The sequence below is a fragment of the Astatotilapia calliptera genome, chromosome 1, assembly GCF_964374335.1.
Source record: "Astatotilapia calliptera chromosome 1, fAstCal68.1, whole genome shotgun sequence".
NCBI classification, from domain to species: Eukaryota; Metazoa; Chordata; class Actinopteri; order Cichliformes; family Cichlidae; genus Astatotilapia; species Astatotilapia calliptera.
Window position 1 is genome coordinate 33,821,952 of NC_137422.1, and position 61,723 is coordinate 33,883,674.

The following is a 61,723-nucleotide window of genomic DNA, read 5'->3' on the forward strand; positions in this document are numbered from 1 at the left end:
TCACAACAAGTAGTCAGTAGTTGTTTCTGTAGCATTCTCGAGACAGTAGAGAATGAAAACGTTTCTGTTCCTGGAATATTGATGCGACATCAATAATAAAGAGCCCAATGGTGCAGAAGTGAGAGGGGAACAAAAAGAGGCCAAGCTGCAAGGAACAAGTTCAGGATGAGGGCAGGAGCGAGGGGAAGATGAAATGTTGTCTGAGCTATGAATCCAAAAGATTTCATGCTGTGTTGGAGGATTTGTACACAACACCTCCCATTTGACAAGTAAAGATAGAAAAACAGCTACTCCAGTGGAGCTGCATCAATGTTCACCAACATTTTATGAAAATTGTGAAACTAATAATATTATTTCACCTATTTTTAGGGGCATCAAGCATATTGAACTGGCACTGTTTTGATGGGCCACCTGGTGCAGGATCAGAGGGTTATCAGCATAGCAGAGCCTGGCATATACTTCAGACATCAACTACCTGCTGGATTAGGCCCCGCTAACCCTTCCCTGAACTGCTTCATCAGCAACCAAGTGCTGGCTCACTTCTGCAGCTTTGTAGGGGTTTGTGTACAGTTGTTCCTAAAACCCTTTATGAGCTATTCATACTTGTGTAATTCTCTGTCTGGCATGTTATCAAAGTGAAGGAGAGAAAAACACTTCAGACATTTCAGTCTGGGGGTCTGTCATTTTTCAATTAAATAAATTATCAAAACCCACAACCTGCATTTTCTTGTAAAGTATCCCTAAAGCAGCTTCCAAGCCGTTTTGCTGATGGCTAAACCGAAATGTCAGATATACAGAACTGTGTATAATTGAATCCATCACAGAAAGCACTGATCAATATCCTCTTTGTCATTCTGAAACTGAAATTAAATTTATTTGACAAAATGTCAGACACCATGCTAAGTAGGACACATCTGACATTAAATTGCAAGCTTGATTATTGAATTTCCAGGATGTCAGAGTCCAAGACAAGTTGATAGTTCAGAATTAATTTGCAACCATTACAACTGTAACTCAACCACTTCAAAGTTAAGTCAATATTAGCTTGGAAACAGTGAGTTCAAGTATTTTCTGTTGTTTAACAGCTTATATGACCTTCATTTTATATTTCTTTCATTTTAGAACAATCACACCAACAGTTGTTACCTTCTCGCCAGGTTCTTGCCCATTCCAGCTTTGTGCAGATCTGCAATGCCCTTTGACAGCTTTTTGGTGTTGCCCACAATGATGGAGAGGTTAGAATGTTAGAGGTTAGAACTAATTCAACAGAATCAGAAAACTTTATTAATCCTCTAGGAAATTATTGTCTATGTATTTACAGTTGTGTTTTATATACATAACGAGTTGGCAGGTCCACGGGAGCCAGACTTCTGGCTGGGTTGTAGGGCATCCCACAGTTATACATGTTATAATGTTTTGCTGATTTAAAAAACAATATTCTGAAATATCCTGAAATCCAGCTGTGTGTACTGTTTCAACATTGGATGTTTCAGGTTGGTGGAAAACACAAGTATTAATATTAATTAAAATCATCTTTCTTGGGATACAGTTTTTATGATTCAATCAATGGATTCACTTATCTACTCATTCCCTCCCTGTTAGCACAAACACTGCTAAACACTAAGCTATCCCCCCTCAACACATTATTTCCCAGCATCTTTATTTAGGTTTCTGTCTACACAGTGAAGTTAACATAAGATTTAACACAGAAACCCAGACAAGTGGACTAAACCATCTGCTGAGCCATTATAGGAAGAGGAAATAGGTTTCCTTATATTGAGACTGGCATTCTGTTTAGGCCATCTCTTTTATGGTCCACATATTTCTCATTTTCTTTCTCCTATTTTCTTTCTCACACACTTTTTGACAATTATGACTGCTTTACCACTAATCATGTTGGTTGGCCCCATCTAATATTGTAGGATATTTACTTTATACTTTAAAGCCATTTGGGACATTTGGATCTTTTACTTGCCTATTAATATCCTTCAAAATGTGAATCAGCAGTACTGCAGTGACTGAACATGACTGCTAAGGAGCCACTGACGGGGCCTCTTGCAAATCCATCCTTTTGGTTTAAAAAAAACTGCATGAGAGCTGTACAATATGGATGAAAGTAAGTCACACTAATCCCCCAAGAGCTGTGTGCACAGCCAGTAGTCATCATCAGCTAGTCCACAGATGTCAGCTGCGAACTAGCTCAAAGGCAAAGTCTTTATGTTATCACCCAAATAATCTCATGACACGTTTGACTACACATGCTGTAAATTTAGTTCATCTCCTCACACGGATCCTTTATCCCCCCATACTATCACATGACCTCTTTTAAAAACAAGAATATGAAACTAAGCTCTTTCTGTAGTTTATTGCACTTTTATCAGTTGTGTTTGCATCTGTTGACAGGATCGTTCCTGAAGACCACTTCAACATGAAAAAGGCCATTTATGAGGTGGAGCGTGATGTAAGTCTGTGTTGGTTTTGGTCTTTACTGCAGGTCTGATGTGACCTTTTTTTCTGTGCAGTAATTGAACCTTGATGATATGACATGAGCCATGACATTTCTACAAAGGACAACAAGGGTGGCTGTGGCAGGAAGTAGAGGAGGTCATCAACATTTGGACAGGCTTCTCTAGCGCACATATTGATGTACCTTACTTGAATCCTAAATTAACCCCAAACTATGTATAGGTGTGTGAGTATGCATGATATATAGATAGCAGCTACAGGAAAATAGTCACGAAGACTCACAAAATACAATATGAATTTCAACTAAATTCTAGGTGAGTAGCCAGACCTTCCATCCATTTTAATCCATTTACTTCATTTCAATTACAAAAGTGAAATTTAAAAATTTATTGCTTTTAGCCAAATATATTTAGCACAGCATTTCATTTAAATTATACACAAAGCTGCAGCCTTTCAGCACTCAGGTGGCATTGCTGCCTGGAAAAGACCTTAAAACCATTTTGCTCCAATCCCAGTGAAATCTCAGATCACACGCTGCAATTCAGCCCTCATTTTTTCTAGTCGTATAGCCATATCTTTGTGCAATTTTAGCAGAACTGAACTGACAACTTCATAAAATGCCAACTCAAAACACTAAGCTACCAGCGCCTCCAGGACAACTTTTGCCAGAATAACGTACACACTTCTGCAGACAAACTCACAAGTTGAAAATAGTACCAACTATGCTGTCAAAGCTGGCAATAATATATCTTTGTTGAAAATGTTTCATGATTTTTTTTTTAATAAAGCTGTCAGTGTACGCTGAGCATTGCCTCGATTAACTTGTAACTACTTTCTATTCTTGAATTCTGTCATTTTTAACGAGTAAGAATCCAAATATTTGGTTTCCCATCAGAAACCTTCCTAATAGCTACTAAAACACGGAATACCTTAAATGAATCAAGATACTAGGATCCCATAAGGCTGCAAACTGTTTAAGTGGTATTGATTTGAACTTGACACAAGTGCTCAGAGCAGAGCAGTTAACACAATTGCCTTTGACCAATAAGCTGTAACATTAGAGCAATATATTTGCAATACTGTCTCACGAAATTTCAGTTATGACCTCTTCTGGAGCTGTGCAATAATAAACAGTAAATCAGTTAGTGCCTGAGGGCTTACTCATTGACTTTCTCAACTTTTTGAAAACTCTGCTCAGGCTCCTCAGGGTTTGTACTTTTTGAGTTCCTTGAAATGTTTTATGTTTACTCTAAAAAATCTTAACCACACATGAGATAAGGACTTCACTTGGCAGGCCACAGTTCTCCCCGAGCCCCACATTGCATCTGAATGTTAAAGTCTCGTGTGGCAAGGGCTTCACTCCAGGAGCAGGGAATCCACTTTGAGGTAAGGCAAATCAGGCTGACACTGGCGCCATCACATGGTGATGTTAGGAATGACATCGTAAAAAGTCTGTTGAAGCAACATACACTATAGCCTTCATCAACAGGATGAGGATATTATGCTAAATATTTTTTAACAAAGCATTTGAGTCCAGGGCACAGCTTTCTGATAAGACATTTAAGGCCGTTCATACATACTATTAATAAGTAATAAATCATTTCCTAATGTTTTCAGAAGTGTAACTTTATTATCTTTATGAGAGTAAACGAATGGACTGTTTAATCACGTGTGTAATAAGACAAATCCTGAAAAAACAGAGACTAATATCACTTAAAATGGGGCACTTTATGCTCTATAATAGTACAGCTCAAAGACAAAATTATATTCAATGTAAAAAAATTCTTTGCAAACATTTATTGCTTTAGGTTTGGAAGATTTTTATTAATTTTATGTTGAAATTCACTTAATTCAGATGTAGTGTTTTGATAGAAACATGCCTTTTTGATTGTACTGAGTGATGATACTGCTATTAAATCCACTAATGAATGGGGTTGTGCTTCTAAGTTTCTAATAATCCCTTAGCAGTGAGAATTTTGTTGTTGTACTGAACATATTAAAAAGCTCACTACAAAAACAAGGAGGATTTTCCATTGTAATAATGTTGGCATCAATAGGTTACAACTGAACTATAATGTAACAGTAAATTGTTTAACAACTAATAGCAAATACACCACCTTATAAACTCATTATAGACTGTGATTTGTTCAAATCTAGTATTATGATTGCATTTTCCCCCTACAAAAGAAGAAGCATGTGAAGGCTAGACAAACAGAGTATTAAAATTGATAATAAGCGGTGTATTTTACCAATGGAAACTAATGAGAAGACAATAAAACACCACATGTTGCTGTCAAGAGCCATAAAAGTGTTTGATGTGCCTGACCGTGTGATGATAAAAGATTGAGTAGTGAATTAATTTTTAAAAAGAATGGAGGCGGAAGAGGACAGTATAAATCCTTTATAAAAAAAAGAAATGTATTCTCTGATCTCTCCTTTGATAAATTATTATTATTTATTTTTAGCTTTTTTTCTACCTTTCAGCTTGTCAGAAAGCTGGAACACTACTGGAGGGATTTGTCGTAATCAAATATCTGTGGGACATAAGGTTTTTAACTGTCAGCACACAGCATTGTCATGGAAGAAGTGTTTTCAGATGTTGCTTCTAGTCATAGTTTGGTCTTAGAATGAAGGCCACAAGTAATGAATATTTCTTGGAGTGTTTTTCTCGGTCATGGAGAGCTTAAAAAACAGAGGCATAGTTGTTGGATTCTTTTTTCTTTTCTTTTTTTTACTAAAATCTAAGAAAGACTTAATCACTTAAAGGACTGCAATCCATATGATTATGGACTGAAATACTTTATTTAATTGTTTTAATCCCAGAACACATTGTCACTTAGTGATGTGGAAAATTATTCAGATATTTATTCAGATTTCAGACAAATGCTGACTCGACCTCAGTAATGAAATGATCTGGGCAGGGCTACTGTGACCTTGCAGAACACATTTTTACTGGGAACTCAAGTATTAATACGCCAGTTATAGCAAAATTTCACACAGTTTCATGTGCCAGTTAAACTGTTCAAAAGAAAAGTTGTCTTGCATCAACGTGGCATATTTGTGTCCAAACAAACAAAACATCATTTTTTAACTGCTTATTAGCTAAAAATTGATTTGAAAGAGTCCTGCAAATCACATTTTCTTAATAAATGCCACTCTTTTTTAGAGGCATACAATTCTAAAAATGCAATATGCAACTTAATGGAAATCATAACTTTTGTTTAAAAAAATAATTTGGACAATATTTTGATTTACAACAAAACTGTAGTTAAATTAAATAGTTAATTATAACTACTACTGTGCCATTTACAGTTAATATCTGTGTGTATGTGTATTAAATATCTGTAAATTTATATGTTAATGGAGTTATACAACCAAATACATGTAACAAATTGTAAGAAAGGATTTATGATAGGGTGGGGCATGAACAAAAAGAAAAAGTGTGTATTATTTACTGAAGGAGCCGGGATTAAAAGAAAGTATAAATAAAAAATAAGTATTATATTTTCTATATATATTGTTGTATTATTTTAAAATGTTCAAAATAAAGTCATACACTATATTACAGTAATGTACAGTCTGGTAAAATTGTATTACGTATTTGTTTGTCTTATCAAATTTTTATACCTGAGGTCATTATTATCTTGTCAACTGTATTTGTCAGCAGCTCCCCTATGATACTATGCACTGGTTAAGCAAAGATTTAATCCCTGCATCATGGTCTATATATGAAATAATTTAATTTTAGTTTTTTTTTCCAAAGAAGTTAAATGGGTTTCTGCTCTTTATTTAAGAAGTTTGTAGTCTGACCGTACAAGAGTACTTCATGCATACACAGACTGGGTAAAGGTTGCACTTGGTTAAGAATTCACCCGGAAGAGATTGTGGAGACCATTATTCTGTATGGCAGTTTGGAGGATATAATGAAGTTTCACCGTGGGCTCTGTATTCATGCCTCATAGTCTAAGACACCTACTGACCGCCAATGTGCAAGACGTAGGAGGTTACCCTGAGGTTAGAACAGAACACAGTTCTATGGTTGTCTGCATCACAACATGTAGTCAGTAAATATTCCTCTAATAGCCAATGTTTCAAGACAGTAGAGGATGAAAGCACTTTTCTGTTCCTGGAATTTTGATGTGTCATCAATAATAGAGAAAAGATTGGTGCAGAAGTGAGAGGGCAATAAAAAGGGGTCAAGCTGCAGGAAGAAGTTCATGATGAGGGCAGGAGTGAGGGGAAGATTAGATGTTGTTTGAGCTCTGAATACAGATGGTTTCATTCTGTGGTGATTTTTGCACACTTCCACAATTTCGACAGCTAAATACAGAAACGCTGTCGCTCCACTGGAGTTACTGAATGCGTACTAGCAGAAGAAAAATGCTGTGAACCAGGGCTAAGTCAGTGGATATATTAATGGCTCATATTGTGAGCAATAATTTGCTTCACTAATTTTATTTACAGTAATACAATAAATACAGATTAGATGGCAGAGTGAAATGTCATTAGTTTAAACCTGTTAATCTTTTCAATCGACCAGAAACAAAACAAAAACACTTTTGCAAGTTCAATGCTTATGCTTAAGCTCAATGTTTTAAAGTGTTAATATCTTCATAGGAAAGACTATAAGTAATTAGTGCATTGCTCCTTCTCCATCACTCCAGGATCTACCACAATTTCTGTGCTGTGCTGATTATATTTGTTGGGAGTGCTGAGCTCAGGGTCTACATGCCAAACTCTAACTGCTGCAAAAAAAGAATGCACAATGTGATGTGAAACTGATTCACAAGGAAAAGCTGCTGAAAAGTCTACTGCCTATTAGAGAAAATTTCCTCAAGAAAATTAACATCGGAACAGCTGGGATCTAAAATAAAGCAAATACAGATGTTTTATTAGTTGCAGTCATATATTGAATACTTAATTCAGTTGTTTCATGATTGAATTAAGATTTAAAAGAAATCATGCCATCATGTTGACACTTCAAAATAGTTATTTCTCTGATAGAGGAAAATATCTGCAAAATATCTGGATACAGTACTTATGAATCAGAGGTAAGTTAATCTTTCTTGGAGGGAAACAATAATAGCATTTACAACAAGAGCCGAGCATTTCAGAGGTACTGTGTGCACTTTTGTACAAAACTGAAAATGGCTGTTTTATGGTAGAAAAAGATTGGTCACTAATAAGGATTTACTATAAATGCAAACCAGATGTATGTATCACCATATCAAGAACTGTAAAACATTGAAATGATTTCTCTTTAGAGTCAAATGTAAATAATATATTATAGATAATTCAGTATATTTTTTTCATAGGAATTACACAGTGTGGAATGATCATATCCCACTAGAAATAAAGAAATATGTACAGTTAGTTTCAACTCTCCAAAAATGCAAAAGTTTTCTGATTATCTGCTTCTGTCATCCAGCAGGCTGTGAAATGCCTACACCGAGTTCAAAGTTGTGACTAGTTTAAAGGCAACAAAAGTTTTATCACCACAGCTAAAAAGAGGCCACGGGTGGTTCATGTAACAACAGGGAACCACACAAATAAATAAAGAGGGAGATTTTTCTTTCTCTTCAGTTACTGGCAGAGTGTTGGGCTGTCCAAGAAGCCTGAAAACCATTTTTTTTTTTATCATTCACATTGTCATACATACATTTATACATACATATTACATAGGCTGCTTTTGGACCTCGTAGCTGTGTAGGGAGAAAAAGACATGGTTTGCCAGAAAACAGTCAAATATATGCAATTGGCAGCAGGGAAGGTGCACAGTATTTGTTTTTCAGGAAAAGGTGGTGATCTGCTACTGTTGGCAGTTTGGTGAGGTTACATATCTTTGGTCAGCAGTGGATGCGAAATAACTGACAACATGTGCGATTACATTAACTGCCATAAATCTGAGTTCTGCTGTGTAACCATATATGGTCCATGTTACACAGTCAGCTCGTGCTCTCCTCTTCATAAGTAATCCACAAGCGTCATTGTCGGTAAACAGTACCTGCAAACTGTTCCCACTGAAGCAAAGAAGAGGGATTCTTTGAATAAGACACAGATCAAATCCTTTAAGTGTTTTAGATTCTCCACTTTGATACTGATGCCTCTCACCACAGCTGACATCTGCAGTGAGTGGATTCTTGGCACACACCATTTTTCCCTCATAACAGCTGTCTTCAAATAAACCAACAAAAATGTCCCTTCTTCACTTTCCACAGTTGGCAAAAACAACAAGTGCCTATTTTAGGCAAGGTCCAGCCAGTCTATTCTTCCCAGCTGCCACAGGACCAGAGGGCCTCCAGGGGGTACTGACTCTGGACCACCATGGAGCGGAGTGACCCTGGTAGAGAGCGCTAGCTTTGTCGGCGATAGGTCGACTGTTTGTGGGCCACCCGGGAACATGAAGCACAGCATGTTGTCTTGTAGTAATCATACACGCAGAGGCGAGCCTGGACCACCACATTGCAGTTGAAGTATTTGTCTCTGCAGTTCTCATCTGAATACAAAATAAGAGTTGATAATATAATTCAATAAAGATATGGCAGTGGAGCCACAGAGTTTCAGGGAAACTGGGAGGACATTCCCTTTATTATGCTCACAATGTGTTGATGCTAAAAATCATCAATAAATATTCATTCAGGTCAATCGTATAAACCATTGACTGACCTATCAGAGGTATGCAGGGCTCTGGGTTGCAGTCCTCCTTCTCTTCTGGTTTCAACTGCACATCGCAGCCCTCTCTGGACAGCATGTCATCAGACAGACAGCGCACCTCTCTCACACGGAAACCTCCTTCACATGTTTTGGAGCACTTGAAGAGCAAGAGTCAGTGACAGTAATCATTCTCATATGCTTGCCCTAAAGTCAGTGAGGATATCACAGCGAATATTCTAAACATTACGATCAAAATTTGATCAACTATTTCAATTAAATTTCTAATAGGGAAAATGGGATAATCTGGTTTTGAGGTGTCAGATGTAAAAAGGTGATGCTAGGCACCAATCCGAGTTTAGTGGGCTGCTTGGGTACTGTCAGTTAAATCTGACCAGTCAGAATCCTGAAAAGAAAGGTTCAAGGGAAATTGTGCTATTGATGTCCTTTAATTAGTATTAATTAAACTTTACATTTATTTAATGTCAAAAACACCAGGACACATTTTAGAGGGTTTAAATAAAACTGTTACATATTAAACGGTAACAAAAATGGTACATAGCAAATAAAGATTTATAACCTACTTATTTATAAGTATTTATAAGTAGGTTATAAATCTTATTATAAAATAAGATACCTATAAATATAGGTTATAAATCTTATTTATAACCTATATTTATAACCTACTTATTACCTATTAATCAGGAGACTCATCAGCTAGCTTTCACAGATAGTTAGCTCTCGGAATGGGAAAGGGGCTAAAACCTGCAATCTTTTTAATGAACAGCAGGGAGCGACTCCTCTACTTTAAAAAGACAGATAGTATAAAAGCCAAGAAAAAATAATTTATAATATATAATATATATAAACTCAAAATCCTGACGAGTTTGCAATCTCACGGGCAAGTTTCAAGAAATTTTAATAAGGCTTGACATTCATTACTATTTAGAGTAAAATAAATGACATAAATAGGATTGGCTTTAGAGCAGGGCTATGTGTGATTGGCAAGTCGCTGCTATTGGCTATGAAGTCTCCACAGAGACAGATCTACCAGTTGTGATATGCGGTTAAAAAAGTACCTAAGGGTTCAAAACAAAGTGCCCACAAACCAATGAGTGACATCACTGTGCCTACACCACTTTTATGTACAACTCAAACAACCATCTACGATAGATTTAAAGTGATTTCTTATCAGTCGTTTTAAGCACTGTGAGGATTCTAAGCATCTAAACTGTGATAGAGGGTTTTATATCTTACTCACAGCACTCCAGTCAGTGTGGTACCACTTTGCTCCACAGGCCTTGAGGCTACAGCTCTGCTGCCTGAGAGGTTTGTCCAGGGATGAGCACTCATATGGTGGCATGACAGTGAATCCTTCATTTGACTTCATCAAACACACCACTGACCTCTGCTGGGTGCCGGTGCCACACTCTGCAGAGCACTATGTTCAGTTAAACACAAAATCAGGAAAGAAAAACCCATGTGACATATTAATGTAAAGTCCTACATATCTGACAACTTCCCCGTACGTACAATGTAACCTCCAGTTGTGTTCATACCTGGCTCCAGGGTCCTGTGAACCACTCAATTCGATTCTCACACGGACCGTTGTTGCAGACCTGAGAGTCTGCGGGCCGTTCGCTGCCACATCCTTCCAGAGGGAGACTGCTGATTTGGTTGGTCAGGCAGAGAACTCCCCGTGTCCGTACACCCATACCACATTCAGCTGAGCACTGTGGAGCAAAACGTATTAGAGTTTAGGTCAAATTTTTGCACAAAGTAGAAACATAGGGTGAAAAATACATTAAAGAGAACGCACACAAGTCAAATGTGTGCAAAGGTGGTATGAGTTTGTGAGGAGGAAATAGAGAACCTAACTGTGCCCACTTTGAAACTTCATATCTTAGCTGGCTTTGTAGTTCGTATGTTTCAAATCAAGAGGAATCTAGGCAATCCTGCAAAATTAAAGTCATTCACTTTCTTCTTTTAGTCCTATTGTATTGCCGTAAAGTTAAATGGTATCATCACTGTAAAACAAAAAACACGTGCTTCTGTTGGATTCTCATGTCATCCACCGAGGTCTTCCTTTCCCTGCAAGAACTTAATATTTGTTCATGGCTAATCTGTTCTGCTGCTTACAAAAGTCATGCAATGTAACCTGAAAGCAGGAACAGCCTAAAGCACAGCCTATGATCGCGTGGCAACCACTGTCTTTATTAATTTTATTTTCTCATAGTTTTCCTCATAGGCATGAAACTTTCTACCTGACCTTAGTTGTATGTTTCCCTGCCAAAATCATCAAAAGGTATCTATATCAGCTGGCCATCAAGAATAGCTACTTGAGTGATGAAGACAGACCTTCTGTATACAAAGACTAGCTCTGTTATTAGAAATGAATGAAAGTTACTGTGTCTCCTGCTGACACTTACCCTGTTGCCCCACTCAGTGTAGAACCAGCTCTTGGCACAAGCTCCCATATCACAGTTCTCCACATCATTGGGCCGCAGATTCATGTTGCACTCCTCATCAGGAACAAAGTCGCCCACATTGCTGACACAGTGTACCTCTCGTGACCTCTGACCCAGCCCACATGGCACAGAGCACTATGAAGATACATACTACATGGATAGTGTTGTACTATGGAGGTATGTATAGCTAAGGAGACTGTACCATTTTCTTTTCATGAGTGTGCTTATTTGCTCAATTTAGATATAAGATATAAGAGTAGAGAACAGGAGTACAGATTCAAGATAACTTTCATAACTTCAGGGTCAGTTCAGAAAAGTCTTGTAAGTTAAATTAAGTCTGACTGCTGCCACTCACAGAAGTCCACTCTGAGCGAATCTGCCACTCACTGCAGATCTTTAGCTGGCAGGTACTGGCAGTTTCAGGCCGCTCCAGGTGTCGACAGCGGCTCGTGTGGACATTGAGGGTGCGGTTGGCGTAAACCTGGCGACACAAGACCTGCCGATGCTGCATGCCCAGACCGCAGGTTTTGCTGCACTCTGACCATTCTCCAATATCCCAGCTATTAAATAAAATGAAAAGCATTAGTGTCCAAAATGCGACATTCATTTGTTGTATTTTCTGTGATTTGTTCCTTTAGGGACAGAAACTGTACAAAATTAAGAGGATGTAAAAAACTTGGTTCACCTGAAAATCATCAATTTCTATATTTTAAAACAACAGTTTATAAAAAATTGTATGAATATTTCCACATGGATGGTAAAATTTAAAATACATTCTTCCTCGTCATCTCTCAGTGTGATCTGAAATGCCTGGATAGAAAATTTGCTTAAAGGATTGAACCTTGGGGTGATATTTACAGCTTATATTAAGGCTTCATTGCGTACATGCATACTATTAAGTCAACTTGCATGTAGAATAAAAAACACTTTTTAAATTTAGACGTCTGCAATTTGCACTCTAGAAACAGAGGATAAATTTCTCACAATGCTGGGCAGGGCTGCAAGTTGCAGGCCTCTTCCTGTGGACTTGGTCGGCTGCTGCTGTCACACAAAGAGTCCGATACCTGGACCTGAGTCAGCCGGTTGACACAGTGAAAGATGGAATATCTGAAACCTAAAAAGTAGAAATTTAGGCACTAACTCCTGAAACAAATTTTGATTGTTGTATATACCGCATGGGAAAATCTTTTGTGCAATTAAAAGTTCAGTAAAGTCATATTTTACTCAATGTCATAAAGACCAAATGATTAATGTTTTAGCAATGCAACTTTTGAGTTTTGACTTTAGGTATAGTTTAACATGCACATGGAGACACATAATTTTTACATAATTGATAACTGGATGTAACATAATTTTAATGCCATATAAATGCAGACTTGCATCACAAACAGATATATATACACATAAAAAAAAAACAACTGTAAAACCTCAAGCAAACTTTTTTCACCGTTTTGTTATTTTATTACTCTCTCTGTAACTAAAAAGAAAAAAAAAAGCTCAACATAAACTTCTTTAACTGACCTTTACCACAGGAAGCACTGCACTCTGTAGCACCAGTCAGTTTCCAGTTGTATTCTCTCTCACGTCTGGGTGGCTGTACGGAGGGTACCTGGTTTTCAGTGGGAGGAGGCGAATATCTTCCACTGCCAGCTGGATTAAAGTTTTCCTGATGATTCTGCTGGTCGTATCCATCCTGTCCATTCACAGCATTCCCTAAGATGTGAAGTGTCATCAATTTGATATACTCTATGGATAGATATAGCTAGCTATATATAGGCCTGCAACGAACACGCACTTATTAATTTATCTAAAAGTTATTTTCTCCACTGGTTGTTTGCTTGGTCGTTTGTACACAGTAGGAGGGGCCAAAAGTGGGTCTTATTTACCTTCCGGCCTGCGGCTTGGTTGCTGAGGGCTCACGAGCTTCTCAGATGGGAGAATGTACTCATAGTGAACACCAGGATTTGGCTGCTGGAAGATCATCTGAGTGAAAGTAGATGAGACTTAGACAACAATTTCAAAACAGAACTGTAAGCCTTTCAACATTTGCACTTTCAAAATTTTACACCGTTTCTCAGGTCAGCAAAAACAAAACAAACAAACAAAAAAAAAAAAACAAGGAGACCCACCACCGTAACTTTCTTGGGGTTCAAGCTGATTTTTTTACTCACATAAACGTCCAGAATCTCATTTGTGGGGCCTTCAGCGAGAAAGGATTCCCCAGCTGTGCTACTGATTTCATTGGGTCGGCGGTAGGTGAACATGGTCCCTGCACCCTCATACTTTCCTGGCCGGTCAATTGCCCAGTTTCCATTAATGATTGATCGCCCTGATCGGCTTCGCAAAGCTGGTAGACACAGAGAGACTGACAATCAAGACTGACAAACACATGAGAAAAACATGTAACCAAAAAGCTCTTCTATATAATTATTGTTTAATGTAAAACTATTTGGCATAATGGGATCTGTATTCTTTTTAAAAGTAGCTCAAACCCAAAAGGGTAATTACAGTAGCTAACTGAATAAAAGCTCTCACATGCACTTTCAGAGCAATGTCTTTTTCAAATGTGACAATCTGTTTGTGCTGGCAAATCTTTCATGCAAATCCTGTAACAAAATCTCCCAAGAGGTTTTTCCACTGATTTCATGGATTAAATACAAAAGGGCCATTAGAAAGACATTAGAAGTGTAACATTAGACAGGCTTGTAAAAGAGTGTTTGGACAACTAAAAGCACTATTAGAGATGCAGAGCGTAGAACAAAGGCCTATTGAAGGGAAAATCAGGGACGTGATGAGGATATAGTTGATGGCTCCTGCCTGATTCTAGTCTCGTTTGCATTTTAAAACATATGTTGCTCCCTGGAACTGTGTAATCTTTTTATAAATTCAATGCATAACACCTTCAGATCATTCCTCTTTATTTTACCTTTATAAATGTGCCACAGATTTTTAAACTGAAAACATATCCACTTAGAGAACACACGTTTTTTTTCTTGCTATGTGTGAATGAAGAATGAAGAGTTTGTAAATGCTGTATAAGGTGCAGCAAAGTTTTTCATATAAATACTAGTATTTTTTGTCTGTACATAACTCTGTGTACTTGTGTATATAAATGGTCAGTTCAAATTAAAGAAAGCTGAGCATACTTGGCATCTAAGCAGCTGGGGTTTGAAAGACAGCCACTGAATTCGTCGTCTTAATGTTTCCAGTTTTTTATTGGGTGGTGAAATTCCGCACTTTAATTAAAAAAGATTGTGAGTCCTGAAGGGTAAGATCCTCTGATGAAAGCATGTTTATGCACTTTCCTCAGGGAAAGCAGTTGCGGGTGGGTGGATGGGGGGTGGTGGGGTGGACTAGGACTGCTCTCCTCTTCCTCTAAACCCAATGCTGAGTCAGGGCAAGGTTCTCATTAAACAATGTCTGACATTCCAACAGCCATTTCTGAATAAATAAGCCTCTACTGTCCCACTGTTGCACCTCAGTAAAAAGTGTGGGTCACTCAAAGGCTCCACTAAACAACATTAAGACACAGTGGGTGGCGATATAGGCATAAGGCCAAAGAAATCCTAAAAAGCAAAATGCTGTTTAATAAAACAAATGTAACAAAACAGCTCCTACCTGCTCAGGCTTATTTAGTGCTAATGTAACAAACATTTCTCACATTCATCATTTAATGATTTCTTTTCATGACTTTCTATTCACTGGTGTCATACATGTAACACTACGCATGGCAGATGGCGGTTTTCTGACGTATGTTCTGAGCTGCTGAAAGCAGAACTCTGCAGCAAACTGTGACTAATGAAACTGTAAACCAGGATGGAAACTAAAATGCTCTATTTGCTGCGAGACAGCTAAATTAGCAGTTACCAACGACAAGCACTCTTAGAGGCCTCTTATTTAAAGTATATGGCCAACATTCAAGCATTTCTATACTGTTCACACAGTTTTAGCAACTAATACCTAAAACCTCTTTTCTCAAGCAAACTAGCAGATGTCAAAATATTATTATAGTATGACTGATGTGCTGCTAAGAAACGATCTCTGTTATTTTTTTCCCAAACATAATTCATTTAGCTGTCACATATGCAATGAAATATAATGTGATGTGAACGGAAACATTTTTATATTTGGCATCTGCGTTTAAATAAAGAATATGCCCAGCACAGCATGGCAGAGAGTAAAGACTGAGTAGGAGTAAGCACTATGGAGGAAGGTGGGGCTTTTAGATTACAGGTCATTCAGGGCCACTGTAGTCAAAAGAACATTTAAATTACTGTAGAAAGAAATAACACTCTCTTTGGCTCTATTAGGAGAGCACACGTCTCCACAATTCCACAAAGCCACAGGAGGAGATACCAGCTGTAAGACTGTACAGAACATCAGGCTTCAGTGACAACAGGTATGGCCCCGAAAGAACATGAAAGGAAGATGGAGTCGAGGGGAGTTACAACGCGACTTCAGGCACAACTGTGGTCAGGCTAATGCAGCTTAAAACACAGAGTGTATTAGTTGATATAGAGCATAGCTGAGATCCACTGAAGATTATGACTGATCTTGACTGCCTGAACGAATGCTGAACTAATAAAGAGTAACAAAAAAGTGGGGAAAAGGGTGTAATTTTAATTTAGGTGCTTTAAATTACTTGTTAGTGCTCATAATCAAAACAGTGAAATGCTAAAGCAGTTCTGTTGGCTAAAATGCTAAACTTAACTTATACATTCACCCAGCTGCAATACAGCAGCTAGAATAAAATTAAGGAAACCAGCCATGAGCAAGAAGACAAAACTGCACTAACTGGCTATTCTTCGTCAGTACAGCCACAGCACAGTATCCTGTGAGTATGTTTACCACCCACCTAGGTAGTTTCTGCTCTTCACCATCTCAGTAACATTGATCTTGGTGGCTCCTTCTGGGATCTCCACTATCTTGTGATAGCCGATCTTGGATAAACTATGTTTGAACACTCCTGAAACCAGCCTACAGGTTGAGTTGTCACCTCCACACACGCCACACTTGTCCACCACCCTTCCTGATCCGAGATACTCATCGCATCCTAGACTCTGCGGGACAGAGAGAGAAGTAATGAGGTAATGAGATATAGTGATAATCTTTACTTAGTGAAAGAGCAGTAAAGTGTGCTAATCATAAAACATTTTTAGTGAAAAAAATAGGAATAACAGAGATTATGCAGAATAAACACAGATCATATAGATCAAAAAATCTGCTAAATAAACACAATGAAGTCATTTACTTAACTATAACATAAGAAAGGCTAATTAGCATGATCATCGTTACTTTCCAGAAGGCATCGTTTTGGAATGACAGCCTCTGAATTGATGGCAAATTTCCTCTCGACAGTATGAGGTTTCTTCATCACACTGGTGGCAATAAATTACAGGATACTTGGTCACAGTAAAAATAGAACAGTTAACATCAGCAATCCATAAATTGAGTCAAAGCAGCAGTAAAAGTCTGTCGCTGTTAAACAGGTGGCCCAGAAGTCAAAACTGGTTGCAGTGCGCTACCGTACAGTCAGACATGCTAAGCTTTAGCATGTCTGACAAGCTTAAGTCCAGTACAACCACATTTACCAACATAACGGTAGGGAAAGAAATTGTGACACGAAAGAGCCACCTTCAAAACTCTAAATCAGATTACAACTTTCACCAGGCGTTAATGTAAATTCACAGATGCAGCTGATGCATTCCACTTGGTGTAACCCCAGCATACTCCACTCAGCATAAAAAACTGTTAAATATAACCCTCAACGAAGAAGACCAATACTGGTCGATTTCACCATTTCACATATGTTCCTGTAGTGAAATGATCTAAACAAAAATAAAGGAAGTATATAAGAAAAAAATAGGATCATCCCCATGGATTTTGCAGAAATAGATCACCATAAATCAGTTGCAGAACAGTGAAAATACAGAAACACAGTGGAAAATGGAGAAACAGGTGGAGAAGGGTATAAGAAAGTGATGAAAAGAGAGAGAACGGAGAGGTGGAAGAAGAAATAGTGGCCATGGGTGGACTAAGGGGGTGAACTCAAAATGAAATTCTTGCTCTCTCCCACCCATAGCAGGCCAGTCAGCTCTTGGCCAAAGCATCAGCTGGGCCAAAGCAAACATGAAATGCCTTCTTCAACACAGGAAATAAGTGATGGGAGAAAAGAACAGCAAACTAAGAGTGCTGAAATTTTTTTAAATAAAACTCCCAAAAGCTTTGGTGGTCAGCATGGAATTATGTTGGAAACTCTGTATGAAAATCACTAAACATAACAGAATAACATTCAGAGAAGCACCGTTGCACTTTATGATCTCACTTTACAGATCGACGAATACAGAGCAATTCAAAAGCTACAATCTGGCTGTAACGAAATGCATAATATATGGTAAAACGCATCTGAGGACATTTAAACTGGCTACAGCACAGCATATCTACCATGGAAAACAAATTAAAATGGAGTCAAGTAGGGCTGTCTGTTTAAATGACTACCAATGAATGAATATCTCCTCTGCATCTCCATTTTCATCGTAAATCCCTTCAAACTAAAACAACACCATTATAGAAGCGAGGCAGCATTTGCCTGAAAAAGGGAAAAAAGTTCCTCTCATAAAACAGATGCTGACATGGTGAGAGGTTATCTGTGGACGTTTGGATGGGAAAATGTTTAAACCAAAACACGTTAATGTAGGAGTGGAGAATTTATTGACTTCAAATCTGAATAGTTAGTGTAATATATTGTGACTGTGGATGTAAAAACAACCAGGATTTTCATTCTTCTGATATGAGGAAGGGCCAAGAGATTCTACACTCTGTACACATATTAGAAAGGTAAGGAATTTCTCAATATCGATATCTCGATTAAAATCAAGGTTTTTTTGGTCTTGTAAGTTGTACAAAGCACTAACATTGCTCTGCATACTTTTCTGACAAACATGAGTCCATCAAAATGATGTGAAGACGGTGACATTTTAATACATCTTTAACATCTATATATCACTAGCTGCTACAAGTTAAACTCAAACAGAAATCTCAGTGTGGCTGTTAAAAAAAAAGAGACAACTTTTAAACCTCACCCTAGTTTCTGAGAACACGTCAATGTTTTTTTCGCCTTCTCTCTGTGGGTGGTTTGTGCCATCTGTTGAGGAAAACCACCCTGTTTTTAGTGGAACTGTAACAGGATTTTGAAAATGTCGCTAAAGCCCACCTTCATCTGGAAATGGTTACATGTGTCAGGACAGTGGAGTCGACCTTAAGTTAACTCATGAACACTGAAAACAGCATCATCTTAAAGCAGATCCTGATGATATTTTCCCACGCAATGCAGCTGGGTTAAAGTCATCACATTGCAGAGTTTTCTGTAACAAACTGAATTCTACACAGTTTTGCCAAAGGCACTTGTCACTGGAGATATCATCTACTCCCAGAAAACACAACAAGACATTTAGAATTAGACACAGATCCTGAGAAGTGAGCCTGAGAAGTTAGTCTCTTTCTTATTGAACAGCAAGTCTATCCTTAGTGGCCTATATTTCAATGTACTTCTCGCTGCAGCTTTAATATTTGAATACTGAAAAACAGTAGAGCAGAGACCTCAGGACCCACTGCTTAGTATTGTGGTCATGACTGAAAATCCTAAAATGATTTAATATAAATAAATAATAAAACACTAATGACGTCATGTAAATGCAGAGACATTAACCTCTTGAACCCAATAATCTATTGTACTCCTTTGCTTTAATGCTTTATTGCATAGCCAATACATGTCTTCTTCTTACGGCCACTCATATATGACACTGTTTGTTCATTAAAAGTAGTATTATTGTTCATATTCCAGCTTTATAACTTTGCTGTCATCAGATGATTATTTATGTTTTTAATAGGTCAAGACAATATATATAATTCTATTTTAGATTTGTTATTAAGTCGATTTTGTAGTAGAAGTATGTAAAATAGAAACGTTACAGTGTGTAAAATCTCACCACTAGATGTCAGTAGACTGCAGATTGCAGTCACCTAAATTCTGTTTTCCCCTCTCAATTAAAGTGCATAATCCTAGCTATGGTGGCGTCTGTAGAGCTCTGTTTATCTGTATTGAGGGAAGGCTTTCGATCTGCTGTCAGCTGTCAATGTGTGTTCACGTCTATTTACTTTGGACAGACGGTTCAAATTCTTTAAGGAGTCCAATGCTCTTCAATTACACCTTTACCTTTACCTAGAACGTTTCTACCTATCTAGTCACATACATAAAGAGCCATTAGGCAGAACAATTCAATTAAATTCAGTTTTAATTATATAGTGCCAAATTACAACAACAACTGCCCTGAGGCACTGTATACTGTAAGGTTAACACTCTATTAACAGGGAAAGCTCAGTAGGTAGGGTAGAAGCCCCATGATCAGAAGGTCGGTGGTCCGAATCCACTGAATGGCTACCCTGAGATACCCCTGAGCAAGGTACCGTCCCTACACATTGCTGCCCACTGCTTCACTGAGTGAATGGGTTAAATGCAGAGAGGAAGTATACCTTCTTTCTTTCTATAATAATACAACAGTGATGCCCATCTCAGGCGCTGATGGTGGGCAACGTGGAACAAACCAGCACCCCTACCATTGTATTTTTAATGGATTCATTCCAAGTTAATGAGAATGGATCAATTAATGCATCATTTTGTTGGAAGCCATAATTAACAATGTACATTTATGAGTACAATATACTTTTTTATTAAACAAACCCAAAAATGGCTTCCTGTGACTTAAAGTATTTCTTAAACAATTTTTATATTAATTATCTTATAATTATTGACCTAAAAAATTATCAATTTTAAACATCAACCACGTGATAACAGTGACTGTAGACCACCATAATCAGCTGCTTTTTCTAATATTCCAGTTTATCTAAACTCCCGTCAGTATACAGTACTGTATAGAGAGTATACGAGGCCAACAAGGGAGTGTGTCCTGATCTATAGTTTAGAGCAGGACATTACTAGATATATATTATTTTTGGATCTTTTTTGTACACTGTTTTAATTAACCTAACAACCAGATGACTAAAAAACTGGTGACAGACTAGACTTAAAAAGGTATACATCTATGTCTGTAACTGACTAATCCATATATATTTGCAGAATTTGAGAATCAAAATGAACATTTTGTAAAAAAACAAAAAAACAACAAAAAAACAAAACAAAAAAACCCACAGAAGCCATTAGTGTAGATTAAAAATTCTCATTTTTGAACTACAGCAATAAAATTATTTTATGAAGTTAAATGTCAATTTAAAATAATTACAGATAGAACAAATGTCCTGCTATATCCGCCAGTAAGCTGCTAAACATTCTAGTCTACAATTTGGCACCACGGTGATAATTTGCAGTGGATTTATCACCACACAGTGCTGTATCTTTGTTTCAACAACAACTTCCTAGAAATTAGGATGATAACAAGAAAAGAAAACCAGTAAATGGATTTGAATTATCTACAGTTTTGGCACAGAAAACCAAAATACAAAGTGAGCAAATCTGTACACTGTACTGCAGAGACACGTTGTGCACTGTTAATGTAAAATAATGATTATTGAAGTTATAAAGTGTTTAAAAGAGTCAATATGCAAATCTGATGTCACATGTGCTCATATACACTACTCTTTATTGTTATTGTAACTAAAACCTTTATCAAAACATTGCAACTAAATTCTTATAAGTCTCTTAATGAGTTTAACATTATATTAACACTAGGAAGGCCCAGAGCCCAGCCATTTGGCTTTTCTACCTTTAAAACCCGGAGAGCAGCCAAATGGCTGGTAGGCTTTTAGCTAAGCTTTAGCTTCAGGCAAGTGGAAGCTAAATTGGCTAGTCATTCATATGTAAATTGGGTTGTTACCTGGGAATTCTGGAGGGAGGGGAGTGGGGGTGTGTGGATGAGGGGGTGGGGGAGCTGCTAAAAGCGGTGAGCTTCCTTTTGTTTCATCTTGATGCATTCTCAATCATCCAGGGAAACAAATCTCCAAAAGTCACCAACTTGGAGTGTTTCAGTTTGCCATCTTAGGGAGAAATCAACACACATGGGTGTAGGTCCTTTGTTGCTGAGATTTATTGATAAAAACAGTACAAAAAATCAACCATTTGTACACATTTTTACAAATAATTATAAAAAGTGAGTGAGTACATTTCAACATTTTCAGCAATCACTCACAATCCTGGCACTGCCATGGTATCTGTAGTCTGCATTTACCACATGTGTATCTGTTGCAGTGAACACATCGCACAGTGGCATGATTGTTCTTGCAATTGTGTTTGACCTGACACATGGCTCTTTTTCCAGGGCTCGGTGTGGAGGGTTGTGTCAAAGGCAACTGTTCTTTTCTTGCCTTCTTCGCAGCTACATGAGAGTGAGCTAACTCCCTTGCAAGCTCCACCAGGAAGTCCACCCGTCTTTCCTTCGTCCCGGAGCATGCTTGATACAGCACATGTGCATTCAGTGCTGCCATGTCAATCATGTTATAAAACACGGCAACTGGCCAGCGCCGTGTTCCTCTGCGGACAGTGTACTCCCGAACCATCTGGTCCATCACATCCACGCCACACTTTGTTTTGTTGTAAAGGGTGACAGTGTTTGGCTTCCTTTTGGTAGTGTTATCAGTCTGAACCACGCCGTGCATGCTGCTAAGAATATAGACTGTCTTCTTCCGTTTGGCCGCATACGCCGTCAGCGTGGCAGCAGATGTTGAAAACACCTAAGAAATAAGATAAATTGTTATTTCCATAGCACTTTTACACACAATGAAACACATAAACATAGAACCAGAAAAGACCTGCAACATACCTGAGTGGTGAATTCATTGCGATCTGTCTGTCTAGTGGATTGAGGAATTTCCCTGCGAATCTTGTTGACTGTGCCGAGGATGGTGGTTTTCCGTCTAAGAAGTTTTTGCGCAAGTGAAAGCGATGTGAAAAAGGAGGAGATACTGGACCTTCCCATTGCTCACAATTTGAATTTGTTCACACTGCAGATGAGGAGACTGCTTCTCCACCTAAAAAGAGAGCTTGTTTGGGGACTGAGACAGCGAAAGATGGCACAGTGTGGCGTGAAGAACAGGTGGGGACCTGTCTCCCTTTCATTGTGTGTAAAAGTGCTATGGAAATAACAATTTATCTTATTTCTTAGGTGTTTTCAACCTCTGCTGCCACGCTGACGGCGTATGCGGCCAAACGGAAGAAGACAGTCTATATTCTTAGCAGCATGCACGGCGTGGTTCAGACTGATAACACTACCAAAAGGAAGCCAAACACTGTCACCCTTTACAACAAAACAAAGTGTGGCGTGGATGTGATGGACCAGATGGTTCGGGAGTACACTGTCCGCAGAGGAACACGGCGCTGGCCAGTTGCCGTGTTTTATAACATGATTGACATGGCAGCACTGAATGCACATGTGCTGTATCAAGCATGCTCCGGGACGAAGGAAAGACGGGTGGACTTCCTGGTGGAGCTTGCAAGGGAGTTAGCTCACTCTCATGTAGCTGCGAAGAAGGCAAGAAAAGAACAGTTGCCTTTGACACAACCCTCCACACCGAGCCCTGGAAAAAGAGCCATGTGTCAGGTCAAACACAATTGCAAGAACAATCATGCCACTGTGCGATGTGTTCACTGCAACAGATACACATGTGGTAAATGCAGACTACAGATACCATGGCAGTGCCAGGATTGTGAGTGATTGCTGAAAATGTTGAAATGTACTCACTCACTTTTTATAATTATTTGTAAAAATGTGTACAAATGGTTGATTTTTTGTACTGTTTTTATCAATAAATCTCAGCAACAAAGGACCTACACCCATGTGTGTTGATTTCTCCCTAAGATGGCAAACTGAAACACTCCAAGTTGGTGACTTTTGGAGATTTGTTTCCCTGGATGATTGAGAATGCATCAAGATGAAACAAAAGGAAGCTCACCGCTTTTAGCAGCTCCCCCACCCCCTCATCCACACACCCCCACTCCCCTCCCTCCAGAATTCCCAGGTAACAACCCAATTTACATATGAATGACTAGCCAATTTAGCTTCCACTTGCCTGAAGCTAAAGCTTAGCTAAAAGCCTACCAGCCATTTGGCTGCTCTCCGGGTTTTAAAGGTAGAAAGGTAGAAGCCTGGGCCTTCCTAGTGTTAAAAGGATATAAAGGGACAATACAGTAAATGATTAACACAGTGCCCATGATCAGTTTGTTGCAATTTTGCTCTTACAGAGGCCACGCAGCTGTAAGGGCAATACATGTTTAGAGGGAGCGAATGAATAAAATATCAGATTTGCGAAGAGTGCAAAGAAATGATATTTTCTTCCTAATAGCAGCTGGCATAATTTTACAATTACCTTGCAATAATATCCATGCTGGAGGCCTGGTTTGTGGCTACACATTATGAATAAAAAGTTAATGCTCTGAATGATATCATCCTGAAATTAACAACAGTGCTAGATGTAGCTCATCTGTACTGTAGTAAATCAAGTTAGAAATGTCATGGGGGTGGGGGTGGGGGTGGGCACGTTTTACAGCATCCAGAGGATGGTCGGTGTACTCCAACCCACCTCTGGCGCTGGTGCCCTACCCTCAATTTTGTTTGTGTCCGTTTGTGTCCGCGTGCGCCTGTTCGTCTGTGTCTATATGTCAGGTTGGGTCTTAGACTCAACCTCTCTGGGTACATCTCAGGCCCTCTAAAGTACGAAGGCCTATCTCCCCTCACCACACTCCCTGCCGGTGGCTGATGCCCTCAGACGTTGGTGTGTTGGTGGTCTTTGTCGTCTGGGGCTGTACCGGCTCACTCCTGGTGGCCGATTGGCGGGGCCGGGCGCCTGTGGCCCGGCTGGGCTCCTTCCGGGGGGTGGGGTGCCCTCAGGCCTCTGGCCTCTGGGCCTGAAGCTCGGTCCTCTCTGGCACAGCTGGCTGCCGGCAGAGCCCGCGGGCACGCCACTGCAACCCCCTCTGGTCTCTGCTCCGTAGCTGCGGGATGACCTCTCCTTTGGGGCTCTACTCAGCTCTTCCCAGGAGGGTGGCACGGTTTCCCCCCCACCCCACCACTTTGGTGGTCCTCCTCGGGTCCTTGTACTCTGGGGCCTCTGGATATCTGGGGCCTGGATCTCCTCCATACCTGCTTCATACCCTGGTGGACGGGGCTATGGCTCCCCACACTCCCTAGCAGATCGTTACATGGAGAAACCTTTGGAATACAAGCATGCTGATCCACACAGATGTGCACACAGGTGTACACACGGGTGTTCACTGATGCGGACTACACCTTTCTTGGCTGCTGCCTCAAAGCACACTGTGCGCTGTCTATCGTGCGTGCTGCACAATATCATTTATTATTTAGTATCTACTGTTATCTACTGCTAGCTAGTTTATTGTGATGGTGCTGTTTTTTTTATTATGTTGCTCTTTGTTTGCTTTCTCTTCTGTTTTTTTTCTCCACACAGGTGATCCAGGTGTTTTGTTTGTTTGTGGGGTTTTTTTGGTTTCTTTCTTCCCCCCTTCTCACCGTCTCTTCTCCCCTTTGGTTTTCTTTCTCTCCCTCTCTTTCTTTCATTCTTTCTCCCTGTCCTATCCCCCAGTCATGTCTGTCCCGTTTGTAGCAACCGAAATTAAAATAAATTCATAATTATAATAAAGGTCAATCAAATGGACCAATATGGCAAGGCCATGATGATCCACTTGGTAAAATAAATCCGCTTGGCATCTTTCTTGGCCTTAAGACATCAATTCTGATGGCTAAAGATCCAAACGGGACACAAAAAAAAAGAAAAAAGAAAAAAGAAAAAGAAAAGAAATGTCATGGAAAACAGGCACTCCTTGGCAGAGGAACCTCTCAAAGCAGAAAAACACTGTAACTGCTGCAGAAACTAAATCTTTTGTGAGGTTTCGCCAGGCAGGGTTATTTGTGTTTTTGCACTTTGAAAGTTTGCCACATATTAACAGGGATAACAGCTCTTTGTGACACATGTCTGGAGCCTGACAACACATTTAAAGCAATTTAATCCTTGGTTGAAATGATGCTTACTTCTCAACATCATGATTTACTCACATGAAATAAATTCTTGACATTAACAGGCTTATAGAAGGCAGTGGCCTACATCTTATTTCTTACAAACTACCCGAACTACAAAGCTCCAAGCTTGGGAAAACAAAGGCACCAGTTTCTGCACATTGTCAGATGGTGTTTAGGGTGCTGAGACAGAATCATCTGCAGCTGACAGACACATCCAGTCCTGGGGTGACAGACTGACTTACAGCAGCACATGCTTGCGGCTAGACCACCGAGCTACACTGCAACGTAGCATCCAGATGTGGGCAGCTGCACTATACCAACTAGGATCTAGGAGACTACATGAGGTCCATTGATGTGTTTTCAGTTTTAGGCTCAACATAACACAGTGATTTACATGTTATGCATTGCCAATATAAATTTGCATATTTCAGCTTCAAAGACTTGTTTATTTGTTATGTCCAGATATAAGTAAATTCTGTCCAACTGTCTTACACAGATAGCATGGACACAGCTACTGCAAGTATGATATTTATGTCATTCCTATAGCTTTCTTCTTTCTGTTTAATGATATGAATGCAGTAAAGCATTTTGACTTCAACAGTACATAAAAGGGTCGGCAGAAAGCACAGACAGCTGGCAGCAAGTTATAAGAAAAGAAAGCGAAAAAACCTTAAAGTGAGTAAAACTGCAGTTCCTTGAAATAGCAGTTGAGACTGGTTTCAAAAGCTAGCATTAAAATAATGATATGACAAATAATTTGTCACACTGTGTAGTCAGGCGGTACAAGACCCCTGTGCTCTGTTTTAGTGAGTAAAATTCTAGTGTTTTATTTGTTTTATTTGTACGATACACACGCCTGTAGGACGCACCCACAGTCGATATATGTACTGTGTTATTGTTTTAAGCTATAGTGTTAGCTGATAACGGAGAACTCCACTTGAAAATATGCTTCCTCCAGGCTTGAAAAAAAACCCATAAAACAAATAAAAAGAAATCAGAGCATCAAACAATGACGGTCATAAGCCAGAGGGTGACATAGTGGCTGTATCACATTGTTCTGCGGTTGGTTTTTTTTTTATGGCAATTTGAGTTTAAAATGACAACTCTCAGGTCTGACTTTCTTACCCTGAATAACTCACATCTTGCTGGGCCAAACTCTGCAGAGAAAAAAAAAATGTAATGGAGGCGGTTATGAATAAAAGGATGTTTTCTCAGTCTGGAGAGGCTGCGGTGGTTAAGCCCCCCCAAGTCTTAATCCACATGAATCCACACTGGATCCCCACCATAACCTTTTAACCTGTGTTTTGGCAGTTTTTCCCTCAGCTTTCCTATCAACCCCAAAAGAAAAGCAAAATAACAATACTGTGAGCCATGAACTGCTGTCTCCTTTTCTCTATTTTCATTATACCAAATATACCAAAGCAATATTACTAACACTTGTGTAAACAAAACTGACACAAAAGTGGAGGTTTTAACTCTTTAACTGACAATGAATTAGACATCGTGCTTTCCACCAAGACGCTTCTCACAATAAAACTACTCTTACATAAAACTGCATCCTGTGATGGAATTAGTCCAGTACTGTAAAACATATTTATGAGCATAAGGTTAAAGGAGCCTGTTTGGTGCACATGTTGGGCATTTCTACAGATTCACACATAGAAAGGTTGTAAAATTCTTTGGAAAATGGCCAATGAAGTGATCATGACTTGGTCAGCTGTGACGCTCAAGTTCATCTGGAAATTCAATACAGCCCCGACTTGGCTTCCAGGTTGAGAATACAGAGGCAGTATCATCCCAACGACAAAGAATTTACAGTGGAAGTAATTTCAAGACGTGATGTTGTGTCTGGAAATGACATTATGGATATTGTACAAACATTTCTAGGACCAAAAAACAAAAAATCTGTAAAGATTGATATCAAATATGGTTGGAGGTTTGGTTTGGATTTAAATAAAATACACAAAGCGCACATCAGACCATAGTAGCATCTGTCCCCCACATGTTAAGATGCTATGGAACTTTAATTGGCTTTAATGAGGAAAGGCCTGCGACACTGCTTTTATCTCAGTCAGCACTTCAAACACATCTGTATCTGTGGAGTTAACATTACTATTGAGCTCTCGCATGACAATCTTAAACATAAACTGACATGACCGAATGATTTAGTCTTTCCTGTGTAAACAATTTAGTTTAACAACAGAGAAAGAAAATCCTCCTTCACTGTTTTGCAGATCACATTAACCTTTATGCTAATTTCTATATTTAATAATAGACTTTTCTGGAAGTAAATCAACAATATGACCAAAACTTGCAGATTTATTTTAGTTTTGGAAATCTGGTTTATAAAAAAAGAGATGGCTTTTCTCTAAGCCAGTCCTCTAAACAATGTTTGCCTTGTTTTTATTTTTGAGTTTGTCCACATGTCTGTGTCCTTGGGGTTGTAGTATTTCAGACAAGAATTTAAAGAGACTGAAGGATAGTCTTTTCTGTGTCCTTTAAAACCCCAAAACAAAAAGCTGTTATTGTTCAGCTTATTACCAGCAGAGCCTTAGTTAAGGAGGACAAGGAATATTAATTGCATTAAAATATAAAGCAGCAAGTTACAGTTAAAAAAAAAGACCCACTCTGATACCTCATACACTGTTTACTATTTCTCCCTGCGGTGACAGCTAGTGCTGGATGATAGCATATTCATTAAAAACCAAAGTTACAAAAGGCTGAGTAAACAGACTTCCAGCAAACACTCTTTATCACACAGCTTTGCACAAAAACAAAAACCTGCAAAGGTCACTTTATAAGGGAAAGCTAGAGTCTTTTAACACAATATAATGTGTCCAGCTATCAAGCTTATGCAGTATTTAAGAGTTCGTTTACAAGTTTCTCCTTTAAAAAAACAAAAAACACTGAACAGCCCGTCTTTAAGCTTAATTAAACATTAAGTGTACATGGTAGAAAAGAAACAAACTGAGATTGTCCACTGACTCTAACCCTAATTATTTCAAGATAACAATCATATTCAGTTCTGTTTAATTCAATTACATTTATATAAGCACCAAAACACAACAGTTGCCTCAAGGTATTTTATATTGTAAGGTAAAGACCCTACAGAGAAAACTCCAACAATTAGCCCCTAAGAGCAAACACTTGGCAACAGTGGGAAGGAAAAACTCATTTTTAACAGGAAGAAACCAGGCTCAGGGAGAGGCAGCCATCTGCCATGACAAGTTGGGGTTGAGGACTCGTGCAATCAATGTGTTTTCATTATAGTTACACCAGTCACCTAGAAAGTGCATGTTCTTAGCAAGTGGTCAATTGCCACTTATTTATTTTTATATATATATATATATATATATATATATATATATATATATATATATCGCAAGTTCGATTCCTGCCTGGGGCGTCTGTATCCAGTAAGGGTCCTAAGGCTAGACCCCCTATGCTAAGCGAGCCTACCGCAGACATGAGTGAGACAGATAAATATGAAGGCATGCCGGCTCGGACGTCGCCCGGATCAACAAGGTCCGCGTCAGGTGTTGAGGAACCAGGGCACCCTGACGAAAAGTGGGCTACTGGAACAAGAAGGCATCGGTGGGCAATACATTGGGAAGATGGCCCCAACTGACCGAGTGCTCAGTGAATACCTCAGGCAGCAGAAACCCAAGAAAGAGGGAGACGAGGAACCATCATGGAAGGACAGGCCCCTGCACGGTATGTACCACCGGCAGATAGAGGAGGTGGCTGATATCCAGAAATCCTACCAGTGGCTGGACAAAGCTGGACTGAAAGACAGCACAGAGGCACTAATCATGGCAGCACAAGAACAAGCTCTGAGCACAAGATCCATAGAGGCTGGGGTCTATCACACCAGGCAAGACCCCAGGTGCAGGCTGTGTAAAGATGCCCCAGAGACAATCCAGCACATAACAGCAGGGTGCAAGATGCTAGCAGGCAAGGCATACATGGAACGCCATAACCAAGTGGCCGGCATAGTGTACAGGAACATCTGTGCCGAGTATAACCTGGAAGTCCCGAGGTCAAAATGGGAGATGCCCCCAAGGGTGGTGGAGAATGACCGAGCTAAGATCCTGTGGGACTTCCAGATACAGACGGACAAAATGGTGGTGGCTAACCAACCGGACATAGTGGTGGTAGACAAACAGAAGAAGACGGCCCTAGTGATCGATGTAGCGGTTCCGAATGACAGCAATATCAGGAAGAAGGAACACGAAAAGCTGGAGAAATACCAAGGGCTCAGAGAAGAGCTCGAGAGGATGTGGAGGGTGAAGGTAACGGTGGTCCCCGTGGTAATCGGAGCACTAGGTGCGGTGACTCCCAAGCTAGGCGAGTGGCTCCAGCAGATCCCGGGAATAACATCGGAGATCTCTGTCCAGAAGAGCGCAGTCCTGGAAACAGCTAAGATACTGCGCAGGACCCTCAAGCTCCCAGGCCTCTGGTAGAGGACCCGAGATATATATCTCTCTATAGATAGCTATATAGCTATCTATAGAGAGATATAGCTATCACTTCATCAATATCTCAATACTTGCAGATTTGATCAGTTTAGAACTTTTTCTCAGATTTTGCTTCTATCTCGAATATGCTGGTTTGAAGCCATAAATAGAAACCAAAGCTCTAGTGGGTTTTTTTTATGATAATCACTCAGCCTTCCACTCTCCAAAACACAGTATGTTTTGAAATCAATAACAAAAAAAGTTCAACCAAAATGGGCTGACAAGCTGGAATTAAAGTATTTACTGTAACATTGGATAAGCAGTAAGGACAAAACACCTGTGGTTTAAAAAAATACAAATTGCATTGCATTTCTGTTTCTGCTGATAAAATAAACAAATAAGCAACTTACCAAAATGTTATTTTTTAATTTACAAGGTTCCACACTTGATTTCAGACTACTGCATGAAAGCACATCTGTAACCTTTTATGTACAGAGAGAGTGGCAAGATGTTTGATCCCAACAGTAAAAAAGAAGCCTCATCCAAACCACAAAATGCCCTCACAGACTATAGAGCAAAGGGCACAGTTACTTCACTAAAGGCATCCATGCTTGTAAAACACTCAGAAATAGAAGTGTGATCAATCTACAGCCATTAAAACGTATAGAGTTTCTCTTGACTTCACAGCCCTGATTTAGAAGAACTGCTTTGGAAAGAGAATCACAGACTCTGAACAGCTCCTGCTGAGAACATCCACAAAAAGACAGAGACTAATCACAGGGGCTGAACAAACTAAATACTGCCAGAATTTTGCAGTGTGTGCCAGTAAAACGTATGTGATATAAACCACAATACTGCTGTAACCATAATATTCTGTTTGGGGGCCTCTGAGACTTCAGGTGGCCTTTAAGAACTCAAAAACTGAATATGAGCTGATTGCTCTGTTGTCTCCATCTGTCAATTACTGTCCCGGTTTTAACAAAAATCAGCCTCAAAACATTCATTACGCATTATATATGCTTCACAGTGGGTGCTTAATGTAGCCAGTATATTTGGGGGTTTCCTCAGCAATACATTTATCAGCCAGTTTTATCAGGATGAAACTGACAATTGTTTTGCAATTATCTGTGAATGGCTTTGTGGCAAGTAAAATCATTGTATTCTACTGTTTTGTCAACATATCTGGTTTACAAAAAAGTCAAAATAAAACTATCTAAAGGAAAACTAAATATATGAATTGAGTTGATTTTAAATGTTGTGTTTGCAAGTAGAGCAGTGGGGTCAGTCTAATATCATATAGATATTCACAGAAAATACAGGCAAATAGTAGATATAACAGAGTTATTCCTGCACGAGGCAGTGTCAGCTGTCTTTATCCTGTAGTTATTGAGAATGTAAATTAACATCAAAGGGGTTTTCATCAATTCAGCCACGTCTTACCAACTGTTTATGTACTGATATATTATAATGTTTATTTAAGCTTGATAGGCATGTAGTTTAAAGTCATATAAAATTTGGAAAGACATCCTCATCAAGCCTGTTGGCACATCATGAGTTTACATTAACACCCGCAGGCATCTCACACTGGCCTCATTAATTCCAGGCAAATACAGGTGATGTAAAACCAGATGAGCTGATGCACAAGTGGTGACAGGCTAATGCAGGATGACAGTCTATCCTTAATAGAGCTTTAAGTACATCTTTATAGTCCCAAGACAGGCCTGACTCACTGAGTCTTCCACTAGGAGGGAAATCTAACTCCACAAGCAGCCAGTGAATGTGCTGTGGAAAAATAAACAGCCCAGAGAGCAAGCAGAGCCACAGTGAGAACAGCAATACTGTAAATACTTCCACTCAGTAGTTGGACCACAAGATCATGGGGCTATAATGACAGTTCAAGTTATGGAGTGACACTGCCCAGTACTAATTGCAACCACAGGACACTAGATGGAAAGAAGTACCAGGCTTACTTGCAACTAACTCTATAGATTTGGATGTTTTACTCAGACCTCTAATCAATAAAGTAAATAGCATTTCTCATGGTGACAGGCATGAAGCCACATATCAGCAACATATCAGCAACTGTAAAGAGTACAAAACAAACTGAAAAAGATGAAGAAATCCCCCTTCTGTCATGGCCAGAGTATTGGTATCAATGAAAATCGCCCCTCTCTACCAGGTTCCCCCAGGACTCAGAGGTGAGGCAGATCCTACCTGTGACCGCAGCTTCCCCTGCACACGCATGTGGAGGCAGACGAGCAGCAGAAGAGCCAGTCCTGACAGCATTCTCTCATGTGGGCACGGAAATGTTCAAGCGGTCACTGAGGCGTCCACACGGGTCCAGTGGCTGCTCCCGTCAGCCTCTTCTATACCGCTGTAGCTCAGAGAATGCCAAAAGAACCCTCTCACTATTGAACTGATCTCTATGAGCTCCCCTTGTAAACTGAGCTGGGGGAGGTGCAGCTGGGGGAGGTAAGGGGGACCAGGTTTTTTTTGTTTTTTTTTTAGAGGAGGGAGGGTGAGCGGTAGAGAATGAACTGGAGGGAGAGAGAAAAGAGATGAAAAGCAGGCAGAGTGTAAGAGTGTGGCAGCTACAACTACAGTAAATTGGAAGTTAGAGAGGAAGTTTTGAAGACTTTTTTTCAGTTTGGCAAAAAGAGAGGAAGGAAATTCTTGAGGGTCTAAAATGAAAGTGTAAGATAACCCGCAGGGTTATGTGCTACGACAGGTAGGCATGCAATCTTCAAAAGATGCCAAAAAAAGTCAATTACAGAATTACACACTTAAGTAGAAGTTCACCTTCATGCTTGTTGCTAATACTACAATGACACAATGCAGAAAAAACTTCACCTACAAGTGAAAAAGACCCCATATGAAAAACACATTTTGTTCGCGAACAACAACTCAAAAACAATAAGATTCTTGTGTCCTATTGGAGCCACATTGCAGCGCTGGAAGGATAACTGCTGCAGCCAAGAAGACCTGACTCATCATATGGTTTTCCTATATTGCACCACCATTGTTTCCACAACATTAAATCCTAATTCACCAGGACATTTTGAGGTAAGGAAGACACTCTTCATCATACTATGTGACAGTTGGTTTTCACATAATATAATATACACAGCACAAGCACATTGGGGCCGTTGTGGCTGGACCTATCGGAGCACAAAGAGACCCTTGCAAACACAGGCCAGAAATAAGCTTAAGATAATTGAAAACTTTTCTATTTTGAAAAGGCACATGGAAACCATGGAAACATGCTGCTGCAAATGGCTTATTGACTATAAGGTTATACCTCTGATGAGCAAACAAAGGTCAGACATTCTGTTTAATAACAGAAAGAAAAACTAAACTGATAAAGCCCTTAAATCTTGTGCCCAAAGTTCAGCAAGTTATTTCAAGACTTTATGTTTTAATATCTAACATATTGTTATTTATGTTGTATTGTGAAAGTGTGTGGAGACTGTAGGTCTGAGTTGTAATTACTACAAACGACCAGTCACTCACTGATTCTTTGTTTTCAAAGATTTTGACAGTGATGTGTATTTGTGAGCCTTGTGATGAATACCATGTGACTACTTTGAAAACATGATATGTTTGCAAGAAACGGAATCAGACATTTATTCAAACAATCGTATCATTGTGTAACACAGCATTTTTTTCCTCAATAGAAAAAAAATTGAATTTAGTTCACAGTAAGGTATCACGCACATACCAACATTCAAAATTACATTATGACTGCTGCACATGACTTGTATTTTGTCCACTCACATCAAATGTTTAATTGCACAACAATTAAAACTACAGACTCTGCAATTTATGCCACTCCTTTTTGGGAAAAACCATGACACCTTAAGCTGAGGTGCGATTCTGCCTCACAACTGTTTAGTGTAAGGTGGTCATATTCAGATTCAGTCACAGCTGACTTAAGGCAGTTTCTGTCTCTTTTTTTGTTTCCGAAAATGGTTAGAATTACTTTAACGGGGGGGAGGGGGGGGGTGGCTATGTAAATAGTAAAACTCAGTGACGTGAACATTTTCAACAGCCATTAGGTGTGCGCTTTCCATTCTGTCAGCCAGTTTCTTGTCCACATTATGCCGTGTGTTCTTTTTCTTTTGGTTTTCAGAACAAAGCACTCCAACATGCAGCTGTAGCCAAAAGCCCCTTCTCCTTCTGCTCCACTGTACAACAGTTTTGCTTCCTGTAAATTTCCACCAGGGGCAAGAAGAGAAAGAGCATTGTAATATGTTTAGTTATTCTCTACACTGATCACTTGGACTAGTGACATGCTTTCCTCAGAAGTGAAAGTCTTTTAAAAGCCTTTCAGTGCTTGATAGGAAAGAAATTTAACCAAATACATATATGTAACTTGTTTTAAAAGACTACTACAATCTCAGGAAATAGGAACAGGATAAAAAAAAACTACACAGGTTTACACAGAAGAACTGAAAATGTTTATTTAATAAACTGAATAACCGGACACCAAGACTCGCTTTGTCTTGATACAACTAACTGCAAATTTGAAATGCTTTCAACAGCAGCTCATGCCTAATCTGCTTCCAGTAAAACTATTAGCTACTATGAAGCTTGGAACCTAAAATTTATGTGTGCAGTCACATGTTTTAAGTGAGCTGAACAGCGTGCCAAATATTTGCTTGGTAATGATATGTATTTTGGCAGTATTCTTAATAAATCACACCCTTCCACCACCTTCTTTTTAATATGCTGTTAAACTGTTTCACAGAGCTAGGCACTGAGTGCAAGGAGGACCAAGAAACAAATATCTGCACACCTGCATCTGGCTTCGATTGTGTTGGAAGTATGTCAGCAAACACACACATGCACAAACACACACACACACACATACACGCACACAAAGTATTGTATTGAACCACTCTAACTGTAAACACAGCTACTACTTCCCTAACCTTCCCCTTTAGTTAAAACTTATCTTCTCCTTAAAACTGATCGATTTCCAGATTTGCTTTTTTTCACCATGGGCCACACACATACAGTACATACCATGAACCAGCATGTACATCTTGCACAGTAAGCAACCAAGTGACAATAATCTCTCCAGTCAAGCACGGCTGCAGACACATAGGATGGGAATGGCCCCCTTTCAGCAGCACATCTGTCATGATGAACATACAGACATCATCTTCTTCTCCCTTGATGTTTCTCTTTCATTACGGAGGCATAGCCCAGAGGTTGGACAGAGCCAGACTGATTCTCCAGTATATCCCAGGATCCTTCCCTCTACAAGTGGGTCAGCTCTGAAGCAAGCTTGGCTTAAGGCGACTGATTCCTCCAGTTTCCAGCCCACACACGCCAGAGTCATGCTCTACTGCAGGTGGGCTCAACATTACTGTATACTGTCAGAGTCCAACAGACACATGCTCATATAACCCTGTATTCAGCTTCTGTTCTTATTCTCTGTCATGTTTTTAATTTCTTGCCATTTGCTGTTTGGGTGGTATTTAAATCTAAAGTTAAGTAGCCAAAACTTGACAGCAAACATTTTTAGCAAGTGTGTCGTCAGGGACTGTCTACCTGACAGCTGTAATATCTTTGTTACTACTCTTTTACACTTACATCATTCTTTCCTTGTGTTACTTTAGAGTAGAAAGAAGAATACCTGCAGAAATTCAACCCCTCCAATGATCTTTATAGACCTCTTGTAAACACTTTACACTGATTTTAATTTGGTCAGTAAAAGTCAAGAAAAGGCAGAAAGTAGGAAGGAGAGAAAACATCATCATTTTGGTGCATCTGGGATACATATTAGTCAGCAAGGCCAGACATGTAGGTCCCATGATTGTTCCCTTCAAGCAATGTGTTTGACTGAAGAAGGCAGGTTTGGAGTGGAGGAAGGCAAGTTAATGAATAAAGCAGGCTGAGAAGGGAGTTAGGATGGGAGGGGCAAGGTGTGGCTGAAGTAAGCTGCTGCTTCTATTTGTCCTTGGCCTGTGATGGACAGACTCTGCAGCTGAAGTTATATTCCTGCCACGAGCTGTGCAAAGCCAAGTGTAAAAGTCTTCACTAAACACTATAGCAGCCATTGTCAAACATTAGTCCCTCATCGTTGCCTGTGCTGTTTGAATTAGCATAATGGACTACGGGTCCTCCTACGTGGCTATCACTGTAGCTTGATGCTATACTGTACATCTACTGTAAATGTCAGAGGTAGTACCTGCATTCATGTTATAGGTTCATCTTCTTTTGACTTGCTCAACTCCACCCACTTTTATAGTTTATAGTTATAGTTTATTTATTTATATAGCACATTTTATTACAACAGGAGCGTTGACCAAAGTGCTGTACAAAAATACAACACACCTAATAAAATAACTGTACAAGAATACAACACACCTAATAAAATAACTTAGAGTATTGAGATAGCAAAACACCAAATATGAATTAACAAATAACTCTCATGCTGTAATAAAAGCCAGTAAGTACAAATGTGTTTTAAGATAAGATTTAAAAAGATTGACAGTAGGAGCCTGTCTGATGTGTAGGGGTAAATTATTCCACAGCTTAGGCGCTATGACTGCAAATGCTTTTGTGTAATGAAATAAGATTTGATGTGATAGAGTCAAAGTTTACTTTGATTCTTATAGGACTAACCTAATGACATGTTGCCATACTAGATGACAATATCAAATTGTAGTAAATAATATTTCTGCAGATATATAATAATTTGAATTCAGTGGGTCAGTAAAGTCAGTAGGGGGGTGGGGTGGGGGTTGGTTCCCTGTATTTTCTTATGGAGCAATGGGAAGCCTCTGCATGAGCAATCACATTCCAAACAAATACCTTTTTGCTTTGATAATATCAATACCTTTATCTGAGACAGATGAAGATAAAACAGAAGCTGCAGACGGAGGAATGTAATGTGGGAATGATGTATTTTCATAGTTCTTAATTAGACCCTCCCTGTTTACATCATTCAAATGCAACAGCCCAAAGTCTCTAACGAAGGATTCCGTAAACAAACTTCACAACGATATCATTTTTTAAACCAGACTTTAAAATACAAAGCCTGAGGAGATATAAATCAAAGCTCTTCACAATATGTTCACATAAACTACCTTTCTAAGGGCTCCCACACACTGTGAGATTTCATGCAACATCGATGATTTAATGCATGCTTAGTGTACTATAATAATACCTAGTGAATCACACACTACAATAACAGTGACAGTTTGTCTTCCTGCTGTGTTCTCATCAGTACAGTCACGACAACAGCTGCTGTCAAACATAAAAACAAAGTTCTGCTGCCGCAACTACACTAGACTTCTTTACTTCTTTACTTTAATGGCAAACATGTTTTTTTTTCATATTTTGTTTGTTGTGGGTTTTTTGCTTTTCACAATTGAATTGATTGTTCAGTCTTTCACATGAGTATCTTCATTTTTTGGCTCTGTCATAATTTTTTCCCAGATAATCTTTGGTGTCAGTGTCTTTAAACAACTTTGAACCTCTCTCACTAACCTGGTGATTATGATGTACCATGTATGATGGACCACAGTTGTGAAACCACAGCCAAAGATATTACTATAATTCTTTTATTGTCTTGTCTTTTGTATGAGGCAGCTCAAAACTGCACAGTGTTTATCCTGCTTAAGTGATAAGTGAAGAAAGCGTATAAGAGTTTTTGATAGCTAATGTCAAAGTCAAATGAGTTTATACATCTGCTGGCGGTGTTTAATTAATAAAGCTGTTAGAATTAGACGTCATCAGATAAAATCGTATTCACGGTGGAGTTTGACCCTGAACAGCAAGAACCTGGAAGAGAGCACAGAAAACCCATACATACCTATTCACACCTGCAGTTCTTAACTTATTTTAAAATAAGTCCTCCTGACCACATATTGAGTGCTTGAGATCACTGACATTCCAAACAAACCGATGAGGCATTAAATGTCCTCAACTGTCTCTTCATTTGACAGCCACCCAGACAGCAGCAAATTACTGTCAACAGCCGTCTCTCTGAAGAAGACCTCTGTGACTCCTGAGTGCTAAAAATACAGTTTTGTATCCATATAGTATAGCCTCATAAACCTGTATGGGAGACCGGGAGATATTAGGAGTCATTGCTCCATTTGTAGTTCAACAGGTTGTTTATCATCCATCTAATGTACCATACATTAGCTAAAGCCCACTCATTGCTGTTAATCTGTTGTATCAGCCAATTATCCCCCTACCTCCAACAGCCTTGTTTTCCAGCTATTCCATTCCTATACAGAAACTCCAAAACTATTCAAAGCTATTTAGAAACGTTAGTTTCTATCTGGTGTCCTCCTTAACCAAACATGTTGAGCCCACAGCTTAGTTAGTGGAAGGCAAAGTGCCAAACTGTGGAAAAAAAAAAAAGCATCACAGGCTGAAAAATGAGACCAATATTAAATCTACAGCTCAGTAGATACAGAGAAACAATGTGGTTCTATAAAACCAATTATGTAAGTATTTAGTATATAAATGATAATTTCCTCATAAAAGTCAACGTTTTCCTTAGTTTTTGGTTGCTTATCATGTAAAGTTATTTATCTACCAATATCTAGGGAAGGTATTTTAAGAGGAAAAGTGCTTGTACAAATAGTTTATTTCTGCTGACACCCATATTTAATGTGCCAGCCCAGATGTTGTTTAGCTGAGCTGTGAGAATATGATCAGGAAATGGAAGTTCAAACACTTTTGCTCTTCCTGTGGTCATATAGCCCCATGTGGAGGCTAAAGACTCAGACAACACAGCAACAAAAGTCTACAGCTAGTCCAGCAGCTCTTACAGTAACCTTATAGCACTGACACTGATGGTTACTATGTTCAGCTACTCAGTTTAATGTGTTAATATGCCAACTTCTCTTAATTTGAAGTAAACAAAAAGCCCTCGATTAGCATTCATTTACATTTGATCATGAACTAATGGACAAATTGAAATGTCCTGTAAAAGTTAAGGAAACCTATTATATAATAAAATTGCCCACAGTGGGCATTAATGAGTATACCAAATTTAATGCCAATCAAAGCAACAGTTGTCTGAATATGATGGCAAAACATAAAAGAATCACGAACCACAAAATTATTAGTCACTCTAGGTATCAGCCATGTAATTAATGTAATTCAATAACTGCCAAGACATTTTCTTATTTAAAAACCAAACAAACCTGACCCCACAAATGGAAAACCAAGCTAAGGTTATCAAGATTCTATCTGAAAATGTCATTGCAACTCCTCACTTAACCAAAAGTAAAATACAGGAAATACATCAAATGGAGATCCCATCAAATGCAGACACTTTTCTTTCTCACAGCTTGATTGAGGCCCAAGGTTAAATACCCCCAATCTCCTGAGGAAAGACTTTATGAGCTGTAGCAGAAACCAGCAGAGACCAGGAGAGACGTGATGGAGCAGAACAAGTGTCTGACCCCGAACCTGAAGTGCTGAAGCCTGCTGAAGCTCCACAGGTCACACAGAGGCAGTAACCAGGCCGATGTGGGCCAGTTAGAGCCGGTGGGGGGCAGCAGGGGCCCATTAAGATCCAGGAAGCTGAGGCCTGACTAAGACATTAATCTGTCATCTCCCTCACATCTTTATATTCATTTGTCTTAACTGTCATCCAACTGGAATTTCTATATCCAAGACCCCTGACAGCGACAAGTGCCATAACAAGTGTCTCAGTAACTCTGGTAGGTCCAGTGCTGTGGCTGTATACATGAACCTGACGTTCCATTCCCTGTATAATAGAGCAAGAACCTGTGTCTCAGGAATTTTGTAAGAAATTTGTGTCTTGTTTTCTGTACATTTTATGCTACATTTTGTTTAAAAAAATTGAAAATGCAGAGTTAAAAATGGAATTACAAGCACATTTCAAGAGCTTTGTGTCTGTGTTAGGAGAGACACCTAATATAAAGCCTTGACAACAAAGGCAAGATGGACCACTATACACCATAACGAACTGAAATACACAAAGAAGTAAACGCAGGCCCAACCACACCAAAGAACCAAACAAAACAAAAAAAACATGGATACAAAAACTCAGAACTGGTTCAAAGTCCCAGGAACTTGACAGAAGCATCAAAAAGCAACACACCATGCCACAATCTAAAGAAACAGCTGACAAGCATAATTCACACCTATCAGTCTGCAAAGGGTTTGGGACTCCAGTGAACTACACTGAGAGCCATTATCTACACATGGTTAAAACTTCAACAATGGTGAATCTTCCCAGCAGTGGCCGACCTATCAGAATGATTCCAAGAGCACATCAGCGACTCATCTATGAGGTCACAATAGAACCCAGAACAACATCTAAACAACTGGAGGCCTCTCAGCTCTCAGTTAAGGTCATTAAGGTAATTCTGTTTTCTACCAGAAAATCCTGGATGATAGTGTCCAGCCATGGGTTCATGCCCTGAAGCTCAAGCAGTGATTATAAAGACACTAGGAAGTCCACTACTGAATGAAAGAAAATTCAGGGTCCAAGTGATTGTCCATAATCATATCCAATTGTGATGCTTTGAAAAGACATTTAAAAACTTAATGTGCTTTTTTCAAGTTTTATATTAAACACTTTAACCTCCATGCCAGGTCATACACCATGCTGAAGTATCAGAAGAGCTAAAAGTAAGAATTTCATATCATATCTTTTGACGTATGTCTATTAGCTGAAGACAGGCTCTGTAACCATGCAGTGAGTGATGACGGGGAACACCCTATGAGTGTGCAGCTGGGGCTTGTACTGACAGAGATGGGATTGAGGTATCTCTGCCAGTCTGTGCCAGGTTGGCAGCATTGCAGAGCTCTGATCCCCTTTTTAACAAGTCTGTCTGTCCACTACAGTTGGGGATGCATAAAACAGATGCAGCTGTCAGAGTAAAGAAGTGAGGAGTGGCCTTGGCTGTTGTTTGATGAGTTTTGGCCTGAGCCATGCTCTGGGATCTGGATGCTGGGAAACATGCCAGTCAGGGAGGAAGGCCATTGCTAAGACCTCACCATTGCACCGGGTTGGATATCCCATAATTCTGTCATCTTCATTAGAAAAGAACAATTCATCAAAACCTGTACTGGAATCTGCCTGGTCAACCTTTCAGTTCTTATCAGCAAACATTAATCCTAAGAGAGACCAAATCAAAAATATTTTAAAGACCAATACGAGACATAATCAATTTATTGTCCACACAGATCAAGAAAATTTAAACTTCAGCTTTCAGAACTGGATTTCCTGATTTAGATGGTTCCTGCCTAACTGTGTTGAATGGCAGGGAGTAGTGCAAATCCACTACTGCCTCTGTAATAGTTTAGAAAAGATAGATTTTCTTTCCTCAGGTGGGCCCACCACCATCAGAAGAAAAGTGTGTGGTCAGTGATCGCCCTTTAAAAATATACACACCCTTCTCAAATGCACTTCCTCAGTATAAAAAGGAGAGAACTCACAGCTGCACTGAATTCTCAACATAAAGGGATCTTTCTTTCACTGTTCATCTGAAATGAGTAACTACATTCATAGGACCTGGACTTTCCCATGTGCACATGGCACATACAGCTCATTGGAAATATTAAATGTTTCGGCTTTTAAAAGATAAAGGTGATCGTACAAAAACTTATCAGTCAGGATATTAAATGTCCTTAACAAGTCAAAAATTCTGATCATAGAGACATAGTCTTATAATTTTACCAAAATTGTTAACCAGTTTCTTAAACTATTATATATGTCACATGTAAAGTGTTAAACAGTCTAACCTAATCCCTATGGAACCAAAAGAACCTTTTGATTACATGTCCATAGCCATTTATGTGTTAATGTCCTGAACAATGACTAACTGTTTAGCTTGACTTTTCTGTGTGGAGTTAGCATGTTCTCCTCATGCATGAGGACTCCTGGAGCCTAGCTTCCTCCCACAGTCTAAAGACACGCACGTTAGGTTCACTGGTGAACCTGAACTAGCTGTAGGAGTCAATGAGAGCATGAATGGTGGTCTGTGTTTCTCATTTATCTTCTCTTTCCCATCGTTTGTATTTTGTCCTTTTTCTTTAATGGTCTCATTTTTTTTCTCCTTCTCTTACCCCTCACCCCAGAGTGATCACAGTAGATAGCTGACGCATCATCCAATTTAAAAGAGGTTATTTCTCACTACTGTCACCTGATGCTCGATCATACGTTATCATCTGATTGTTGGGGTTTTCTTACTAATATTGTGGGGGGCTCTAGGAATGTTGACCTATCCAGGATGAATGAGACGAGAACTGGAACTTAGGCTAAGTAAATTGCTGGATGGATACTGTAAAAACAAATGGAAAGCAAGGGCAAGAACAAGAAAGTAATCCTGAAATCTGCCAAGCACTTTACCATACAGAACAAATGATCCATGTGAAGCCACCAACCAAAGGGTCCAATCTCTGGGGCATGTTACCCACAATAATAGACTGACCACTAAACCCACGAGCGGCATGCGTTAAGCCTGTAACCAAGCACATTTCCAAAATGTTATGCCATTTTAAGTGCACATGCAGCAAGAAATTTCAATATAGTCAGTGAATTGAGAATAAAATACCATAAATTTGTCCAATCAGAAGAAAATAAATCATAATCAATTAGGTGTTTGTCCATCAGGTTAAAAAATATGTGACCAAGTCCAAAGGTCAGAGGAAGAGAAAGAACAGAGGAGGGCAGTTATATGCATAATATCAAAGATGTCATGGACCACAGTAACTATGAACTGTGTGGTAAAAGGCCATGTTTTCTCTGTAATCAGTAACAGATCATCACCACAGCAAGCGCATAACTTTTATGGTTTGAATATGGAGAGATAAAATAACAAACTCATTGAGAGACATTTCCTCCTAACCCAAAAATATAGTCCAAATGTTATGAATTAATTTTTCATTATTATGATTAAGTGTCAAAAATTTGCTTGTGGTCACGGTTGCAAACCACAATGAGACCAATATGAATTCCACAGCTAAAATTACGTCCAGACACTAGTGCAAAGGTTTGTGGGGTTTGTTTTTAAAAAAAAGAAGAAGAAGAAAAAAAAGAAAAACAGCTCAAGATTTAAAGAGATATTAAAGAACTGTGAGGTAGTGGTTGTAACATGGGACTGTAACAATGATTTAAACTCATGACTTTGTTCCCTTGCTCTTCCTGACCGCTCATCTCTGTTGTTACATGTCAGGGGTGGGCAGCCTTTTCCTCCTGCCGGCCACGAGGACTTAGATAAAGCAAAAAAGCCATAAACTGGATGAATCAAAATGTAGGTAAAGGTTACACTGAAACTGTTATTAACGTTACAATAACCCAAATGCTATTTTGACAGTTAAATTGCCCTACATCTTGCCAACTATCTCATGCACTACTGAACAGGTCACATATAAAACACATTGCACTGGAATCAAACTACCAGCAGCAGAGTCGCTGCAGTAATCTCCCTAGAGATTGCTCAGTATAATGTTGCCTTGAGCATAATGCTAGGGGTTATTTTGATCCTTTTTCAGTATGTGTGAGATGGTCTAGTTCCAGCACAATGATGCACACATATTCACACACAGCTTAAAAAGAGAATTTCCAACAGAGGGAAGGTTCACTCAGTCAGAAAATAGACTATAAGCCTAATAATAATTCATTTAAAAAAAATCACCTGAGGCAATAATTTGCGCTCCTCATTCTACAAAACGAAGAGCTTGATGTATAAAACACCATGTATCATTTGAGAAATGTTATATTAATTTATCTTGTCAGGTGTAAGAGAACGTGTTGGGGTAGTCAATCAATACTGTAAAAAAAAAATAAAACTGCCCAAGTTATCCAGTAACAATCCATATACAACAACGTATGCAAGTACTTTTAATCAAGCATCATATTTAATTAAATGTGTTCTTCTTATCAAGCTTTATTCTATTAGAATTTAAAGGAAAATAATGTACTTAGTAGGGCATGACAATTATCTAACAGCTCCAGTTACAAGTACAATTATTTATACAATAAAAGTAAGAAAAATTCATAAAATGTAATGATTGGATATAAATTAAACAACTACATGAGTTAAACTAAAAATAATTAATCTATTAGTTATCTGAAAATAACTGTTTGAGCCCTTGTTTAAAGGAAAACATAGTTTTAGATTTGTCACTTTTCATATTTAGTTTAATTTTTAAAAAAGTAAAAAAATTGATACATTATCTAAAAGATCCATAAAAATGATCCTACAGTCCTGTATGAAACATTTGCTCCAACTCAACTAAATACAACAACAATATTCGGCTTTCACTTTATCTCACGATTAACAATAATTTATTGATCTAATCATTGGTGTAATATGCATGAACCTTGGACTTTTAGTGATATTTACCGATGCCTCCCCCTTAATGAACCCATTTTTAATGCAGGACTTGAGAGTATTTATAGTGCTTCAGGAAACACTCTGAACCCCTCTCTCATCTGTGGTATCATTTGCTAAAATGATGAATGCTTTAAATATTTACTTTGGAAACATGATACACAAACACTAACTATAAACAGCAAACGTTACACATAACAATTTTTTCCTTCTCGAGAATAGCACACAGTTGGACAAATACCTTTTTTTCTCTGGTAATGTGCTTTGGACGTGTTGAAAAATGTACAACAGTAGTATGTGCTATGTACAGACGGGCTCTGACCTGCTGGATCGACTAAGTTTGAATAACTGGTGAAAAATTATTGTATGATTTGGCTCTCATCCAAATACAGAAGCATCAGAGTCTCTGGCAGAGCTCTAGGAGTATATCCGTAACACTTCTCTGTGCCTTGGGGACAGTTTAACAGTTTGTGCAGTAGCTTTGTGTGAGATATCTTCTGATTAATTTGGTGTCAGAGTCTTTTTCTTCACAGAAATGTAATAAGTATTAAGTTTACTTTATATTAATTTAGTCTAGTCTAGCAAATAGCCAACGAAAACTGTTTGAGACAAAAGAAAGTACGCAGATTTTGATGAGACAAAGAGAACACGGAAAACTGCAATTAAAGAAACACAGAGCTTTAAGTGGTGCTATAACAACCATCCAAACACAGACCAAACTCAATTTGTTAGAGCCAACATTTCCCATATGAGCTAAAAAATAATAATAATATCCATCTTGGCCTGCCATTGTTGTTGTCTTTTTGGCCTTCCCATATGGAAAAGAAATAGAAATGACTTATGCCAAACATTTGGGGTTTTTTTTATGTCTTATAACATTTACTTGTCTCTTTCAAAAATTTCTAATGTAATTATCAGAATTAAGTATTTAAAAAAAAGGTTTGTGTTTTTCTATTCCATGTAGATTACCATGGAGAAGCAACTGAAAACAGCAATGAATGTATGAAACATGTCGTAAAATACAATCTGGTATTTAACTCTAAAGCGCTCCTGTTGTAACTTTCAATCATGCAGCTTCAATCTCCAAAAAAACTCAGCAAAGTGGCAATAATGTTATGTATTTCAGAGGTAACACATTACCCACTATCACACCAGCACGATTGACATTTCCTCTCCAATAAAATGCCAGAAATAGTATACATTATAATGCGTTTTAACAGGAAACAATGCATGGATATCCAAAATAGATATAGAGTGAATGGCAATAAAAATATCATTATTATCATCACCAATCTGGGTTTTAGGCCAGTTACTGGTCAGGTATGGAAATGTTACTTCCATACTTGACCTGACCTTGCAGTACTCTCTGCTCATCTATAGAGCATAGTAGTTGGTTGGCTCCTGGGTCCAACTGGGCTTTTAAAAGCAGAGCAGCAGCAGAGCAAACTAAATCACTGAGTAATTTGGTATTTTGATCTGTTGCTCGCGTTAAAAAATAGATGAGTAGAAAGTTTTAAAATTTTATGTTGAGTGGGACTTAATATCCTGAGCAAACCACTGAATATCAATAGCTATGATACGTGACTCTAGAAGACAAGGATCAAGTTAGAGGATCACATTTATGTCAGCAGGACTAATCCTGTGGGGATCAATACAATCTCCATCAGAAAAAGTCTTATTATTGAAATACTTGACACCACTAATACATTTGACTTCACAAACATTGTGCTACTGATTTGATTTTTAATGTATTCTACTTAGGGCGACCGTGGCTCAGGGGGTTGGGAATCGCATCTGTAACCGGAAGGTCGCCGGTTCGATCCGTGGACTCTCTGTCCTGGTCATTGTGTCCTTGGGCAAGACACTTTACCCTACTTGCCTACTGGTGTTAGCCAGAGGGGCCGATGGCGCGATATGGCAGCCTCACTTCTGTCAGTCTGCCCCAGGGCAGCTGTGGCTACAACTGTAGCTGCCTCCACCAGTGTATGAATGTGAGAGTGAATGAATAGTGGTATTGTAAAGGGCTTTGGGTGCCTAGAAAAGCGCTATATAAATCCAATCCATTATTATTAAAGGTTTTTAGGTTAGTTTTTTTTTTTTTATCAATTAGTTATTGCAGCATTTTGACATGCTACAGGGTATCATGTGGGTCAAGCAGAGTGCATCAAACCAGCTGACTATCAGCTGATCCAAAGAGGTACCAATGATGACTGACACTTCAAACAGTCTGTTCAAGCAGCCAACTTCCCCGCGATTCCTTCCTGCTCCATGCTGTTGCTGTTGCTACTTATGATTGGATCTGCTGCTTTTCCCCTCTACCTGCCCTGCCTCTTTCTACTGTGGTCTTTTTTTATCAATATAGTTGCAATGATATCTCTTGTTTCAGAGATTATGTATATTCCATATGTCAGGTATATATCTTCAAGGTCCTGTAACCTCCAGGAGGGGAGGGAAAACCTTCAGCGTCAACTGCAAACATTTATAAATTCCCACAATAATATGAAATTCCAATCATGACTCTGATTAAATTAAATTATCCAGATGTTTTCACATTATATCTTGGCTTGTAGCTGGGGGGATGTCCTGTTCAGAAGCCTGGACCAGCTGAGAAAATCTCAGTGGAGAAAGAGATGCAGAACAAAATCTCCTTTTCCGAAAAAACTTCTTATGAGTTTCAGTTTTTAAATAATAAGCCAGAACATGAGAAACTGGAACATAAATGGGCATTTGCAGATTAATCATTTTTTGATTCAGACACGCAAAACAATTTATTTTTGATGATTCAACAGTACCCATGTGAAGGATAACAATGCCGATGAATAGTGTGCGTTAGCAGTGAAATGTGAGATCAGAAGGCTTTCTGTCTTGATTAAATCTTAATGTCGCAAAGACTGTTGCTGGATTACAGTTCATGGGAAAGACACTGGGTTAAAAGAGTAAGGTCAGCACAACCAATTGCAATTGAGCCGTGTTTTAAACACATTTCTTGGAGTTAAACCCTGATCAAACAACAGTCACAGTGAATCCAGCACAATGAATACATACCTAACTATAAGCCCACACAGCAACAGCGTCCTGTTTCCAGTAGGGTAATTTTTTTATTTTTGCTGCTTTGCGTCACAGATACTGTACAGTCATGATTCTTATGCTGTGCTGCCCTCTGGTGCTCAAAGCCATCTTTACACCAGTGCTACCGCCTAAGTGTGTAAAGGTTTACTTATATTATAAATGTTTTACACTCCATCTGTACATTTGAATCACTGCTGCTTTACCCAAAAAAGAGGTCATGAAGAGAAAGTGAAGCTCCACTCTAAGGTCATGAAGGATGCAGCAGAAATGCAGCATGAAAACATACAGAGCTTGATGATGACATATTATGTTTGATACAAGTGAGAACAGTTAGAACAAAATGTTGCCCATCTCAGCAAAGCCCTGCAGGATCTTGTAAATAGATGTAATCATGTAGCATTACAATAAATAATACAAAATCCTTCTCTTTTCTACAGTATGTCAGAAAAAAGGTCAGTGTGTGGCCTACCGTACACTTTCCTGCCACACAGAGAGAAGTTTCATTCTGTCCACATGGCGTCCCGTCGATCACCCTTTCTGACTGTCGCACGTAGAACCTGAACCCTATGGCCCGGCAGTTGAGTTCACACTGCTGCTCAATAGGAACTGTAAACAGATTTAGGTATCATGATATAAAGACATATTTCAAGATATGAAAATATGCTGGTTTCACAATACACACAAACAAAAGTAAATTTAAAAAAACATCAACACATCACTGATGAATGTGCTGACATCCATCTTTAAATATGTGTAAAAAGTTTTGACACTCTCATTGTGTGAATGAAATAAACGTAGATTTTACCATTAAATTTATTATTTTGTAACTACATGAAATCCAGCTGGATTTAAAGACTGAATCCACATTGAAATAAATTGCATATGCATATATGATACATGGGGAGTAACTGTACTTTGATCATATATTTAAATTTGCTAATCTTTTCAAGCACATATCCTTTTGGACACTTTCCAGGCACCATCCTGACCAGGCATATTAAACTACTGTTTTTGCCTTTTATGGTCATATTCACCAAGTTTTTTAAATCATAAGAGTTGTTATGGTCATTACAATATAATGTTTAAGCGCATAATTTACCAAAACATTAGAGTTCTGTGAAAAAAACAAGTGTTACAGTTTTACCCTGTGGCTGTATTCTGAAAAGAACTAAAACAGCACTGGACTGGCCTTGGCTGCTGTTTTAAAACTAAAAGGACAAATTCTCTCTCTTTAAAATGTTAAACATGTTCTACAAAAAAAGATCTTTAATATTGACAAAGGATTATGTTTGATGCAATAAAAGCTGCAAAGTCTAACCTCTGCTTTCCTTTATTCGTGTGCTTTACCAATTAGATATGCTACAAGCCCAAAAGCCAGGCATTTCTTAAACAGATGTACAAGAGTATGTTTAAGCACTGCTCAAGATGGGTGTCAAATGACCCAGACTTAACCTCGTATGTGTACCTGAGGTTATTTAATCTTTATATCTGTCTTATCCATCAGTTAAGGCCACAGCACACAGACAAGATCTCACAATACACATCTGTTTGACAGGATATTAACTCTGGAGGCTGGTATTTCCATTAGCTCAGACAAATGACAGATAGTCAGTTGTTTTGACTGTTGCCTGGATACTTCAGGTGAGTATGTTAAATGAGTTCGTACGTATGAACATTCATCAGTAAGCCTACGGACAGGTGGCATACCGTAGTCCTTACATCAAGCTACACATCAGTTTAAATACGTCATGGGTCAGGGAGCTGAAGGTGTAACACAGTGTGAACATGCAGTTAACTGTGAAATGTGTGACCTCAGGGTTAGGTGAAGCTACTGACTTTGAGCGGCATTTATTACTTCTTCAACAACACTTTACAGGTATTTAGTCATCTCTGTGTTTTAAACTGAGGTTTAGGTTTGCTTTTTTTCTTTTTTTTTTGCCTGTCCCGTTTGGATCTTTAGCCATCAGAATTGTTGTCTGAAGGCCAAGAAAGATGCCAAGCGGCTTTACTTTACCATTTGGATCATCATGGCCTTGCCATATTGGTCCATATGTTACGTTTTGGTGTTGTCGGTGTGTTGCTTTTGGCGTGACTGTTATGTGTTTCCTGTTTTACTTTGAAAGTCTGTGTTATCTTAGTGTTTTCAGTTTACGTTTCCCTGTCTCGTCAGGTCTAATTTGCCCCAGCTGTGTTTCCCTCCTGTTGTCCATTCCCTGATTGCCCTTCTATGTATTTAAGCCTTGTGTTTCAGTGTGTCATGGTCGCGATCTTCCCCCCCGTTGTAAATAGTTTGACGTCTGGTGTTTGGTGATGTAAATAAATGTGGTATTTTGCTTTAAATCTCGTTTTGGGATTATTTTTATTTTCCTTATTTTTATTTTCCTGCGTTGCACCCCGGTTGCCTAGGCCGGGGTGTAACATATGGGGGCTCGTCCGGGATCGCTGGAGGGTCCGAAGGAGGGACAGCTTCGGCCTTCTGTCTTCGCTGGAGGATCCGAGGGACCGCTCCAGCCTTCTGCAGCTGGTGGGCTGCGTGTCCGTGTGTGCAGCTGGTGGGCTGCGTGTCCGTGTGTGCAGCTGGTGGGCTGCGTGTCCGTGTGTGCAGCTGGTGGGCTGCGTGTCCGTGTGTGCAGCTGGTGGGCTGCTCATCCGCCTTCGCTGGAGCGTCCGAGGGACCGCTCCAGCCTTCATCCGCCTTCACTGGATGGTCCGTGGGACCGCTCCAGCCTTCGTCGTCCGCTGGAGGGTCGGTGGGGCCGCTCCAGCCGTCATCAGCTTCGTCTGCCTTCGCTTCAGCCATCCGCCTTCGCTGGAGCGTCCGAGGGACCGCTCCAGCCTTCATCCGCCTCTGCTGGAGGGTCCGGGGGACCGCACCAGCCTTCGTCGTCTGCTGGAGGGTCCGTGGGACCGCTCCAGCCTCCATCAGCTTCGTCTGCCTTCATCCGCCTTCGCTGGGGGGAGGGTCCGTGGGACCGCCCCAGCCTTTGTCGTCGCTGGAGGGTCCGTGGGACCGCTCCAGCCTTCATCCGCCTTCGCTGGAGGGTCCGTGGGACCGCTCCAGCCTTCGTCGTCTGCTGGAGGGTCAGTGGGACCGCTCCAGCCTTCATCAGCTTCGTCTGCCTTCGCTGAGGGGAGGGTCCGTGGGACCGCCCCAGCCTTTGTCGTCGCTGGAGGGTCCGTGGGACCGCTCCAGCCTTCATCCGCCTTCGCTGGAGGGTCCGTGGGACTGCTCCAGCCTTCGTCGTCTGCTGGAGGGTCAGTGGGACCGCTCCAGCCTTCATCGGCTTCGTCTGTCTGGATCAAACTTTTCACTTGGTGTTAAATGTTTGATTTTTGGGTGGGGGGAACTGTTACGTTTTGGTGTTGTCGGTGTGTTGCTTTTGGCGTGACTGTTATGTGTTTCCTGTTTTACTTTGAAAGTCTGTGTTATCTTAGTGTTTTCAGTTTACGTTTCCCTGTCTCGTCAGGTCTAATTTGCCCCAGCTGTGTTTCCCTCCTGTTGTCCATTCCCTGATTGCCCTTCTATGTATTTAAGCCTTGTGTTTCAGTGTGTCATGGTCGCGATCTTCCCCCCCGTTGTAAATAGTTTGACGTCTGGTGTTTGGTGATGTAAATAAATGTGGTATTTTGCTTTAAATCTCGTTTTGGGATTATTTTTATTTTCCTTATTTTTATTTTCCTGCGTTGCACCCCGGTTGCCTAGGCCGGGGTGTAACACCATATGATTGACCTTTATTGTAATTATGTATTTATTTGATTAAATTTTTGGTTGTTACAGACGGGACAGACATGACTGGCGGATAGGACAGGGAGAAAAAAATGAAAGAAAGAGAGGGAGAGAAAAAAAATAGAGGGGAAAAGAAATGGTGAGAAAGGGGGGGAAGAAAAGAAATGGCCAGCACCTCCTCCCAGCCCCTCAGCCCTGACGGTTCACAGAACAGGGGTGAGTGGAGACCCCAAACCTCCCTCCGCCCGCTCATATGTAGTGTTGCTGGGTGTTGTTCTAAAGTGCATTTAAAACACAGGAGGGCATGGTGCTTCCTGCCAGAGAGCAGCAGGCTCCTCCCGAAAACCCTCAGTGCATTTAAAATTGAGGGTAGGGCACCAGCACCAGAGGTGGGTTTGAATACACAGACCATCCTGTGGATGCTGTATAACGTGTCCACCCCCAAGGCCCTATATGTATGTGTTATGAGAGTATGAGTAATGCAGATGTCTAGGTTGTGGATGGTGTAACACAGTGTGAACATGCAGTTAACTGTGAAATGTATGACCTCAGGGTGTTAGGTGAAGCTACTGACTTTGAGCAGCATTTATTACTTCTTCAACAACACTTTACAGGTATTCAGTCATTTGTGTATGTGACATACATACACAAAAGAAGCAAAAAATAATCCTAATATTGACAGCGCTAAACCCCTGCTTTAGTTTTTACGGGGGATTAATTGAGTACTGTCAGTCTCAAAGTCTGAAACGTTTGTCTCTGTCAAGAGATTTCATGGCTCAAGCCTTTTGACTTAATCATGTCGCCCTCAGGATGAACTGTTAGCGGCCTCTCAGCTTTTCATCAAGTGGCATCATTAACTCAAAATTTTTAATAGTAAAAAGTCAGACTTAGGATTAGAATATTTTTTATCTACCTGCAAATTAGGAGAGTGCAAGGGCAAGACCATTACAGTGACGGTAGCCCAAATCAATACTGACTGCAAAATTGACATATGTGAGGAAATTTTGCCCTTTTTGCTCAGTTAAAGACAGTAGAGACACAGTGTCCTTGTTATATGCTATCTGTTATTCTGGGGTAAATATGCATTTAATTCTAAAATAAAGTGAAAATTAATTTATTTGTAGCTCTGGCTCTATATACCACTACAATAGATTTTAAAATCAAATCAGTTATATGACAATGAAGCCATGAGCTTTGAGCTTTATTTCAAGGGGTTTAACAAAAACTCTGCATTAACTGTAACTGTCCAAAGTTTTGAATTAGTGTTTTATAGGATTCCACTGTAATTTTAAATATGAGGCCCAAACAGATGCCAGTGCAAGTGAAGGTGCCATCATGATATTGAAAGAGCAAAATAAGCCTCAGAGAGAGAACAAAAAACTGTAGGACTAGCCAGATCAAAAATCTGGTATATTGTTAAAAAGAAGGAGTGCTTTGGCCAACTCAGTACTAAAGTACACAATGACCATTATTTTCATGGTTAAGAAAAATTATTTTACAACTAGTCAATTAGTCGATACTCTCAAGGTAAATAAATGGGATCAGTCACCTGATCTCAATCTAACAGAGTATGCTTTTCAGTTATGAAATATAAAAAAGTAGCAACTGAGGGCAGCTGCAGAAAAGGCCTGGCAAAGAATCTCCAGAAGGGAAACACAGCATTTCATGATGTCCATGGGCTCTAGACCTCAGGTGGTCACTGACTAAAAAGGATTTTCATCCAAGTATTAAAAACAATATATACAATCCTTACAGACAGTCATCTCGTTCTCGTCTCTAACAAAAACTAATATGTCAGGATGTACAATCCTAACATATTAGTTTCCTGCTTATATGTTTTGCATTTTAAAGAGAAAAAAAGTCATACTGCTTGTATATACAATCCTTACAGGTAATACAAAGTTATATGACAACTCTGAATTAAAGCAGAAACTCTACATTTTGATCATATATCGACTGTCTGATTGACTGTCAACTATGGTGGTGTACAGAGGCAAAACTACAAGAAATTTTGTCTTTGTCCCGCAGATTATGAACCTAACCATATATACAGTTTATGTATGCTCACACTGCTCATAAATGTAACCTACCCTCATTAAAAGGTTCCCACTCGTACAGTCTGCCCATGAAAGGCTGGTTGTTGTAAGATGAACACTGGACAGCCCGGATGTGCCTGCTGGATGGGGGACAGGCCTGTGGAAGGACCAGTGAAATACAAACATGCATTTATTTTCCATGAAAACACCAAGTCCGACAGGTAAATCCCTTTGTAACTACAACCGCGTCTCACTGTCACGCTCTGTAGCCACTGATTTACTGATTGCTACAGTGAGCCTTCACTGTTTTAACTGTTTCCACTCCTCCACTTGTAGCGCTGTCTTTTTAACAAAAGCACTTAGATTCCAAGCATATATGAAGGCTCCAGAGTGAAACCCAACCTCCTTTAAGTCTCCATACATTATATCATTTGTCTAAACAAGACTGGTCTGCTTTACTTTACTTGAATATCTGTCATCACACAACATAGAGATAATGTGCAGAACCAGAGGTTGTTTCAATTCATTTTAATGCACAGAATCAATTCAATAACCTAGAAGATTATCCACATACTCATGCATTTAAGCTGGTGTTAAACTCGTGAAGGTGCTGTATGAGTTATTAAGATTATGGGTTTTTCCCTAGTAATTTAAATAAGGTTTAATGTTTGATTCAAACACACAGACAAGTGCAGCTCTCTGGTGAGCTCTGCTATAAAACATCCACTCATAAGTTCAGTATCTCAATCAAAAACTTTACAAAAATAGATTCTGAGATGGTTTTGAAGATTGGTTTCAAGTTTGAGCGGTGGACATGTGGCTCTGGAAAAGTATAAACTATTCACACCCAAAGCTAATGAGTCCACTACAGTGCAATAAATAGCATAGGCTTTCCAGTTTCTAATTAATATTAGGTGTTCTTGTTCAATTCTTCAACTCAGTCATTGACAATTTGACTAATAAACTCTAAACACATTTGAACCAGGTCTAATTATCCAAATTAAACTGTTATGGTAGTAGAGGACACATCTACTACATGTCTAAACAGTATAGGGCTTCAAAGTTAAAACTAATGGTTTATAATTTGAATGCTAGCTTTTCCTTTGCACACACAAACAAAAGGAGCATTAAAAATAATGAAATCCAGATTACTAACAAACCAGTCTGAGAATACAAACAAAACGCAGACTTGCATACATTACTGTTGCAGATCCTGTAGCGAGCATGCTCCCCAGCACAGAAGGAAGAAGGCAGAGGGTTGTAAGGTCTCACTTGATGCTGCTTAGGATTGGACATGTGGCTGCCTGTATGGTGCTCCTGTTGGACCTCAGCCTTGTTGGCTGAACTAGGCTGGTAAAGGGGAGCCCAGACTTGGTTATTTCTGGGATGCTGTGTCCTGGCATTAATGTCGGGTCTGCTGTAGAGATGGAGATTGCTGGAAGCATTAGGGTTGTTTAACCTGTGGCTACCATGGCCTCTAGCTGTGGGGTGGTGGGAATTAGCTGCAGCAGAGCGTCTGTGTCTGTGTGGGCGAGGGATCTTAGAGCCCTGGCCTGTATCCGTCTGCAGTGAAGTAACATAGGGCGCCCTTCCATAGCCATACTTCCCTGGGATAATGTTTGTTACCCTCCTGAAAACACAAACATATTAACACTTAGTGTGCAAGTGTAGTTATCACTTCATCTCTAGGCTACACATGTCCCTATCGAATACCACAGAACTGAATCCAGTCTGCTACCGTATTTCTACCGACAATGTTTTAAACTTGAATCAATATCTTTTTTTATTGGAAAGGTTTAGGTTTAGCGAAATGCCATCTTTTATTGAAGAAAATGTCAAGGCCCGTCTTCTGAACTACAACTTTTGTGATGCACCAGGATCTCATGGGCAGAATTCTGGGAGCTTTTGTTGTTATTTGGCTCCTTCGATTCCAACTCAAACAACCCCCCATTACTCAGCTGTCAGTGCTATTTGTTTAAAGGCAACCACAACAGGAAGGAGGTCACAAAGCTGCCAAGCACAAGCCGGGCTTTTGATTCCAACCATAAAAGACTAGTTTCCACTGCAGGGCAGTCAGATGTGCCCACAATGATGGCTCCAAACAGTCACTTTTAGGCTGCGCTGCTCAGCATGCAGCACAGCCATACATGACTCACTGAAAAAGCACAGAAGCTGAAATACTTTTATTTAAAAAAGGCTCATTGTGCCTTATAACACATCAACATAGTCGCATAAAATGCATAGATATAGAAATATGAATTGCAATATTTGTTCAAATGTTAAACATTTTGTAATTTTCAGATAAAAAGTTTAGTAGTTTAAGTAGTCGCAGGGTCATGAATTCTGACAGTAACCTGGTCATAAGTCATAGCAGACTGCCCTTTTAACTAGTGTGTGGTTGTGGAAAAGGGGGTAGGGGAGGTTGTATACAGAAGACACAGAGGGGAAAGGATGATGTTCATTTCGTATAATGGTCTTGACCGATAACGTTGCCAAACAGTTATGAGTTGACTGAAATTAAGTAAAACATCCTCATTCACTCCAACATATTTACATAGTGTGTCTAACCATCAGTGTCACAGAGTATGTCACAGTCAAGCAAGATGAAATATGGAAAATAATTTTTGACATTGTACTTTTTGTCAGGATAGCTCAACCTGTGCCAGATGCTACATTAGTCATCTTCCACCATGACACGCTATATGGACTAAAAGCAGTAATTGCTGGGCCCAACTTCTTTTCATTTGCAATGCCCCTGTCTGTTGGGTCAGATTGCTATTGTGCTGGCAATCCTACAATTAATCCCATGTCTCTGTGCAGAATAATATCTGCTAAAAGTGTGTACCTGCGCCCACCAGGCCTGTTCTCCTTCTCTTTTCTCAGCTCTCCACGGCTGCTGCTGTTGTAGGGTCTGACTGTGCTGCGGTGCAGAGGAACTGTAGGCCGAAGAGCTGAAACTATATGGCCTGGTTGATGAGGCTGAACACCAGCCCCTCTGGAGGGGTACTGAGATGGAGCGTACACGGGTAGGCACGGCCTAGTCTGTTCTTGTACTCCTTTTCCACAGGTCCGGGAGCAAGCTGACCAGGGACCCCAGACACCCCAAGATCCCTGAATTTCTCCATGCTCTGCCCTAACTTCCTCGTGGTGCTCTGCCCTCTGAGGAACCTGCATGGAAATGAAACATCAATTAAGGGCATCACAAAGTGCAAAGAAGTGGAAAAGTGCTGCAAGATCTGAATGTCAAAGATTTGTGGAAAGCCTCAGCAAGACTTTAATCTTTAAAGATAATGGCTTTGAATAAAAGCTTACATTGGGGACCTCATCACATCACCACAACTATCCTGCCTCTCTGCCCCCCACCAGTGCTCATGAAATAGACCTCTGTTCATGGGAATAAAGGCCTGATTTGGCTGATTAGTGGGTGTCTGTTTGTGGTCTATCCCCTATTGGCTACCTGTGCTTCTCACTATTGACTGTGTCGCTGTGCCAGGGACATATTAGCAGCGATCACTCTCTGCTCTCTGTTTGAGGAATTTGCCAGCAGGAGTCCTTTTCCAAGCTGCCTTTATCCGCAAAGTTGCGTGGAAATCCTGTCTTTAAGGAGTGCTTTGTCGCCTTTCACAACAACCTCTCTGGGCAAACACATGGCTGTAGTAAAAGCTCAGCTGCCTTTGACTTTTAGTGGATGGAAAGAGAATACAAAAGCAGTAGGGAGAGTTGGCAGGGAGCTTCTTCTGCTGTCAGTCAGCCTGTGCAGCTATTCAGGGAAGCCCTGGACCACCCCTCCGCCTCTTCTGCAGCTTTGGCTTTTGTAACCCAAAGCCACTGTCATCTCTGGGTCACCCAAAGGTCACACAGCTGGACCCCCAGTAGAAACACACGGAGGCAATTCACACACACACCCTTCTTTCTGACAGTTCTGTTGGTCAGCCATCTTCCATTACTTGTGTCTCTGCGGGGGTCAAGAGGTGGATTGCTGACAACTAAAATCAGCCCTCTTTGTTTGGCTAAGGCCGACAGATGTTTTCACTTTCCGTCTCTACAAGTACAGATTATCACCGTGGTCAGGTTACCCCTGGGAATACTCTTATTCACTGTTTTGGGTGGCATTTGGCTGTGCTGGTGAGAAACAATCATGCATGCCATCTTTGGAGATGAGCATTCCTGTCTCTTTTTCCAACCAAGCAATTAGACTAAAAGATAAAACACCAAAAAGAAAAATTCCAGGAAACATTTGATGGAGGTCTACCATCATGAGAATTAGGACATCAAGAAAATCACACATGTTAGAACACTGACATATTTTTTCTAGTAGCTCCATCTCCCATGCTCACCTTTCTGTGGTCTGTTGTGTGCTGGCTGCCCAGGGGATCTGACCAAAGTAACAATAGCAGCATAGACAGTCTGTAGGAACCAGAGAGAAGTAATTACTGGTCATATTTACAGCTTTACTCCAACTGGTTTATTGGCTTACAATATAAATTATGATTTGCTGATACTACTATTGAAATATTGCTGAAATACTGACATACTGTTATTCAGCTTCTATTAAGGATAATCAGAGAATGAGTCAGTCTCACAAAAAATGGGAACACAGACATAAATCTGAGGTTAACCACAAATGAATGCACCCGATATTAATTTACCTGACAGTCCAGACACAGCCTCCTTTCATACTTCCTGGTTTCTTAAAGCTGTACACTTAAATGTAAAAAGAGAAGTTGACATTAGCATGCACCTGAGTGGTGGTGACATTTTCAGCTCTGATGTGAGGCTACAGTCCAGAAGCTTCGGAGAGTTGGATTCTGTCTAATCACGGTCCATCTACAGAACAGACTCAGTTTACCTTTTTAGCTTGGCATATATTCAAAGGAAACGTTGATTCTATCAAAACTGGTACCTTTTTTTCCTACCACTTCACTCTAGAATCCATTTGAAAAAGACTTTTACCCACCTGACCCTGTGATGACCTCTTAACTTCTGGAATCTAAAAACTGCATCACCGCTGACAGCAGGTTTGAGTTGCGGTCAGAGAAAAGCTTTCACCTGTCACCCCTTACCCTATAACCTAGGCCTTCTTTGCACATTTCCTACATGAATTTTATTGACACAAATGAAATGGTCAAAAAGACCTGAGAACTGCCACTTAGCAAACACCGGGAAAACACTGAAAGGTGAATGGGGGTGGTAGATAATTAGTTGTGCTGAATATCATAGAGTTTAACCTCAGAGCACACTGGATAGAATAATGCTTTTTGAAGGTCGCCCAGCAGACAGTAACGTTTGATTAATTACTGCGATTCTTCCCTCAGAACGCAGGACGCCACTTCCCGTAATACACATTCACTTTACTTGCTGTGAGGATTCATTTATTATAGTTAAAGAAAAATAACAAGAAATGATAACAGTATGACAGAAAGGCCTATAGCATCATCTCCACCTACCTGTACTTTTAGTTACTGACGCGTGTATGGTGAAGTTATTTGCTGCCTCACTGTAAGCTCTAAGTAGTAGGTCCTATCAACGCGCAATCCTCATGGTCGAAACATTAATCCAGGTAGAAATGCAGGGCTTCCCTCTAGAAACCTGCTGCTGAGCCATGTAAATCAGTTAATCCGTACCAGAGTTGTGAAACAAATCCAGGCAGAGTGTAAACTCCAGACTCTAATCATCACGGTGACTCCGGTGGTTCTACTTTTACGCACAAAGCCACTGAATGACAGAAAGCTGGAAACTGACACAACCCACAGAATGCGCCCTCTGCTGCGCCCCCTGCCGCTATGACTACGTTGTCTGACTGTGTGTGTTTGTGTCTCGTGTAAATATTGAGGTGTGCGCCTCCTTTCCAATTCCGCGAAAGGTGGTGGTGAGCTTGGATGTATTTATGTGTAAAGTGAGAGGGAAGTGGGGGGTTTATGTTCCTCTCCAAAGTCTTTTCGACACTCCTCTCGCCGTGAGCTGCAGGTCCTTAATCAAGTCAAAGCTACTCCCATGTCTCTGACAGAGGTCACAAAAAGGATCTAAGTGCTGAAAAACTGAAATGCTAGTGTATTAGCTGCATTTAGCTTTTGTTCTCTAACACTGCATACATACAACGCCGCAAGGACGCCAGTAACTCATATTTGTGAGGGTTATTTTGAAATACAACTTTCAAAATATTGCTCGAGTCTTTGTAAAACTTGCAATAGTTTTAATCAGCAGCAATTAAAAACAAACTCAATATATAAAATAACAAAACAGCAAAGTTAAAGGGCAGTTTTATCAAAATAATGTTTCCCCTTCTTGCCACAAATAAAATACAGCCAGGACTTATTAGATAATCTAGTTCATGCCTCTGTAACATGATCATTTTTTATCTAACTTCTACAAAATGACATAGAGTCATTGAAGAAACTGTTCTGAAAGAAATGCAATTTGCACAGTTTTGTTTGCATGGATTTATTGTTTGGTCATCCAATAAACCAACTCATAGTGCTATATGTACAGCTTCACCTATACTGTTTCAATACTGGGAAAATGCAGAAAACCACAAAACAGTGAATTTAAACTATAATTCACAAGAATTGTCTTGATTTTTTCCAGGATGTCTCAAAGGAGCAGACTTCATTAAGTGGGATTGGTACTCAGATGCAGCCAAAGCAAATATACAAAAACTGGATAAAAGACTTTTTAGCTAAATGAAAACTGGAGGCATTTTTATATGAGGTAGATCACATGTGGAGTAACATTTGGCTTCAGGCTTGAATCACAGACATTTGCTGTTTTATTTTTGCAGAGTAAAAAAGCTCAGTGTATTGTTCTTTTCAGTCTGTTTATTTAGTTTGAAAAACAGAGCTATGCATAGCAGAGTGGTTTATACCACAGCAGCTTATTATAGCCATCCTTCATAAACATGCAGCCTTTATTATAGAGTATAGCCAACATAATCTACAAATATTGTGAAATCAGTATACCAATATGTCTGTGCAGCCTAAGTCTGTGCATAGAGATCCATCACCAGTGGCACTAGGTACCACTGCACTGCAGCATGTCTCTTTGCAGTATGGGGAGTAAAGTAAAGGGAGCTTGCCCCCACTGACTTTTCTCACTAGTGCATAGATGCTGAGACTGCTCAGGCATTTAACCTTGAAGTTTTTAAACCTTTCTTAGACAAACAATACTGTTTCAGATGATTGGCTGACAGTCTGTCTAGACAAGATTTAAAGACAGTGGACACTACTGTCTCACACAAGGTGAACATGTACACTGTCTCTGGACAACACTCAAAAAAATTTCATGAATGTGTCTAAAGGGAGCAGTAGAATGACAAGCTATAGTAAAGCACCATCTCCCTTTATTTATTTACATTTTTTTTAAGGGTTAATGTAAGTTGATCTTCGGGGGAAATTTATTTTGCAATCTACATCTAACTCATAATTCTGAAATGCAATTGATTAACTAACAAGTCAAACCACTGTTTCAGATCATTATTTTTTGCAGCACATGGCTCACAATAAACAATACACTTGGTTCATTCCAGCAGAAACTAATAGTTGGTTCTGTGAGGTGGAACGAATTGGCAGCCGGCTCTCCAGACTGCAGAAAAATCTATCAGAGTTGAGCATATCAACACTGCAGCTTCTAAACCAGCTCTTAGGATTTTAGCTTGTCATTCACCCAAACAGAGATTATACAGATAATATTGCATGGGTTTAGTCAACTATTTTATAATAAGTACAATAATGAACTCACTCTCATTTTACTCCCCCTTTTGGGTTTACTGTGACCTTCTACGTGTGTCTACATTATAATTACACCATTACACTCATAAACAGACAACTGTAAGCTTTAAACCACAGCTGAATCAATCAAGCCTGTAGCGTGGAGGTTTAAAGTTGTCTGAGAAATCAGAGGTACACAAAGATGGAAAGAAAGTTAGTCCATTATTTGCATTCTGAAAATGAGATTGTCTTCACAGCCTTGCAGAAATCCTCACACTAGTTTGCCTCTCATTATCCAAGCTCTTCTTGGCTGATGGCCACTGTGCATTGGCAGCTGAGACGTACAGTGCTGCTGTTGTGACAGAAAAAAAAGTGCATTGATTTACTGTGAGCAAGGATCCAAGTGCTCAGTTTTCAGGCGTAGATAAAAGCTATTTTGATGATCTACTGTAGCCAGTGCTAACTGAGATAAATTGAAAACCTTATGCTTTAATCACCCACTTTAAGTATTACAGCTATAGATTACTATCATGTAACCAGACTAATCCTTGCTGCAAACTCAGCAACTCTAATTGAAAAAAGAACTATATATATTTTAATATTCAGACATAATAAAATTGCATTTAATACACATTGCACATTTAATACAAATGTCAGTGTAACGTCCTATGATAAACAAATATGTATTTAATTTGTGCCACAGATTGATTGACAGTTATTTCTCACCAAGACATATGGAGCACATATTCATGTGTGTAGCTT

At 39.6% G+C, this 61,723-nt stretch overlaps 3 protein-coding genes across 3 annotated transcripts; 2 read left to right on the top strand and 1 right to left on the bottom strand.

Annotated features, from left to right (window-relative positions):
• Nucleotides 1-6,905: 6,905 nt before the first annotated feature.
• On the bottom strand, nt 6,906-59,073 carry thsd4 (thrombospondin type 1 domain containing 4). The gene is made up of 18 exons (XM_026174211.2): nt 58,706-59,073; nt 57,908-57,962; nt 57,596-57,665; nt 56,104-56,426; nt 54,456-54,888; nt 53,313-53,415; nt 47,965-48,101; nt 16,441-16,645; nt 13,757-13,932; nt 13,472-13,568; nt 13,107-13,298; nt 12,570-12,699; nt 11,941-12,145; nt 11,547-11,720; nt 10,677-10,850; nt 10,379-10,558; nt 9,133-9,277; nt 6,906-8,962 (listed from the first exon to the last, which is right to left on the bottom strand). The coding sequence occupies exons 2-18, from the start codon at nt 57,934-57,936 to the stop codon at nt 8,820-8,822; spliced, it is 2,916 nt and encodes a 971-aa protein (XP_026029996.1). The 5' UTR covers nt 57,937-57,962; nt 58,706-59,073; the 3' UTR covers nt 6,906-8,819.
• On the top strand, nt 22,539-23,426 carry LOC145428202 (uncharacterized). Its single transcript, XM_080300005.1, has 2 exons — nt 22,539-22,690; nt 22,760-23,426. Exon 2 carries the CDS (start codon nt 22,835-22,837, stop codon nt 23,306-23,308), a length of 474 nt encoding a protein of 157 aa, XP_080156131.1. The 5' UTR covers nt 22,539-22,690; nt 22,760-22,834; the 3' UTR covers nt 23,309-23,426.
• On the top strand, nt 49,542-51,132 carry LOC145428195 (uncharacterized). The gene is made up of 2 exons (XM_080299997.1): nt 49,542-50,112; nt 50,292-51,132. Exons 1-2 carry the CDS (start codon nt 49,917-49,919, stop codon nt 50,882-50,884), a joined length of 789 nt encoding a protein of 262 aa, XP_080156123.1. The 5' UTR covers nt 49,542-49,916; the 3' UTR covers nt 50,885-51,132.
• Nucleotides 59,074-61,723: the final 2,650 nt, after the last annotated feature.

Bases quoted from the DNA above. Each gene is read 5' to 3' on its own strand.
- thsd4 (XM_026174211.2), bottom strand. From the start codon at position 57,936: ATGAAAGGAGGCTGTGTCTGGACTGTCAG. The intron at 10,851-11,546 runs GTAAGTGTCAGC...TTTGCTCCACAG, and splicing joins ACACTGAGTGGGGCAACAGG to TGCTCAGCTGAATGTGGTAT. The intron at 9,278-10,378 runs GTGAGTAAGATA...TTGCTCTTCAAG, and splicing joins ACCACACTGACTGGAGTGCT to TGCTCCAAAACATGTGAAGG.
- LOC145428195 (XM_080299997.1), top strand. From the start codon at position 49,917: ATGGGGGCTCGTCCGGGATCGCTGGAGGGTCCGAAGGAGGGACAGCTT. The intron at 50,113-50,291 runs GTGTCCGTGTGT...CCTTCGCTTCAG, and splicing joins GTGTGCAGCTGGTGGGCTGC to CCATCCGCCTTCGCTGGAGC.
- LOC145428202 (XM_080300005.1), top strand. From the start codon at position 22,835: ATGCACGGCGTGGTTCAGACTGATAACACTACCAAAAGGAAGCCAAAC.